The sequence below is a fragment of the Olea europaea genome, chromosome 15 (assembly GCF_002742605.1).
Source record: "Olea europaea var. sylvestris chromosome 15, O_europaea_v1, whole genome shotgun sequence".
NCBI classification, from domain to species: Eukaryota; Viridiplantae; Streptophyta; class Magnoliopsida; order Lamiales; family Oleaceae; genus Olea; species Olea europaea.
The window spans coordinates 29,209,080-29,276,274 of record NC_036251.1 but is presented as its reverse complement, the minus strand read 5'-3'; the positions used below and the strand labels follow the sequence as shown (position 1 = coordinate 29,276,274).

The following is a 67,195-nucleotide window of genomic DNA, read 5'->3' as shown; positions in this document are numbered from 1 at the left end:
CCTCCCCCCCCCCACCCCCAAGCACCTTTTGTTTAATAATGCATTTCATGATAGTAAAATCTGAAAAATTTATGATTAAAAATTAGGAAAATGTTAACAAAATATTTTATTATGAGAATGTGCGATTAAAAATGAGTTTTAGAAAAAATAAGTTTTAAGATAATGAAAGTCAAACTAGACCTTAATTTCATACAATTTAGCACCCGTCTGACCCGTTATTTTAATTTATAATTTTAGGATTGGTGAAAAAAAAGAAAAAAAATTCAATTTACGTGTAATATTATTTTATGAATGTCACGCCTTATTGAGACTATCTTCAATAAAGATAAATAGTATTACACTTATATGAAATGTAAACAATGATAAACATGTTTTGATTCCTATTTTTCATCTTAAATTGAATAAAACATTTATTTAGATATTATTATATTTTGATCGTAGTTTTTTTTTTTTGTTTCGTTAAGAATATTTTTGTCTATTTAACTATTTGTCATGACATATTTATAAAATTATAAGCAAATAATGTTTTTTGTAATCGTTATACAAAATTAGTATATAAAATTTAAATTTGTAAAATATAGTATGTATGGCCATCTCCAACCCAGCACCAAATTTTGCACCATTTTGCACCAAATTTTGCACCAAATCTTACACCAAACTAAAATTCATCTCGAACCATTACACCAAAAATTACACCAAATGAACAGTATTTAACCATTTTCTTCCCTTTTTTTATTCTTTATAATCTACTTATTTGAAATATTATTTATTTAATTATTTCAGAAATACATAAATTACTAAATAAATAAATAATTAATCGTGTTTGATGTATTTTAAATTATTTTCGTCTTTTAATTAATTAATTAATTATTATGTCTTACATTTAAAATTTATTTTAAACACAAATAATTATTAATATTAATAAAAATAATAATAATTTATTGTATTAAAAAATATATAGCACAAATTACATAAATACCCTCAACAAATTTATTTAGGAAATGTAAAATAAGGGCAAAATTGGCATTTTACACTTGCACCATTTTGCACCAAAATGGTGCAAAGTTTGGTGTTGGGTTGGAGCAATTTTGCACCAAAAAATGGTGCAAAATGGTGCAATGGTGTTGTGGTTGGAGATGGCCTAAAATTACGCGCTGCATTTTGTAATTTCCCATTTCAAATTTATAACGTAAGAGGAACTGAGGAAGTCTCAAGTTTATGCTAAAGTCGTCATTTGAGCAGATGTTTTTGACCTCATATATAACCGTCAGGTGTTAGCCACTATCCCCATGTAATTTACGTTAAAATTAACAATTAATTTTAATTAAGAATAATTGTAATAACGGTTCCTAATTTTATTTATTTATTTTTGTTTTTGTAGATTTTACCTTTTTTTTGGGGGTAGATTCTACCGATAGTAGTCAATTACCAGAAAGATAGAAAATACACGATTTATAGAGGCGTGCTTCAATTTGGGACTATGTACTCTTACTTGACTGTAGTAATGCAATATGATGAAAAAGAGTTTACAAAAGAACATACGCGATTTCCCCTAACATCTCTTTGCCTCTTTTTCGGTAACAATCCAAAAGTCTAATAACGGATTTCTATTTATTAGACAAATTAGGGGAATTTAATATTTACAAGAACATAAATTCCTAACATGAAATTTACAAGGACACAATATTCTAAATCATACTTAATAAATTTTGTTCCAAGCCCAGGGTCCACAATGACCTCCCGGTGAAGGTCGATCCACGTACTAATTTCAAGGAGCGACAATAATTAAATTCCACAAATTAATACATTGTAATACTGGAAGCTTCCTTTAGCGTAGTGTAGGCGCCCATGTTTTCTTGAACTATCGATCATGGTTTTAAGAAACAATATTGAAAATTGTGACGTACTTGAAGGATTGGCAAGAGGCACACCGAGTACAACATCAAGCTGACAACTCAATGGCTGAAGCTTTCCAAATAATTAATTGTTATTTACGTTAACTTTCTTTATTTTATAATTTTTTTCATTTAAAAAATTGTACATGTAATATTTTTTTTATTTGTATTTTAACTGTGACATCCCAAAACCTTGGGAAATTTATAATGCACATTCATACCTTCTATTGTGATGTATATTTCATGTAACATAGTAAAAAGTTATTCTAATGATTTTATAATCTTACGAAAAGAATTGAATTAAGATTTTGGTTAAAAATCACGTGAAAAAAAATTTAAGAGAATAAGGTGGCTACCGTACATAAATTACCTTTTCACTCTAAATACTAAAATGACAAATGGTCTAATAGATTGAAAATTAGGTAGCTACTCTACATAAATTACTGTGTCACTCTAAATACTAGAATGATAAATGGTATAATAGGTTAAGAATGAGGTGGCTACCCTACATAAATTACTGTGTCACTCTAAATACTAAAAGGACAAAAGGTATAATAGTTTAAGAATGAGGTAGATACATCACATAAATTACCGTGTCACTCTAAATACTAAAAGGACAAATCCTACATAAATTAATGTGCCACTCTAAATACTAAAAGGACAAAAGGTATAATAGTTTAAGAAATGTGGCTACCTTACATAAATTACAGTGTCACTCTAAGTATTAAAAGGACAAATGGTATAATAATTTAAGAATGAGCTGACTACTCTACATAAATTACTTTGTCACTCTAAATATTAAAATGACAAATGACATAATAGGGTAAAATGTGGCAAAATAATTATTAAGGAAAAATAAATTGATTATTAATTCAATTCTCAATTACTACTATAAATAGGAGAGAATGAGAGAAAATGAAAAACATACGACAATTTAAAAATCAAAGTCAAGTAACTTTATTAAGAAACACTTTTATTATCTTGCAACTTGAATGTGAGTGATCTATGCCCATTTTTCTTCCAAAAATATTTATTACAATTATGTTTATTGGATTACTTTTGCTTTTCAAATTAATTATGGATCCATGATTGTACCTATTGACATTTCATTGGATATTGGTATTGCATTGGATAATGATTAATATTATTGATTTTACACCAAATTGGTGTAATTGACTAATGAGCTCATATATTGTTATTCTCATCTTGTACGTACGGGTATAATTGAACATCTATAATTGGGGTCCATTGTTTTCCTTATTCAAATACAAAAAGATTATGGTATAGATTACTTATATATATATATATATATTTTTTTTTATTTTTTTTCTTGTAGATGATCACTATTGAATATATTGACTTTACCTTGGGTGAATGGATGATTTCGGAAGATGGTTGGTATTGCATATATGTTAAAGAAGTCCACACGTGGATGAGGTATATTGACTATTTCGATGCCACTACTATAATGTACTTATTTTCAGATAATTTTCCTGGAGAATAAATGTGTATGAGTGATCTTTGATGTGTAGTATAAATAATATCAATTGATTATGATTGTAAGGTATGGTGCGTTGTGTAACTTTTGTACATTTTGCAATGTAACAAAGTATATAAGAAAATTTTCAACTATCTTATTATTGGTGTAACTTACCTATTTCATGCCTTACAAATTGTCAAAAGTTTTTTCTCTCTTCATAAAGTATTTAAAATTTTGCAATTTCTCTGCATAAGTTTAAAATTAAATGACAAGATTGGGATTGTTACATTAATTTCACCTACATTAGATGTAACCAATTCCAAGGCCCAAAAGAAGAGGGATTTTAATAATAATTTATCTACTAAGTTTAGAACTTTTTGAATAAAAATAGTGAACTCATCCATGCTTTTCAACATTCAATTAAAAAAATCAAGTTTTAAGAATTATTTATACAAAAATGTGTCTTAATTTATTTTTTTAATATTAATAATATTGTTATTTATTTTTCTCAATATCTCTCATTTGAGGCGATGGCAGTGGAACGAGAGGTGGGATGGTGGTGCAAGTAGTGGTGCTATTGGCAGCAGTGAGATGGGGTGGGATTAGGGATGACAATGGGCTATGCCGACAGTAATGGTTGTTCAAGTAGTGGTGTTACTGGCAAAAGTGACATGGGGTGGGATTAGGGATTGCAATGGACCGAATCAATCCCCACGAGCTCGTGGCTCGTGAAAGATAAGCCGAGCTCGGAATCAATCCCCACGAGCTCGTGGCTCGTGAAAGACTAGCCGAGCTCGAGCTCGGCTTGGCCCACGAGCTCGTGAGCTCACGAGGCACGAGTTCACGGGTCGAGCCGAGCCCACGAGCCGGTCCCAAGCTCGTGATTTTTTTAAATTTTTTTCTTTTGATAAATTTGCACATTTTTTGACTTTTTTTTTTTTGTAAATTAAAATTTTTTTTATGAGCCGAGGGATTCAGCCCTCTGCTTGACTCGGGCTCGTCTTTTGACGAACTTGAGCCGCCCACGAGCCGACGAGCTGCTCGACCTATTTGACCTCCCTAGGTGGGATGGGATGTGTCTGTAATCAATTATTTGGTTGGTTTGACTAATAAACTGATTAATTTGTGATCACTAAATAATATATGATTGATAATTAAGCCCTTGTTTGAGCCCTATTTTTTCATCAAAATACAATTTTAATGGTGATTTAATATCATTTCAACCACATATTTTTCAACAAAATAATATTACGAGCAAATCCAAAACTTTTTCTTATTTTTGAATCATACATTCTCTATCATAACACTATTTCAAAAAGTATTTTTTTGAGAAAAATGGGGCTCAAACAACCCCTAGATAATTTATGATTAATAAATAATATATAACCTAAAAAATATAAGATTGTGACTAAATTTGTAATCATCACTCACAATTTTTTTTTTAAGTTGTGGCCAATTAATTTGATAATTTATGACTGTAAAATAGGTTGTGACGTATAAAATTTATAGTGGAGAAATAATACACAATATATTAATTCGATAATTTATGATTGAAAAATAAATTTTGACATATAAAACTTGTAATTTCGAGATCAAGGAATGATGCGAGGTCAATTAATTTGATAATTTATGACGGCAAGTTGTGCCTTGTGAAATTTGTGATTGAGACATTTTCTGATGTAGTTGGTAAGTAATTGTGATAAAAATTGTACAGTATTGTGATTTTAATATATTTAATATAATAAAATATTTTTAATTGTCTATTTTAATTAATAAAATTTAATTTTGACATGATTTTTGAAGTTTTAAAATATTTTTGTTAATTTTGAAAATGTATATTCTTACCACCTTAAATGTATATTGTTTCCATAAAAATATTAAGAATTCATCTGCGGTTGGGTCGAGCTCAATGGGCCAAACCCACTTATTGGCTAACGAGATGAGCCTAGGCTTGACTTGTGTCATGTGTCGAGCTCATCATCCTTATATGATTAAACTTTGCACAACGTAGAATTAGAATTGCAAATCGTTCTTTACATATTATTCCATCAGCTTTTTTTTTTTTTTTTTTTTTCTGCCTGCAAAAAGCTTCCACAGTCAACTATGTATTTGGTATATGGATCATCAAATTTATCACTTTTATTCTTATAAACCTATCATTTCACTTTAAGCTAAAATACAATTTCTACCACTAAATTTACAAGCAAATTACATTATGTAAAGATACAACACCGACTTCAATTGAAGATTCCAGATTTTTGTGGATTTTTCCATTCCATATTTTACTTCCAATTTATTGAACCTTTTTCTTCATAGAAAAATTCTCTAGAAGATGAAAGTAGTTTCTATCGCCAACATTATGTAATTGTACAGAGGAAGTAGCCACCGACTTCAGCACCTATATATATACATGTCCAGCTGTGTTTTGTGTATGAAAGTGAAGTGAGAAAAAGACAGAGAATGGTGATAGAAGAGGGGGCAGATGGTAGTGTGTGGAGAGAGATCTTTTGAGTAAATATAAGATTAGATAGTTGGCTTATAAGTGTCCAAAATTTGTAAATTATTTTTTTTTTTTTTTTTTTTTTTTTCTGCCTGCAAAAAGCTTCCACAGTCAACTATGTATTTGGTATATGGATCATCAAATTTATCACTTTTATTCTTATAAACCTATCATTTCACTTTAAGCTAAAATACAATTTCTACCACTAAATTTACAAGCAAATTACATTATGTAAAGATACAACACCGACTTCAATTGAAGATTCCAGATTTTTGTGGATTTTTCCATTCCATATTTTACTTCCAATTTATTGAACCTTTTTCTTCATAGAAAAATTCTCTAGAAGATGAAAGTAGTTTCTATCGCCAACATTATGTAATTGTACAGAGGAAGTAGCCACCGACTTCAGCACCTATATATATACATGTCCAGCTGTGTTTTGTGTATGAAAGTGAAGTGAGAAAAAGACAGAGAATGGTGATAGAAGAGGGGGCAGATGGTAGTGTGTGGAGAGAGATCTTTTGAGTAAATATAAGATTAGATAGTTGGCTTATAAGTGTCCAAAATTTGTAAAATTCTATTTCATCAATAAAATCTATTTTGTTGTCTAAATTCAACAACTTGGTATCAGAGCCAAGCTGGTTCGGGAAGGATTTTTGAGCTTCTTGAGTTCGTACACAAAAGGAGTTTGTGAAGCTTTCATAAAGTTTGCTTGATTACAAAGAAATAAATTAAGTCACGATGAATGACCTACAAGCTATAGGCGGAGTAAAGAAATCCAATAATCAGAACTACACCACATGGCAAACTTGCGTGGAGTTGTATCTCCAAGGACAAGACTTGTGGGAGGTAGTTGGTGGAAGCAACTTGATGTCACCAGAGGAGGTCGAAGCTCTAAAGAAATGGAGAATCAAAGCGGGTAAGACTTTGTTTGTTATAAAGACAACAATCGAGAAGGAATTGTTGGAGCACAAAAGAGACAACACTACACCAAAGAAACCATAAGATAATTTGGCCTCACCGTTCTTGAAGAAAAACGATCTGATGTTACAATTGCTGTAGAACGAGCTATTCTCGATTACTCAAGAGGAATTAATAGTAAGTCAATATTTTAATAAAGTTAAATCATTTTGTTGCGAAATTTCAAAGTTAGATTCTTCAAGTAAGATTTTAGAGTCTCGAATGAGAAGAATAATTATACATGGATCGAGATCCAAATTTAAAAGTTTCATTACCACAATACAAGGTTGGCTGGAGCAATTTTCATTAGTTAATCTTGAAAATTCGTTGGCCGATGAAGAAGCATTAATTAGACAAATGTTAGGAGTCTCAATAAATAAAGAAGAAGAAGGATCATTATATAGTTATAAAAACAGAGGGTGGCTCTATCAACAAAATAACAAAGAATTAAAGGAAAATAAACATGAAGAGAGTTCAGTGACAAGGGGAGCCAAACCAAGTTGCTTTAAGAGAGGTCGGCTGTCCAAGAGATTTCAACAAAATAATGGCTTCTGCTTTGTATGTGGAAAACGAGACTATTATGCTAGAGACTATTGGTTTAAAAAAGATTCAGCAGAAGGCAATATAGCTACCTCAAACTAGTAAGAGAGGTATAATAGTGAAGAAGAATGGGATACTGACGCAACAATGACAATAATGGAGTAGACTTGAGAGAAAAAATTAAACTCAAGTGTGAATGATGAATTAACATCAGTGGTAGTCTTGTTTGAGCAAATAAATTATGAATATGATTGGGTTGATGACCTAGAAGAGGATATCATGGTTCATGAAGAGTCTTCTTGGTGGTCTCCGTAGAGGGATGAACTACCAGACTTTGAAGAGACGTTTGAAGAAGTATATCCTTTGGAGATACCACAGAGAGTGGGGCAGACACTAAAGAGGGTAGATCTACTAGATTCAAAGGAAATGGTATACAAATTACAAGAAGATATCACAAAAGCGCAACGAAGTCCCAAGAAAACAAATGATATACAAAGATCAAGTGACGAGAAGAAGTCTAATAGCGTAATGTAAAATTCTAGGCAAATAGATGTGCATCAGATAACACCAGATAAAAGCTAAGTTAATAACAAGATATCTAGGTACGTACAAATGCATGGCCACAGATAAGGAAGTCGAAAAGACGTGAGAAATTAAGTATCAATTATCCCAATTTAGAAATTGATGGAGGGGAAAGTATGGAAAAGCCATACATACTTGAAGCAGTAGACGCGTCGAATAAATGATCGAACACTTCAAAATTCATGGATGCAAAATTGAGCATGACGAAAAAGAAAATGGTTAAAATGAAAAGTTGATGCTGAAGAGTAGAATTTAATATCATCACCAACTTTAAAATCTAGCATTTTCTAGTCAATACACCATTAATTTACCCACATGCACTTTTACAATCTATATGTTAGAAGATTCTAGTAGCCATTTGTAACTTTATCTTATTACTAAAGCTAGAAGGATCTAGAATCGTAATCACCAACTTGTATTTTTATAAATAGGGGATGGTGCATGGCGAAATGTGTGTGAAGAGAGTGAGAGCAAGAAGAAAAAGTAAGAAAGAGGGAGATAATGAGGCAGTGTAGTGTTTTGGTAAGGAATGTTTCCATAAAATCAAAATGTGTGTAAAATCTATTTCATAAATAAAATAATATATTTCTTTAAGTCTTAAATTCTACATTATACACCAATTAGTTGGATACATATGAAAATGCCATCAATCGAGTTTAAGTTATGAAAAAATTTGTCAAAAGTTGCACCACAAAACTAAGGCTTTGTTTAGAAAAAATTTTGACAGTGACTTATCAATCCATCGCCCATCACTATCAATAATGTCATCGATGCCACCTTTTCAAACCACTCTATTTGCACTACCAACCACTACCAAAATAAGAAATCCACCACCAAACAAAATCTAAACCCTGAAACTTACTGCTACCACCTCTGAGAAGGATGGCAGAACATGGAGCCGAGGACATGCCATCGATGGACTTTAAGGAAAGTACCCACACAAAAAATCTACCAACTTTTATGTCCTAAACTACAAGATCAAGAATAGAGTTCCAAACCCAAACACGGTTCATCTTGACTTTCTAACTTCATCCTATCTTCGACCAAGTGGGTAGTAGCACCTGTTTATGCCAACGTTGGCCACGTGCTACCCGTAATCGCTGGCACTACCAAGACTTGAAATTTTAATTCAAATGACACAACATCACCACCACCCTCACAAAAATCTAGCCCTTTAGAACCATTGAAGCTGTAAATAATGACGAGCGAGGTCGAGTTGGCCGTTTGACAAATCCAATGAGGATAGGTCGCAAGGCTAACATTGAGGGCAAATTGGGGTGATGGGACGGTAGGGGTAGGATAGAGCAAAGAATGGGAGCTTTTGATTTTGGATATTTTGAAATCTTGGGGTACAGGATATAGGAGCTACTCTTTTGCTAAAAGGAAAAGCATAGAGCATGCGTGCTCAGTTCTCATCGTCATCCCATCCATGAACCAAAGTAGGGTAAAAGCGTAACCCCCGATGTCATAGGTTACTTTCTATCTTGATTTTTGAAATTTGTCTATGCTTGGGTCCCATTTCTTAAAATCATTTTTCATCATACATTCTATGAAATTCATAACTTTTATTAATTTTTCAATCACACATTTTATCAAAACCAAACATGGGCATATACATCTACCTGATTTTTCATCTCTTAATGTAGTTGCAAGGTTGAGCCTAATTTTATTTTATTATTATTATTATTTTATTGGAATTTTCAAGCTTTGGCAATCATATCACTTACAAATTCATATTAACTATTAAGCCCCGTTTGGCCCCCATTTCTCAAAAGAAATTGACAACAATAACTCTAATTGAAGTTAAAATCCGATGGTAGATTCTTTCCATATTTTCATATTTAAAACCATTTTTAGTTAATTTAGAGTGTCAAATGAAAATAAATTCTTCTCTAAAGTGATTCTATTTTTTATGATATTATATGCATAAATTCATATGCATATCGTTGAATTTTAATGTAAAATATATATTAAAGTTCGTCTTCCACAATTTAATTTTATTGTACTTGGATACTAAACAATTTGAACTGAATTTTTTGCATCTTCGAAGCGGATTCTTCGTCTTCCTTCTCGTATTTGGAATAAAAAAACTTTATGTGCAAATAAATACTCCAAAATTTTCCCTATAATTTTTGATAGAGTAAAAAGAGAATAAAGTTAAAATATTTGTTTTCTCCAACGTTGAACAATAATATCCAACTTAATTGTCATAAAATATATGGTCTTGAACAATAACTAATAAAAAAGTTAAATTGCTTATTTGAGTAAATTAAGATTAGGTTCTCTAACTTTTCACATGACATGGTTACGAATTTTCAACCTTAAAAAGTGATGTTTTGACATGGTATATGAAATTCAAATTTCCTGCGCATCCAAAGTCTCAACTTCTGTAAGGTTGATAAACCTAACCCTAATATAACCCACTATTAGAATTAGGGATATCTTTTAAAATAATAATCCGTTTGGTCCCCATTTTTTGGTAATGAAAATAGGATAAAATAGTGTTTTTTTGAAAAATGAGTAGTTGAAAAAGAAGGAAAATTTTCGATTTACGTGTAATATTATTTTATGGAAGATTATGTGGATAAAAATAGGAGAGAGAAAAATAGAATGTAATGCAATGTAGTTTAGCCCCTGTTTGATTCCATTAAATTCAATTACATTACATTCCATTTTTTATGTCTCCTATTTTTAACCACACAATTTTTCAAAAAATAATATTACACGTAAATCGAAAACTTTTCCATTTTTTCAACCACTCTTTTTTCTAAAAAATATTTTTCCCTCCCATTTTCATTTTCAGGTAATGGGGGTCAAACGAGGGCTTAATGGGGGCCAAACGAGGACTAAGTAACTTTCTCACTAAAATAAGGAAAAAATTAAAAATAAAATCCAAACAATACCTTTTCACATCCCAAAAACCACAAAAATGAAAAATTCCAAATCTTTTATAATCGTGATTTATTCCTATAGATTACCGAAACAATCCTTTGAAATAAACGGTCTCTCTGTTCGCTACCCCCAACCTTCGCCTCACCCTCACACTTTCATCCGGAAATTTTTCCATAGCGTGCGCCCCTTCGTTTTGTATTCTCGATGGCTTTTCTTTTATAAAGAAATAGTACATACAAAGAGGGCAGTAGAATAGCTGGGAAGAAACGCATCTTATTTTTACCAACAAGATCGCTCCTTTCATCTACCTTTCTTTTATTCTGGTTTTTCTCTCGACCTATCTGATTGTTTTGCTTATTTTTCTTGATGATCAGTTTGTTTTTACTTTTATTTTGCTAAATCACATGAATTTCTCTTTTACAGGTTTTTTTTTTCTTTTTTCCTTTTTTGAGCTTGAATGTGGAAAAAGGATCTGTGAATGTATTTTCATTTTCTTTATTAGCCTGAAATTTATAAATTTTGCGTGCGAGTTTGTTATTAATTTTGTAGGATATGTTATCCGATCCTTAAATTTTTGAGTTTCCATGATGTACAAGTTTTTAGCTTTTTATGTGTTCTTTTATGATGAATTTGTTTGGTTAAAGGAATAAGATTTGGTGATTTTCGCAAAGTTACAATCTTTATCTTCTTCCTGGATTTCTAAAGTTCGTTTTCCATTTTCATTCGCGCTTGGTTCATACTTTATCAAAAAACGTCAGTTGTGATTATATAACTTTCCATCTCTACTATTCAATTCCGAAAATTTCGAAACTTTATATATTTAGTTCAGTCTGTGTAGTTACATGCTGTCAATTATACCGTTCTTACAAATTGCATCTACATGCTGTCAATTATCAAATCATTTTCGTGTCTGTGAACTGAATTTGAAATAGCCAGAGATATGAATTAGTTAGTTATAATCTGATTGTGGAGCCCATTGGATACATCGTAGTTTTTCATGTGTATTAATGGTGTTCTTTCATAGTATTTTTGATGAAAAAGTTAAGTTGTACTAGAAGAGTTAGCAAAAATACAGTGTAATGACAAAACACAGTGCTTTATTTGACTTGTTTCAAGGACTCATATCTCATGAAGTTGCATTCTTTGATGTTAATTTTGGACTCTGAAGCAAAATGATGTCTTTTTCTTTACACTCACTGCAATTAGTTTGTGAAGGAATGCTAAAAGCAAAGAGTGATTGACATGTCTTAATCCTTGTTTTTGGAGAAAAATGTTTATGTATTTGAACTTCTATGGCATTTCTGAATTACTGAACTAATTTGCAGTTGCTGTTATTCAAAGAGTGACTCTATCAGGTCTCTTCTTTCTGTAGGTCTACCCGAGAACTGAATTGCACCTTCTGATCTCAATATATTCTCAAGTACGCATCTATGTCCCGGATGCAAGGCGAAAGGGTCCTCGATTCCTTTCCTGATACAATTGATCTTAACCAAGGGTCTTTCTCTAATAATGATACTGTGGATCATTCGGCTGCTTGGGATGACTTACTAAATCCAGTCGAGAGTCAATTGCCAAATTACATGCTTTCCTCCAGTGAGGGAAATATTAGTTGCGTAAATGCTGTTAACAGTCATACCAGGAGTGTCAGTGGCTGGGATGTAGGTGAATCCAGTTCCTTAGCAAATAATCCGCAAAACGAAGTCCACAGCGATGTTTCAAGAATGAGACATGGTTGGTCGTCCTCTTTCAATGCTTTTTCTGGTGCAGATGCAAGAACAGAAGATTGGTCTTTTGAATCTGCTAACGTCATCAGTGCTGGTTACGGAGGCAATCAGGCAACTAGCAGATTCCCGAGTATGCAAAATTATGGTTCAAATCTTGGTTCACAAAATATGAATTATGGGTACAATGGTGAGAATGATGACCAGAGAGGTATTGAAGCAGGTCAATTGCCTACCTTCTACAAGTTTAGCCAGTCAGAGTCACGGCAGATTCCTAGTTTTCATGCTTCTTCCAGTACTAGAGGAACTTCTTCTGGTATTTTATTGGAAAATGACGATACCCCAGGTCCATCTTTGGATACTTGGGGTTTATCCTGCAAGAGAAAGGATCTTGAAGGTACTTCCCGACAATTTTACCCAGGTGGAAGCTCAAGCACGGGTCAATCAATGGAGAACATAATGCGGCACTCTGTTCCTTTTCGTTATACCGCACCTGGAAGTTTAAGTATATCATCGGACCCTGGCAACTTAACTAGAGCTAGTCATTCTGAACAAATAAATCCGAGTGGGGTTGGATTGAATAGAGTAACCTCTGGAATTCTTCCCTCTTTAAGTGTTCCAGGGATTAGAGAAAGCCCGGCTAGAAGTTTTGGTGTGAGATCGAATCTTGGACACCGGTCCGTATCATTTGATGCACCCATATGCTCTGGTGGAAGGCATTCTAGTGTTTATGCAGCACAGCCACCCTCAAGACATATTTCAAATATTGATTCTTCAGAAGTTAGACCACAATTTTCTTTTCCAACAAATCCAAGCAATTTGGTCAACCAATCTCATACAATGCATATGTCTGAGGCAAGACGTACGCTTCCATTTCCTTGGAATGGATCTCCCAATTCACAAAGGGGCAGCTCATCTAGTTCTTTAATGTTCACTGGAGAAAGGAATTCTGCAGTGAACGAAGATGTGAGTTTTAGAAACCCTCTCAGAAACAATGCTGAGTTTCCGTCGTTTGTTTCTATTCCAGAGACAAGAAATATGTTGCAAGACCAAATTGATTGGAGTTTTGTTCCTGAAACTTCTGGTTCTTCTAGAAATCACTCTTCTGGTTCTCGGATTGGCCCCAGTTCTAGTGTGCGAACTTTCCCCCCAGTCTGGACTCCTCATCAGAATCCAACAACCCAAAATCAGCAAACATCATCAGAATTTGGCCTCCGGGCTCCGGTCCCAGTTGTTGAGCCTGATACTGGAATTCGAAGAAGTCATTTATCAGCCATGTCTTCAGCCTCTGTAGCAACTAGTAGCCAGGTTCGCAACCAATCTGATCAAAGGTCAGCATCCTTGATGGCAGTTCCGGGTGGTGATATTAGTGGTTGGCATGCTTTAGCTGCTGATAGTGATGGGAGACAAATACTGGTATGAATTTGCGTACCTTTATATGACAATTACATTTTGGGGGCTAGTGCTTATGTAGTGTATAGTTTATGTGTGCGCTTCTGTATTTGTGATTTATGCTTGTTTATTTTGGGGAAAGTGCTGAATCTCATAATGTATTTCGTCTATCTAAAAAGCCCAAGAAACTACATTGTGTTAAAAACTGAAGTAGTTATCTTACTAGCCTTGACACTGTCAATTAGCATCAGTACAAACACTAAATGCCCTAATATGATAAATCTTTAATGGAAGGTATAAGTTGAAAATTTTCAGTTAATACCAAATGAAGATCTTTTCTTCACCAAATTATAATTTCTACTTTGTGGGTTTTTAAATAATTAATATAATCTTTGAATTTTTTATAGAAGAAATTTTGAAGGTCATTCTAGGATTTTTCCCTAGGAAGCACTGACATGGACATAGGTGTTGGATATGACAAGATACGGACATGGCAACATATAGTTTTTCAAAAAATTTACTAACACGACACGTCCTCAACATATCGATTAGAGTAATATATTGATGTTTTTTTATTTTCAAAATTTTCCTTGTATTGTAAAGTAACTTTATTTTTGTTAATTTCTGCATACCGATAATGTATTGACAAGTGTTGGCAATATATTCCCGATGTGTCAGCAATGTATGTGATGAGGACATGTGCGGCCCGAATCCTTGATTATTCGAAAGTCACTAAATAAAACTTAATTCTTTCATAAGAACTAAAATAAGAACATGAAATAAATTTTTTTATTTTTCTTCAATAAGTAAATAAATTTTGGTTTTATCATGTAACTGCGAAAAATGAAAGAAAGAAAATAATTCCAAAGTAACAATTAAATTTGAAATTCAAAGTTGTGTTTTAAACACAACACAATTTATTAATTCTAGTCTTATTGTCGTCTCCATGTTGACTGTCTCGAACTATCAATTGCTTGAAAGGGGGAATTATCGTAGAGTGAGATTTATAAAATCTCAATAAGCACGCCATGAATTATTATTATGTATAATTAAAAGAGCATAATAGTCATAATCAGCATAATAGAGACATAAGAATTTTATCGAACATAGGTGGTAAGAATTTTTATGTGTAGCGCTACTAAACTCCGATCCTTTTAACACAATCATAATCATATCATAGCATATGAGACCCATAATAATTTTCTTGAAATTTATAACATAACAATAATTCAGCATAAGTAGCGTACTTACAGTGAAATTTGAAGGAAAGAATAATAGAGACTTGATCCCTCTACAATTTCCATCTCGGCTTATGAATGTGTGTGTGTATATTATTTGGATAAAAAATCATAATAATGAGTGGTAGCATATGAATGTGAGTGAGGGGTTTAAATAGAATAAGATTAGGCATGCATCTTTAAGGAAAAAATTATGATGGTGAAAATTGTCCCTTGAAATTTGTGAAATGAGCAAGAATCTCTCCATCATTCCTACATTTATGCATTCACACTATAAATTACCTTATGTTTGGTCAATCAATCAAGCATAAATCAAGAATTTTACCTTATATTTGGTCAATCAAGCATAAATCAAGAATTTTCTATGTAAGTGTTTGACCAAGAATTTAATAAAAAACATGTGGGAATTAGCACTTATGGTAAGTTTGCTACAAGGTCCTAGAAGGTGGATTAACCCTCAAATGAGTTCCTAAATTTTCAATTTTGATAATTAGACCTGGAAATTCGGTTGCAAGTATTATAGGACATCATCTATTTTTATTTCTAGTTGGACTTTATTTTGTTTTGTGGACTTTATTTTTGTTTTGGATTCTCATTTATGTAATTGGGCTTGTATTGGTCCAAGTCCGTTTTAGTTAGGGTTTTATTTTTACTATTTAAACCTAAATTGGCATGTAATTTCGCTCAGTTGATGAAAGAATAAAACTTTTGGTGGCATGGGGGGAAATTTTTCTCTTCCTACTTTTTTCTTCTTCTTCTTCTGTTGAATCTTCTTCTTCCTCCATTCCCCCCCTTAATTACCTCTCCCTTGTAGATTTGTTTTATTTCTCCATCAATTGTCCAGTTGGTGCTGCATCATAATGTCTCAGCATGTAGGCAACGTGCCCAACCGAACAAAACCAAAAAATAATTGCAACACTCCCCTTGGCATATCTACAACGTGTCGGTATCATGTCAATGCTTCCTAGACTTTTCCTCCTTTGTCATGATTCCTCTATGTGCTTGACTGCATTTCAGAGTTATATATTGGCTTTCTTCCTTCTATTCTTTCTCACCTTTTCAAGAAGCCAATTTAAATGAGTTCCAACTTTTGAATATTATTTGTCTTTCAAACTCCTTGCTTGCCTGCCTATTTACCTTTTCTATAATTGCTTCATATGTCAAGGTTGTATGTTGATTAGCTTCTCTATACAATTCTCATTATTATATTCTAGTGGTCTTTCGTCATTATTTCATGATCAAATACTAAATATCTGACATAATTGTGCTTAAGTATTTTGTACACAACACGTCCTTAGAATTAGATTGATTGCAAAAATATCGCAAAATGATTCCCAACCATTCTCCAAAATCCAAATAAATAATATCACACCTGTCAGTCCCTCCCTAAAAAAAAGGCACCATTTTCATTGTCATATGGCCATGCATCCTTTCCTTCGACTTCTGGTACTCTTACTTTTGTAAGCAAATGGTATCACACTAGAGTACAGTTTTGCCTTCTTCATGGTCAGCTCACAATCCGAATGCAATGAAAATATAAAGCCATCAAAGTTGTTTTGTTGTTTTACTACTGTGTGTTATATTAGCATAACGTGGTATCTTTGTGAGAAACTGATAATCTTGAAGCTTATCATTCTTAAATAGCTGGATTCTTGGAAAAATTACTTTCCAAATGCCCCCAATAAAGGTCAATCCCCAGAACCTGGCTCCAAAAATTGAATCTTCTTACTCATATTATGGATTTAGAAAATCTTGCTATCCTGATTTAAAGGCTAAAGTCCACGTTTGGCTTAGCTTAAAAACTTTACATGATAAGTTTTAAAATAAATGTATTTTGTTGGTCTAAGTTGGAAATTACTTCTTTTGGAAAGTAATCCCTACCTTATTGTAAAAGTAAGTAACTATTTTTCCTCAATCTTGAAAAATTTACTCGAAACAAATTTGACTCACTTTCAAGCTTAGCCTATCATGCCATAAATCAGGAGAGGGTCAACAATTTAAAGAACCTCATACCCTGAACCCTAGGTTCCTCATGCATTGGATTGTCGTCTTGAACTCATAACTCTTGTGACTGTAATTAATGGCAAGATTTTCTTTTGAAGTTCATTGCTACTTGAATGAGAAGTGTGGGTTAATATATCATTTGTAGAGCAGAGAGAAAAGTAGTCCTTTCTTGTGTTTAGTAGTTCTCTTTAGGGCTTATTGGATGATGTTCTCCAAGAGGGTTTATTTGCCATTCCAGATTTATGTGCTTTATCTGGGGCATGAGAAGCAGATGTTGTGTACTACTCTGTCACGTAGCTGTTCTACTCCAAGCTGAGTGTTTGACTGAAATTACTGATCTTTTGAAATAATGCATAATAATAAAATTTAGAATATTTAATTTATTTGTTTTATTTTTGCTTGCATCTATTGTTAGCGTTTGCTAGAAAGCATCCTACATATGGAACAAGCGATTGATTGCTCATCGCTATAATCACTAGATTATGGGGTTGTTTGAGTCTTATTCTTTTCACAAAAATGCATTTTTTAATATTATTATGATGGAGAGTGTATGGTTAAACAATAAGGAAAAGTTTTGGGTTTGCATGTAATATTAATTATTGAAAAATGTGTGGTTGAAATGAGGTCAAATCACTGTTTAAGAATGTATTTTGATAGAAAATGGGGCTCAACAAGGGCTATGTTATGTGTAAGAACTTCCTTTCTTAGTAATATGAGCAAACGTAACAATAAAGATTTGCGTTACTTTGGATTTCATGGTAACAGATGCTTAATTATCTTGCAAGTTAATTTGTGGATGAAAAAATTTATAATTTGTACCATTTTCTAAGGTATAGTTTTAGGACTTTTAGAATTCAAATGATAAAAGCCTTAGTTATGGAGAACTTTTTGTACTTATCCAGCAAGTGATAACTGCATGTTCATGGCTGTGCATATGGCCTATCTTAATTGAACCTTGTTTTGGTACTATTAAGTTTCACATTTGCACTTTCTGTCATGCAGGATTCATTAAAAGTAAGTTTTGTTGGTAAGAATATAACTACTAATTTTTGAGCATAGCCAAATGTGCTCATTATCCCAGTCCCAAGTTTAGTGATATTCATTGATAAAAGACATTTACTAAGAAAATAAGAGCACGTTGCCGTATACTCTTATGCAGCTTTATAAATGTGAAATGCTTTTGATTTCCAAATATTGTTAAACTTCTGTGATATGCTCTTTTTTCTTTTTTTTTTATTTTTTTTTATTTTAGTGTTCTTAGATGCTGTCATACATGAATGCAAAAGGATTGATTTTAATGTACGGAAACTTTTATTCTTTTGTTAAAAGAAAGAATTAAAAAACTGTAAGCAGTGAAGAAGGGTAACTGTTTTGATTATTCTTACTTTGGTGTAACAGATACGCCATTTCTTGCATGCAATGCGGAGCGGGGTCCACAACTTACGATCAGAGGTTTGCTTTAGATTTCGGTGATGATTAATGAATTGTTATTAATGTATTGAGATAATACTCTGCGACAAGTTGAAGTATATTTGCAATGCGTCAACGGCTGTGTTTTCGTGATTTTTGTCTGTCGAGAAAAATACATGCAATCAGATTCGGTACCAATGAGATATTTGGCTAAGCTTAATAAAATGTAGAAGTTCACTACCTAATATGTTTGGGCATGTTACATTTTCCTTACTTTCATGTAAAAAAGTTAATAATAAAGTAATCTTGACCTTATTCTTATTATAAATAAACTTATATTCAACTTTGACCAGAAAAAAACTTAATTATTTTGAAACTTAAAAGCAAATGTTTTAAGGCTTAGCCAAACATGCTTTTAGATTTTTATTATTACTAGTCTATGTTTGGGGGAAGACAGGTGATACTGATATGTCATACTTTCTTATCAAGGATTATATGCTATTAGACCCTTTTATAAATGGATTTGCTGAGATGAACGACAGGCATGGAGATATGAGGCTCGATATTGACAATATGTCTTACGAGGTAATTTAGTCCCCTTTTTTGTCAGATTTTTCCTTTACGGTTTCTATCGAAGGGAAGAAAAACCTTTAACAGATGGTCATATAAAATCTTCACAAACTTGAATATTAGGAACTTTTGGCTTTGGAAGAACGAATAGGGAATGTAAGCACAGGATTGAGTGAGGAAAAGATTTTGCGTTCTATGGAACAGCGGAAATATGAACCATTTGGATCGTCGCCAAATTCGGAGCCCTGCTGTATATGTCAGGTAAAAGTTCGCCACCCCATCACCACTGGCGGCATCCCTCTGTCCCCGCCACTATTTCACGTTCCATATTCATAGTACTAGACCTAGTTTAAAATTTTTGATTTTCCCTCAATTTGATCAGGAGGATTACATTGCTGGAGATGGTATCGGGATATTGGATTGCAGGCACGAGTTCCACACCAAGTGCATTAAACAGTGGTTGAAGCTGAAGAATCTGTGTCCCATCTGTAAAACGACAGCCTTGGATACTTGAAACAAGACGACATTCCATTTCCATCTAAAAGCTTGTACAGTTGGTTCTCAAGAATTTTATTCTGCTATTTAAAATATTTTCATCCTGCAATTTAGAAACTATGCACGTTCATACCATAAGTTGAAAGTAAGACAAGACTTTTTCTTTACCAACATTTTTTGTTCTTCCGACAGACATTTGACTAAATCTATGGCAATAAAGACCTTCAGACAATTTCTGGTCGCAATGTTGGTCATGGAAAGACCTTTATTAATATTAAAGCTAGACAGATTTTTTTTCATGCAATTTTTTGTTTTTAAATATGTAAATACATGTTATTCTTTGCTGAACACTTGATTAAGGCCTGTTTGTGGCCCTTTAATTTCAAAAATTGGAGTATAGAATAGTGATTGATGATGAAATGTGTGGTTGAAAAAGAAGGAAAAGTTTTTGATATATGTGTAATATTATTTTAATGGAGAATGTGTGGTTGAAAATGAGTACCGTAGAAAAAATAAAGTGGTAAAATATGGGAGAATGGTTGACAAACAAGAGCTTAGGTCAGAAGCTTTTTTGTGCAAAAATTACTTATTTTATCGTACCAGTGTAAACTAATAACCATTCGTGGCCTACCACCTCACCCTGTATCGAGCAGTTCAAGTTTCTACGGGATACTCTTCCAGAGATAAGAATTATCCCTCCACACACTGCTTGCATGAATGAACATCGGGGAAAATACTTCACGTAAGACGCAAGCGAAAAATGAATATGGTTATGTCACGATTGTTTGGCCAAGAGTGCTTAATTAAAAAAGTGCTAAGTTTTTGAAATTGAGGCCTCCACGTATATTCAATTTACATACTTCAATCATCTCATGAATTGTTTTTAGTAATTCTCTAATTTGAGTATGAAATCATTTCAAACGTAAGAAAAACAAAGATAATTTTTCTCAACTGGAACATGTTTCAAGTTAACATAATTTTTTTCAAACATATTTTTTCAACTTTACCGAATTATCTCTTTTCCAGTATTCCATCCCCAGATACTGACCGGGAAAACTGCCAAAACCCAGCAATTTTCATCCATTGCCAATCTGAAGTTCTGATAACATTTCGAGCCAAGAAGATAACAACCAAAAGAGAATGAAAAATCTCTCGCTCTTGTTATCGCTGCACACTCCCAAGATTCCAGTACCCAATTCCGCCACCAATTTTCACTCCTTCCCCTTAATGCAAGCTGGAGTCCAAAACCCCAAACGACCAAAATCCTCTGTTAAGCAACGCCCTTTGAAACCCACCAAAACCCTCTCCCCAGCTCCCATCACCGTCTCGCCATCTTCAACTCCTCCCAAAAAGGTCTCTTTTGTTCATATCTCTTTGGAAAAGGAAGAGTTGTCGGAGTTTCGGTGTTATTTTATGGTTTAAGATTTCGGGTGTATTGAATTTTTTAGTTTTTGAAATGGGCTTTCGTTACAGGTTCTGATATCCTCGATAAAAAGGTCTTTTTTGTATTCATATCCTTTTGAAAATAAAGAATGATTAGAGTTTTTATAATATCTTATAATTCTTAATTTTTCGAAATTGGCTATTGTTATAGGTACTGATATCGTCCTCATAAGGTCCTTCTTTGAAAACGAAGAATGGTTGGAGTTTTTTAATGTTATGATCGAGAATATATACTTCTTGAATTTTAAAGAACTTGGGAGTTTTATTGTAGGTTCTGGTGCCGATGGGGTTTGGCACAGAAGAAATGGAAGCAGTGATTACAGTTGATGTTATGCGCCGCGCAGGTGCTGTGGTGACCCTAGCATCAGTGGAGGAGAAACTGGAGGTTGAGACTTCTGGAGGTACCTTGCTGGTTGCTGACACGTTTATTTCTGCTTGTTCTGATGAGATTTTTGATCTTGTCGCGTTGCCGGTCAGTTGTAAATTCGTTGTGCATTGCATTGCTATTTATCACTTCTTTGCGTCTCTTTTTATTTCTTTACTTGTAAAGCATGCTGTCATTTTCCTCCCTCAAATTTCTTCAACTTAAATGGCAAAGTACGTGTTTAACAGCCATACATTTCAATCAATATTCTGGAATATTTAGTTCAAAAGTAATCCTGTGAACTTCTTGATGACTGAACCTACAATATATGATTAGGGAGGAATGCCCGGCGCTGCACGTTTACGAGATTGCAAAACTCTCCAGAGTATAATGACCAAACAGGCTGAGGAAAAGCGGTTGTTTGGTGCAATATGTGCTGCTCCAGCAGTCACACTTTTGCCTTGGGGACTACTTAGGAGAAAACAGGTATCTTGAATTAGTTGATAATTAATTATATTCATTTACATGTGTGCATATAATATGATTTCATTTTGGGTTAGCTAATTGGCACATAGTTTTTCCTTTTAGACAACCTGTCATCCTGCATTTATGGACAAGCTTCCCACCTACTGGGCTGTTAAATCAAATATTCAAGTTTCTGGAGAGCTAACAACTAGTCGTGGTGCTGGCACTTCATTCGAATTTGCTCTATCATTGGTGGAGCAGCTCTTTGGCGAGTCGGTTGCCAAGGAAATTGGAGAATCGTTGGTAACGTTATTTTTAGTCATTTATAATTGTGATTTTATATAAGTGGCTTGATTTATTTGCGTTTCTCATTTGAAACTATGCCTATGTTTGGTGTAGCTTAAAAAGTTGATAAAAATCTTAGTCAAAGTTACCACTTAATTTTAAACAGGAATTTCATGGACCCATAACTTTTATTTATTTTTTAACCATACATTTCATCAACTTCTACTAAAATCTACCAAAAATCTGAATCTTGGCTACAACAAACAGGGGCTATATTTCCTTTAAATTTTTTTATTTTTATTTTTTGGTTCAAAATGTAGATGAAGGACATGTTGTTGTAATAACTGCTTGTATTGGGAAACAAGTTAACAATGAAACAACACATCAAACTAAATGTTTTGGTTTTGTCATGAGTGAAGTGCTAAACTTGTTTTTGGGAAGTTTAAGACTAATCTTATAGTAAGGTGTTTCGGTTTTCTCTATGATTATTTGATCAGTATAGAAAGAAACAGAGATATGTCCACTTTTCTTGGTCATATTATGTTCCTAATCACATTTGAAAAAACACAAATGAGATTTAACAAGAAGCACCAAAGGAGAAATCAAAATTTAAAGAGCTAGCCTTTCAATTGTAGTCATTTTTAACTACATAACATGAGTTAAATAATTTTTGGTTCATCATTTAATGATCTTGAGATTTTGAATGCTTGTCTTTTGTGCTATTGTTATCATGTAATCTTCCATTATCTGCTTCTTTATGCTCTTTGCATAATTAACTTGATCTAACGGTTATTTTTCTCATTTTTGTAGTTAATAAATGTTGCTGACAATAATTCTAGAAAAGAAGAATTCAATGAAGTTCCGTGGTCCCTTGATCACACCCCTCGAGTAAGTGTTTATATTTACTACTCAATCTATGATCTTTCATGTACCAAATTTAGATTCGACACTACAGTTACCTACTCTTTATGTCACCTAACCATTTCCCAGTCAAAAACCATTCAATACTACTATTTTTTTATGGTTCTTGGAAAGAATAGAAACATTAATACAATAGTGGTTATTTTGAGTCAATATATTATTAAGGGATGCATAGATTGACAATTGATAAATGCAAATCTTTGTTCTCCAGCATATTTGGTTGGGACTGAAAGTAAGAGTTGCTTTTGTGTACCTTTTTGTTTTCAAACGTGTTTGAGAAGATATTTTTTTCTCACTTTTAAAGTAACTCTTGCCATCATGTGAAAATAGGTGTTTCTTTTCAACTTTGATCATTAAAAATTACTTAATTTTAGAACGTACTTATTTACTTATAAGAGAACTTTTGAAGCTCAGCCTAGTGCCTCATGCCACTTCCTGACATCCTTTGCAAAATCTATGACAAGTGTCTTGTGAATATTCATTTTGTTCTACTGTCTTCAGATTTCAATTTATCTCTCCCTTCAAATTTCACAGGTTCTCATTCCAGTTGCAAATGGTTTGGAAGAAATTGAACTGGTCACTATTGTAGATATTCTTCGACGAGCAAAGGCGAATGTTATAATTGCTTCAGTGGAAAAATCTTTGCAGATTTTGGCATCAAGAGCCACTAAAATCATTGCAGACAAGATGATTAGTGCAGCTGCTGAGTCAATTTATGATTTAATCATCCTGCCAGTGAGTAATATTGTTTTTCACTTGTATATTCTTTTTCTCATTTCCTCACTTTGTGCCAGTCTAATTGTTCAATAATAAGCTTATGATTTCCTGTACTGTTTTTGACCCATTGCTTGCTCCAAAATATAAAGGGAGGTATCTTGGCGGCCGAGCGGTTCCAAAAGTCCAAAGTTTTGAAGAAATTGCTCGAGGAACAAGAAACAGCCAGAAGAATATTGGGCGCCATCTGTTCTTCATCTACAGTCCTTCAGAAACAAGGATTATTGAAGGTAAATGAGCACCTCATTGCATGCTTGTTATGTGATAATGGATGGTATAATAAACAAAATTTAACCTTCATTTTTATATTCGTAAATGCTATCCAGTGCTATTCACCCCTTCTTACCAAATATGCTATTGGTGCATGATGGTTACGTAGTAAGAGACTAGACCAGGCACTAGAATAAATAAGCACTAGAATAAATAAGCTATCAGCTTCTTTTTCTTTCAGTACTATCTAATCTTGCCTACTAATCATGCCATTAATGTTAATGTAATATTTGAATTCGTACAATAAATCCTACTTGCTCTGTTGGAAACAGGATAAGCGAGTAACGGATCATCCGGCCGCAGTAAGCAATCTCGATAACGTGGTGGATGGTGCCCGAGTAGTTATTGATGGCAAACTAATCACTTGTAAGGGGTTTTCTACTGCAACAGATTGTGCACTGGCTATTGTCAGTAAGCTTTTCGGGCATGCAAGGGCTAGGAGTGTAGCCGAAGGTCTTGTTTACGAGTATCCCCGGGGATAGATTTTCAAACGGTGGAATGATTTTTACCCAGCTCAAATCCATAAGTAAGTCCATTAACATTTATGCATACCAATATTCTTGGATCTCAGAGACGGCGAGGATACATTTTGCTATGGAGAGGGATTTATATCCCATGGGGGAGCAACAGAGATTAAAAAATTCGAACATCCTGATGGTATTAATTCATTCTTGTGGTGGTTGTGATATTGGGTATACATTTTTGCTTAGGATGATTCCTCGGATGCAAGGATGGGACGGTTTATAATAGTGAAATAATGCAACTTCCATCGTCCCATCACACCATCTCATCTTTCTATTTTCTGGAATTAGTTGGGAGGCTCTCTTACGTAGTGTGCTTGCTGTGTCTGTCTTGCTGGGAGTGAACTCTTTGCCTGACTAAATACAGTTCTTATAGTTCTCGTCTTGTGATTGAAATGCTGTAATCAGTGACAGCCAAACCATGGATTCTTGTTCGTCTAGCACAATCAAACACTTGATTCTTCCGATTGCTGTTTTTTAGTAGTTATATGTTGCAGCTATATTTTTTTCTCATTCGCTCCTTGGTTGGCACAAGGTATCTTATGCCGACACTCTTTGCATGGGAGGCCAAAATTTGATGGCAAGTTTATTGGATTAAGGGCTCGTTTGACATAACTTTTGAACTCGTTTGGCTAATTTTATTAAAGTGCCTTTAACAGTTACAAGAGTTCTTAGAGAAAGCTGGTTCAATGTGACTTCTTTTACAAGTACTTTCAGAATAGGAAGTTTTTTTAAAAGTTAGTTTCTAAATAAAAATTATGGTAAATTTTTTCGAAAGTTCATCGTGAAAATCATGTCAAATTGGCCCTAAATTGGACTAATAGTATTGAATAGGACCACCCGGAATAATCCTATTAAAAACGAGTAATTGATGAGGTTTGTCAAATCTCTCATTCATTTGTGGAACTAGGTTGTCATTCTTTAATTCCTGGCGTGTCATATACAACTTTAGTATGAGAATCGTGTTACCAAGAAATAAAAGATGGGAAACTAGTCACACATTTCGCAAATGTTGGAAATCAAGACTTTTAAAACTCGTAAAATAATGTTATTTAACATGCTACTAAATTAGTTTAGGTGGTATTATAAGATAGACTCAATGAAATATAAAAAGACACGACTCATTTATTTGAAGTTTTCATTTAATACTACATTGGCGTCACTTAGATTAGTATTTTAACACTAATGATGTTAAATAGCATTACTTAAAGTATAAGATGTTCAAATTCATATAAATTTTAAAGTCCCTAAGATATCAACTTTCAAGTAGAAAGTACGAAAAAATTTCACAATTCGTCTCAAGAAATATTGTGGATGATAGAATTTTTAAAAATATATATATATATATTTCACAAATTTACATACACTTGGTCTATAATTTTACGTCCTAGAAAATTACTTTCGAGCTGGACACATTCCCTTAAAATAAAATATCTTTTGTACATTCTTATATTTAAAATAATAATATTATTCAATTCCTTGTACTTAAACTGTTAAACACCAGTTTAGTCATCCACTAAGTCCTTGTTTGACAATTATTATTTTTAAACTCTTTTTTTATATATTTATTTTCAATCACACATTCACACAATAAAATATTTTACACCTAAATTCAAAATTTTTTCTTACTTTTTAATTCCACGTTCTGCTAAAAATCATTACTAAAAACATTCCTTAATAATAACGATAATTGCATTTTTTTAAAAAAAAATTTTTTATATAAAAAGTCATTTTTGAATTTTGAGAAATAGAATAGGCAAAAGGGCTAAATGGGCCCCAACCCAATCCTTATCCACCAGAAAATATCTGGCTGACACTGGGGCCAACATATTATTAGCCGTCTGACGTGGCACATCAAACACGTGTAAAAAGCGTCTCCTTTGCTGCCCCCTAACACCGCTTCTCTCTACGTACTTTTGCAAGATTTTTTCTAATTTTCGTATTTCTTCAGCTAATTTTTGAGATTTTTTTTTCAGAAATTTAATACGCATTCAGTTAACCGGTGAATGGTGGAGAATTTTCGGCGTGTGGCGAGTTCTGCGATGACAGAGATTCTCTCAAATGAGTTCATCCCGTCGAACTCGGGTACATCTTCTTTGTCTTCTGAGAATTCCGAAGATAGTTTGCATCAGTCACCGGTAATCAGTGATTCCTTTTAATTTTAGTAACTATCCGCTTCTTACCGTATGCGTACATGTACATTTTTATTTTTTATTTTTGTTTTTCGTTTTTCGTTTTCGTTTTTGTTTGGTGGCTTGATGCAGTAATATATAAAATTAAATTGTTTGAGACCTTAAGAAGATAAGATCCTGCCGCGATGGTTGACTTGCGTTTATAGGTTGATGTAGTGTAATTGAATTTGAGTAAAAAATTACTGAAAAGTTCGATGTTTTCTCAGCAATTGTGGGGCGAGTAGGCGGGTGTATCTGCTGCTTGATAGAGGAGAATAAAGTGGATTTAATGTAGCCTTAAAACTTAAAAGAGGGAATGTTGGCTCTTAAAATGGATAAAGGCACACTTCTTATATTAAATCAAAACAAGTACATGAAACTTAGAAACAATCACTCTCAAAAATGATCAAAACATAGTCTCAAATATCATCAGAACGCACGCGCACAAAGAAAACTGATCAGTAAGCAACCTCTCAAAACTGATCAGACCACACACTACTTCACAAACTTATCAGAACATGCATAAAAAAATGAGGCAGCTCCATATTTAGACTCTATTGGCAGCAGGATTGGAGCAAGCAGCAGCATCATCAGACCAATAAAAATTGACCACATCAACAAGTCATCTTCAATTATATATGTCCGGCCAATAAGAATACTTTGCAGATTTCTTTGAGCATAAGAAAATCTGGTGGCTTGGAGTTCTTCATTAGGAAGGAAATGGTCAAATTTTGTGGCTGGACTCTTCACAATTAAGAAAAGCTTATCACTGGCTAACATAAGTGGCTAGCTTTGTGAAATTTCTGGGAAACTTGGCAAGAAGATGTGCAGATTTTCAACACTCCCCCTTAGCATGTACTTCTCTGATTTTATCTATCATACCAAGTGGTTCACAAAATTCTGCAAACTTAGAAGAATTTAGACTTTTAGTAAGCATGTCCGCAACTTGGTATAGAGTCATGATTGGCTCCATTTCTATTTCTTCACTTAGCATCATCTCTCTGAGAAAATGATAATGAACTTCTATATGCTTGTTCTTTTGTAATATACTAGATTTTCTGCTAGTTGTATAACTGACTGATTATCAAAATAAAGTTTCGCTAGGTAATCGATTTTCTGGTGCAAATCCTTTATTAGCTGCATTAACCATGTACTTTCTTGAGCCGTCATTGCCGTTGTTCTATATTCTACTTCAGTAGTTGAGAGTGATACTGTTGGTTGTCTCTTACTACACCAAGAAATTGGTCCTGAACCAAGGTGGAAAACATAGCCCATTTTTTACCGTCTTGTATCATGATCTCCAGCATAATTTGCATCATAGTATCCAATTATTTTGATTGCTCTTCCTTTCTTGTATAACAAACCAAAATAATGGTTTTCTTCACATACCTCAATATATGCCCAACAGCTTCTACATGAGGCTTCTTGGGATTTTGCAATCGACTTGCCACTCCAACAGCGAACGAAATATTTGATCTCGTTAGTGTCAAGTAAATTAGGCTTCCCACAAGTTGACGATACATAGTAATATCCTCCAAATTTTTGCCTTCATATTAGCATAGCTTAGCATTTAGCTCCATGGAGGCAGAGATAGGTTTGCAGTCTTGCATCCCGAACTTTTATAAGAGATCTTTTGCATACTTTTGTTGACAGAGAAATAATCATTCCAGTGTTTGTTCTACCTCAAGCCCAAGAAAATGTTTCAATTCTTTAAGTTCTTTCGTTTGAAATCGAATTGATAAATTTTCTCATACCAATTTGATTTCATCTTCATCATCTCCAGTAATTATCAAGTCATCCATGTAAACTAGTACTATTGCTAGTTTACGGTGTTTACCTTTACGTGCTATCACAAATAGACTTGAATTTGATGATACCACTGTGTACCCACCTTGGACTAAGAATTCTGCACCTTCCCATACCAAGCACGCGGTGCTTGTTTTAATTCATATGGAGCTTTTCTTAACTTGCAAACATACTCTACCTGAGCTTTATCTTCAAAACCTTGTGGTTGCTCCGTATATATTTCCTGATCTAACTCTCCATGAAGAAAAGAGTTCGACGTCTATCTGTCACAATTTTCAAGCTTTACTTGCTGATAGTGCTAGCAAAACTTGAATGGTGGTAATCTTAGCTACAGGGCTGAATGTCTCGTCATAATCAAGTCCATATTGTTGAAAAAATCCTCGAGCCACTAGCCACGCCTTGTATCTCTCTATAGAACCTTCTGGTTGAGACTTCACCTTATAAATCCACTTATAAGAAATGGGTTTGGTATCCTTAGGCTTTGGAACTAATTCACAGGTTTGGTTTTCTTTCAAAGCAGACATTTCTTCTTCTATTGCTTTTCTCTAATTCTTGCTTTTGGATGCTTCTTCATATGTGGCTGGCTCTTTTATGCTATTTTCTTCAAAGGCAGCTGCATTAGCATATCTGGGATTAGGTTTTCGTTGTCTGCTAGACCTTCTGAGCTGAGGTGTTGGACTACTTTCCTTAGCCCCTTCACTTGATGTTCTATGTACACCAGTTTCCCACGGGCTTCCAACTTTTCCTGGAGCTTCTTCTACGATTGGCTCATGTTCTTTTCCATCTACTGATGATGTCTCTAAGCTTTTGGAATCCTTCAATCTTTCCTTCATTTTCTTTGAATCTGGAAGTACGATTGCTTCAAGTGACCGCCAAGAAGAGGCTTCATCAAATAGTACATTTCTTGATGCATAGAAATGATAAGTGCTAGGATCACAACACCACTAGCCTTTTCTATTATCGTCATAACCAAAAAAAATGCACCTAATCGCCTTTTTATCAAATTTGCTTCAAAGGTAATCAGGCACGAACACATAGTAAAAACACCCAAACACTTTAAATTGGCTTACAGTAGGTTTGATACTCCATAGTTTTTCAAAAGGTGAGATGGACCCCAACCGTGGTAGCCTGTTGATCATGTAAGCCGCAATCTTCATGCATTCGGCCTAAAACTTGCTTGGAACATACGTAGCATGTAGCATGCTTCAACATATTTCTACAAGGTAACGATTCTTTCTCTCAGATACTCCATTCCGTTGAGGCGTATTTGGACATGTCACCATCTTCGAATTCTATTTTCTCGCAAATAATCATATAACTCTTTAGAAGTACGTTCTTCCCTATTATCTGAGCGTAGGCACTAAATCTTCATTCTTATTTTTCCTTCTATCTCACTTTTGAAGTTCTTGAATTTAGCAAAAATTTCAAATTTTTCTTTCATGAGGAAGACCCACACATACCTTGAGAAGTCATCAATAAAAGTCACCATATATCGATAGCCACTAATTGATGGGGCCAAACACGTTAGAATGAATCAATTCTAATGGTTCTCTGGCTCAGAACTTTGACTCTTCGAATGGCAGCTGATGTGCTTTGCCATATTGACATTTTGAGCAAACGATATCTTTTCAAACGTCAAGTTGAGGAAGTCCATTAAGTAATGACTTATTCATTATAATTCTTAGCTTTTGATAGCTAACATGTCGTAACCTTGCATGCCATAAATCCATAGTGTCATTACTTCGTGTCTTGTCAACATATGTTGATTCCGCTGACATAACATAGATGGATTCCATTTTTTGCCCATCCAAAATTGGTGCTCCTATAATATTCACATCTTTGCATACTTTGACATTATCAAGACCAAACACCATACAGTTTACCTGGTGTTGTCAGTTGTGATAATAACACTAAATTTTTCTTCATCCTTGGTATACGATAAACATCATGAAGCTGTACCTCATGTAGGCTGAGGCGTGGTCCTATCACCGTATTTCCTTCCTTTCCTCTTCTTTCATATCATAAAATAACTAGAGTACACACATATGGAAACTTGGCAATTATCAAAATTCAATAAACTCTAGTTATACTCTTGCCTAATTTACATGATTTACTTCCTTAACATGAGTGATAGGCAATCTCGAGTTATTAGCTGTTACAATAACCCTGTTGCTTTATATTCTGTCATATCAAACATTTTTTCTTTATCTCCAGTCTTGTGATTTGAACACCATGAATCAACAATCCAGTCTTTCTAGTAATCCACTTCTCCCGATCTATTTGTGTTGAGAGCCTTTTTTGCATTTGTTGCTTGGACAAAACTATGTTCAACAGCTTAATTTTCAAAATCTACTTTTTCTCCTTAGTAGACTCTATCATCAAGACTTATTGCAGCGAAATAAGTTTCAAAATTCCATTCTTCTTCAAATTTGGTCATACCTTGATGTTCATTTGACGTCACAGAGTTTTTTTGGGCAAACCTTCTCTTCAGTCGACAATCTTTTGCATAGTGTCCTTTACCACAATTATAACATGTGACACCAAAACAATTGTGCTGTCTTGAATAACGATCATCTTTTTGTTGGGTGTTCTGAGCTCCTCTTGGTAGTGCATCCTTTCATAGGTCTTCCATTGATTTTCTTTATATTTTCTCTTTGATGGTGCAACAACATTTCTACTTGGCTTTCCTCTTCTTTTATTACTAAAGAGCGCCTCTTCCTCATTCTTTAACGACGTTCTTGCTCCCTAACAGAGGGTTTCTTGGCTAGCTAAGATACTCTCATGGTTGTTTAGACCAGCCATGAATTGCCAAAACTAACCCGTTTACTCGGGTTTTAGGCCACGAATAATAATTCTCCGCATCCAGGGTTCATTGATTTTAGATTCAGAATCTAATTTTGAGATTTCGTGGCAAAGAGACTTTACCTTTGTAAAATATTGCCTGATGTACAAATTCCACTGCGAGATAGTCATCAACTTATTCTCTTGCTTGATCTAAAGATGTGCTTTATTAGTTCTAAAGAAGAGAGCTTCACATGCATCCCATATCTTCTTTGGTGTCTCCATATCTTTTATGTGCTCCAACAGTTCTTCATCTACTTTTTTTTTAGCACATACATAGCTTTGCCAACTTTCATATCCCATTTCTCAAGTGCTTGCACAAGGGGGTGTATTTTCGTTACCACCAACAACTCCCCATAATCGCTGTCCGCGCAAATAGGACTCTAAACATGTACGCCAATATTTGTAATTACTACTGTTCAACCTCTTAATACCTCCCGGGGTAGAAAGTAAGTTTGCCATCGTGGCCCATTATATCTCGTTGTGTACTCTTGAGCAAGCATGGTTACCAATCGTCTGGCTCAAATACCAAATGTTGGCTCTTAAAATGGGATAAAGGCACACTTCTTGTATTAAATCAAAACATGTTATTGAAACTCAGTAAAAATCACTCTCAAAATTGATCAAAACATAAACTCTCAAATATCAGCAGAACACAAACACCCACAAAGAAAACTGATCAGTAAGCACACACACACACACAAAGAAAACTGATCAGTAAGCAACCTCTCAAAACTGATCAGACCACACACTACTTCACAAACTTATCAGAACATGCATAAAAAAATGATGCAGCTCTATATTATACTCTATTGGCGGCAGGCTCGGAGCAAGCAGCATCATCATCAGACCAATAAAAATTGATCCCATCAACTCCTCATCTTCAATTATATATGTCCAGCCAATAAGAATACTATGCAGCTTTCTTGAGCATACGAAAATCCGGTGGCTTGGAGTTCTTCATTAGGAAGGAAATGGTCAAATTTTGTGGCTGGATTCTTCACAATTAAGAAAACTTATCATTGGCTAACATAAGTGGATCGCTTTGTGAAATTTCTTGGAAACTTGGCAAGAAGACATGCTGATTTTCAACAAGGAAAAACAACTAAGAGTCAATTTTCATTTTAAGATGTTAATTCCTTACAGGGCTGTATATGTTTGTTACGTTGTTTGATTGTGGTTTGTGGATAATTAAAACGTGTCGTGATGGTAAAAAAGAATTCAGATCATGATTCCTTTTGTTGGAATGTTGTAATGATGTCAAATACTAATTGGGTTTTGGGCTGTGAGGAGTGGTTACCGGTTGGTTACCTTTTGTATTTCTTTGTATTTAAGGTTATGTCCGCCCTGTAAAAGTGTTTGTATGGCTCTGGCGTTGCATTGCTTTTAATTGCTAAGATGAAACAAAAAGGCATTGCACTTCAATGTAAACTAGTGAAGACGTTTTCTGGAATTTTGTCAGGTTCGAAATTTAGTTGTTAGCTGAAGGTTTGAGATGAGTGATTAGGTCTACTTTTCTTTACTAGAATTGTACATAATATTTCTCTGAAAATGTCACCGTTAGAAAGATCCAGTGGCAGGATTTTCATTGTTGTATGGTTTTATCTTGTGGCACTCTGTTTTGATTATGATCATGTGTAAATTTGCATGTGCAAACTGTATGTTGTTACATTATTTAAGAATTAAATGCCCAATTTCCTTTGCCTTTCCGCGTGAAGACCAAAAACCAGGGGACCTGTTGAGGGATTCAGGATGCACTGAGGAGGCTCCCCTAAAGGATATTGATACCTAGCCTTTTTCTCCGAAAGAAGGAAAATTCAGAGATTTGCTCTAAAAAATATGGTGATTTTGAATACTCTATGCTATAAGTTAATTTTCAAGAACCATTGAAAAAATGGTTTGGAGAAGTGATCCAGTTGTAGCTAAAGCAGAAGCTCTTAAATGAGTATGGGAATGTCGAACTCACTCTTAGTTAAACAAGTGTCTTTTTGGCGGTTTGCAAACTTTAACATAAGGTTCCATTGACCTCATTGCTTCCTTATTAGGGAAAAACTGGGCCCACAGGAATGCTACAATTACATTATATGGTAACTCTAAAAAAGATAAATGCCAAAACTTCACTATATCTGCAGTAATTTTACAAACTAATTTCCCTTTTTCTATGAAAACTGTACATATTTGGGAAGAAAGTTTTCTCAGATTCCATTCTTTCTCCATGATAACCCTACAACATGGACAAATAAGACGCACAATTTGTATCTAGATTATTTGGAGGTGTCATTTGTTAAACAGTTGCAACAGTCAATGGGTTTGCTTGCATCATGCTCTGATCAGAGCAAGAGTGAGAGACATCTATCTCAAAAACGGCATGCTGATATTCATATTTCTCCTGCTCAGGTTGAGGAACTTATTCGATTCCTCATGACTTGTTCTATATTGTTGTATTCCCTTCTTAAATGCATGTCTAACTGCATATTCTTCAAAAGCAGAAGTTTATATACGTCATTTTCTTTATCAGTTAACTATAAATCAGGATGGTCGTTGGCAAAAGATCAATTGTGGAAGGAGTCAGCCTTTTTTGCATACTTCAGCTAGTACTCGTGATGCTCTTAAGAATCCATGGGAACAATGGTTTGGATGCATGTGTAACCAGTGTCCATCTGCATCAGCTGATTCGCAAGAATGTCTAGGACTTCGTAGTACAGAGACACACATAGCTGTTGAAGGGATCAAATCTCAGGGATTGACAACATGTTCACACCATCTTCCAGCGAGTAACCTATACACTGGTGATATATTTGACTTCACAATAGGCTAATTGAGCTCAACCTCGTGCATGACTTATCAGTTATCCCTTTTTCTTATTGTACCTATCATGTGCTGAGTTTGCTTCATAATTGACGTGAGTTGTCTGTTGTTTTTCTTTGTCCCATGATATTGGGAATGGAGGCATTTCTTCCATTTTCTTCAAAGGAAGTGAGGATGAAAAGAGAAGTGGGCAAAATCAGATTTGTTAAAAAAAAAAAAAAAAAAAAAAAAAAAAAAAAAAAAGGCACTTTTTTTTTTTTTTTTTTTTTTTTTTAAAAAGGATTCGAGATTTCATGTTATGTGGTGATAAATTCAAGATTTGTGTCAACATTTGCATTACTTGTGCTTTCTTGATTCCATATACATTTAACTGGAAAAAAATTAACTCTAAAAAAAAAAAAAAAAAAAATTTTTTTTTTTTTTTTTTTTTTTTTTTTTTTTTTTTTTTTTTTTTTTTTTTTTTTTTTTTTTTTTTAAAAAAAAAAAAAAAAAAAAAAAAAAAAAAAAAAACTGAGCTCATGTTTTATTTGCTATTGGTTGTTGCAAGCCTGCAGAAGCACCGTTCTCCTGTGTCACACTTCATTTCTCATGGATAATCTGCAGATACATATTATTACCATTTCTATCATTTACTCCCTTCCTTGGCTTTTCCATGCCACGCACATCTTGATACAAATGCGCTATTTTTGTGAAAAAATTGCCACATTCCTAAGTAATGTTTTCCGAACTGTCTCATTATATTTTCAGGTATGGATCATGATACATAATCGCTGTCTATCTGGAAATTAACGGAGTTAAACATCCATCTCAATTTTACTGGATTAGTTGATATGATGATGCAGGGATCTGCTTTCATAAATTGCTGGTTGCATACACCTGTTAGTTTTCTTGGTGAATGAATATTGTGCTGGTGTTGGCCAATTTTTAGGATTGATCAATAAACTTTTGCTTGAATTTCATGATAGACTGAAATTATAGTACTCTCCTTCTGGATACCATACTTCCATAAACAATTTTAATGATGTTTACTTTCTCTGAAGGTTTCAATCTGTGTGATTATTCATTTTTATACATTTTAGCATATATCAATTAAATTTTCTAGGATTTTGCTGAGTGTACAGATCAGAATTTTGTCGATGAAGAATGTCAAAATAACTCGAACAAGGAATCTCCAGCCAAAAGGTTGAAGACAGCTTTTTAGCAGACAATTCAAGCCATGATCAACTAATGTATAGAATTGATCTTCTTTCAGCAACTGTTGTGAGTTCACAAGATTGTAAAGCATTGTAAAGGTATCTTATTGATCCACGCGTGTTCTTTCAGACCGTACCATCTTGGAAATGTCCTATGGCAGATAATTCCGCTATTGATGAAGGAGAAGCAGAACTTCTTGAGCGAAAACTTTGAGAGCTTTCTTTATCCTTTGACATGATTCAGTTGTGGTGGCAAGCTTTTAATTTCTTCTACCAGATACTGGTGGTTAGAGAGGATGTCATCGGACAAAGTCTTGCATATCATGAATTCGTTTGTTTGATTAAAAGCTTGTTTTTGTAGATGTAGATGATACATTTCTAGGTAAAAACAAGTAGTAATCACCTCCCTTTTTCAAGAAGATATGCCACACAAGTTGCAATTGATTCCTACGTACATAGAAGAAATGCCATTTTTGGGTTTCTTGTGTCAATTTCATTAGAAATGTATATTTATATGTAAGTGATACATGGTTTCGTTTTAATGTTTTGCATCAGATTTGTGGATTTGACTTGTTTTTTATGCTTGAGCAGCATTTTACAATTATTGGGCCATTCATGATAGATGAACTTTGCAATACTCGGCTTACATTTCTTCATTATGTTTCAAAACTAGTTTGTCTTCTCATTGTCATAGCCGGGATAGTGGACAACTGTGACCTTATACAGGTTTGGCCGGGCTCGGGGCTCAAGTTTTTTCTCCGAGTACCTGAAAATGATGCATTAGTACGAGATTTTAACAGGTATGACATTCTAATTCTCTTCTTGTTTTGGTTCATCTAGGCAGAGGTTGGTTTGGTAATGGCGTGCAATTTTGCTTCTTCTGATCTACTTCTATATGGATCTTACAATTTATAGTATTTTTTCCCCCACAATGTGTGTTATGATGATTACTTTTTGGTCATTCAACTACAACCGTCAATATTTTTTACCCATATATATAACTACTTGATGCTCCCTCTATTATATTGACTTTATAACAATATTATATGTACATAATTTTTTTACCTAATTCTTTACTTACTACTCACTAGTAATGGCAACTGAGCAAGTTCGGGGCGGGGCGTCTCCACGCCGCTTTGCCCCGTGCCCAGCCCCACCTTAGGCGGGGTGGGGACGGGGCAAATTTTTGCCCCGTTTAATTTTTTTTTATTTTTTTACTTTTTTTTACATTTTGAAAGTTTCGAATTATGTTATTATTAGAGAATAAAATACAAATTCAAAATGAGTTTTTAACGGATGAATTGTTTATAAATAAAATTATTTTTATTTTTATTTTTTAATTTTTTCTTAACGGGGCAGGTTCGGGGCGGGGCGAGGCGCCTCCCGACGCCCCGCCAACCCATTCGGGGCGGGGTAAATTGCCATCCCTACTACTCATAGTAGGGGATGGAGACCATATTTGAGGATTTTTATATTCACGCAGGGCCTGCATGTATCGTGAGAGTGGGGGACAATTTTCAATACGTTCTATTCGGTACTAATGGAATTGTCCTTGACTTTAATGGGCACTCTTGCCAAAGAAGGTAATTTGCTCCCGATAGGCCCCCATTATTTCAAATTATAAATTTCTCTTTCTTATTTTTGGTCATGCAACTTTTCATAAAATAATTATACGTAAATTAAAAAAAATTTCATATTTTTTAATCACACGTTCTCAAAAAAAAAAAAAAAGGAAATATTATTTCAAAAATTATAAATTGAAATAATGGATGCCAGATGGTGTGAATATACGATATTTTATTCAATAAAAGAAAAGGATCTGAATGAAAGAATGAATGTTCATTATGAAAGCGTCACTATGCCAAACCTCAACCAATAATGATTATTTATCGTGCGATGTAAAGTGAGTGGAGCTGGTTTAGTTAGGCTCGTTACTACTTTTTGACTGTCGCAAACGGGCTTTGCTGAATCTGGGCTACTCCGATGGTGAATCAGGCCTTGCTTAGTCAGCGGCTAACACTTAAAATTTTGGTTATTCCTTATTGAAGGCAAGAATTATAATTTCACAAATAAAATTTAATTGATGTAATGTAGCCCTCGTTTGATATAAATAAAAATTAAATTTTTAGTAAATTTTAATAAAAATTAATGTAATGTGTGATTGAAAAGTTGTAAATCTTATAAAATATGTTGTTCAAATTAATTATTGATTTTAATTTAGATTTTAATAAACTTTTTTAGTGGAATAAAATAGCAGCATAATGCCCGTGTTTGGTGGCTTTTAATTTTTTTTAAGAAAAAATATGTTTTAAATAATCCCTGTTCTATTGCCCAGTTGTCGATCCACTTATAACAAGTGTGCCATGGTTAGATGTTCCTACGATCATCTCCTCGCCTTATAGTATTTTTCTGGAGAATATGCAGTTAAAAATAGGGCAAAATATTGAGTTTATATATAAAATATTTTATTGTGTGAATGTGATTGAAAATGAGTATAAGAAATAAATTAAAGTAAAATAAGTTAAACTAAATGCCGTGGCAAAATTATGCTTCTTTCAAACAATTGAACGTCTTTGTAATAATAAATAATGTAATTTTAAAATATAATGCAACTAAACTTCCATTTTGGTTTAGATGAAAATCATACTTTTAATAGATTTTGATAAAATTTAATTAAATATAAAATTAAAAAATTGATAAAAATTATAAATTTATAAAATATATAATAATTAAAAATGTACTTGAGAAAAATAAATTTTTAAAAATAGATCGGGCCCTAAATATTGTAACGAATGAATTCGACACAAGTAAACTCCTGAACTCTTTACAAAACCTCAAGAACCAATTCACTGTACAACACTAAAAGTTCTGTAGTTGAATATTCAGTTTCCTGAATTATCCGTAGCTTCAAATTCTATGGGTACCACGAATCAGAGGCAGAGTCCACGACGTGAAGCATCAGTATCCGACCCAAATTTTCCATCCGCATCATCGTTCTCAGCAAACAAGAAAAAATGGTCTAATTTTTTGCCCATCTTTGTGGGTCTTGTTGTGTTAGGTGAGATCGCATTTTTGTGCCGGCTCGACATGGCAAAGAACGTCGACCTGGTTAACACGTGGGCTGACTCGTTCTACCAGTTCACCAAGTCGACGACGTCGTCTTGGTCAACGGTTTCTTTAGCCGATGAAGCTTGGTCGGGCATTGGTGGCGGTGGACTTAACGATCCAGGCTCCTCGCCCCAGGACAGATGCGAGGCGTGGTTGGAAGAGGAGGATTATGTTCCTTATTCTAGAGATTTTAAGAAAGGGCCCATTCTTGTCAATGGAGGTAATGAGGTATGTATCTATAAATATCTCAAGTTATACTAATTTTTCGTATTCTGCAGGAATATTTATGTTTTATTTTATAGATTTTTTTTTTACCTGTTTTTGGAAATTCTGGAGATGTTGGATAATTATGTAGATACCCAATCTTGTTTTGTTTGATAAGTAGTCAAGGATATATGAAAATCATTCTTCTTTGCATGCATTTTTTTGTTGTTTTCGTTTTGCATGACATCTGTACTTGCAGGGGAGGATCATGGCGATCATTTGTTATTACAAGCCAATATGATTGCAACTACGGACTACATGTTAACATCATTGATTATATGTCCATAAGATTCATTAATGACAATGACGTACTTTCTGAAATCTATGTTGCCATTTGTAGGAGGATGATCAGTGTGATCAAATGAAATTAACCATTAAGCCCCTGTTTGATAACCATTATTTTCGATTTTTGAATAGTGATTTTTAGGAGAATGCCGGGTTAAAAAGTGAGAAAATGTTTTGGATTCACGTGCATAATATTTTATTGTGTGAATGTATGGTTGAAAATGAGTGCATAGAAAAAAGAGTTTTCAAATAATGATTGTCAAACAAGGCCTAATAGCAAATCTTAACTTGCTTTCTTTAATCTGAATCCATTGTCATTTGAGCCTTCTCTTCTACTCAGTTATCTATAAGTTTGTAATGGTAAATATTCTGGTGGCTTTCTTGTGGAACCTTTACACTTTTTGACTTCTATAACGTGTTTTTAGGAGTGGAAGACCTGCGCTGTGGGATGCAAGTTTGGTTTTGATTCTGGTAAGAAGCCTGATGCTGCATTTGGGCTTTCTCATGAACCAGGCACTGCTAGTGTGCTTCGCACAATGGAATCAGCTAGATATTATGCTGAGAATAGCATTGATATGGCACGACGGTGGGTAAGAACACTCTTTAGTGACTAACTGTGTTCAACGTTAAACTCGAATCATCCTAAAAAGTCCTATCTGATATTTATTTGGGATTGGGAAGCAGGAGTGATTATGCTTTTTAGGTAGATTAGTGACAGAAAACATTAGTTTCTCTGTGCTTTTCCCTTAGATATTGTCCCCTCTATTATGATAAATCAACTAAAGGAGCAAGAATACATACAGAAAGAGAGAGAGAGAGTCAAACAAAAACAAATAGAAAGCTACTTCACCACTTCTCCCGTTCGTTTCCTGCAAGAGGAGCTAAATACTGAACTATTAAACTAGTTTTTGTATTCTAAATCACATCTTGTACATCAAATACCTTTCGAGGTTCCATTATTTTGGCACTGTATTATAATAATATAAAATCTTGTACATGTACCCCCAAATATGGCCATTTGGCCTATATCAAACAAGCAGTTAAAATCTGGTTTTAAAATTGGGGTCCTAGTTTAAATTATTTTGGAAGATATGGAGATGCGGTTATAGAATAAAATCATAGGACTCTAGATCCTACTAGCAATGTCCAAAAATAAAAATAAAAAAATTATGTAATCTATTGAGGTTTTAGGTTTGTTTTAGTATCTTTTATGTTATAGATTATTAAAAAGAAACCAAGACAATGTTGCAACAACAAAAAATTAGCTTCAACATATAATTTAGCAAATTCGAAGGTTCTGTAATTGCACCCTTGATCGTTGTAGTCTCTTTAGAGATTTATTGAGCTAATTACATTATTCTTTGTTTTTTGCATTAGGAGGGGATATGATGTTGTCATGACTACTAGTCTTTCATCAGATGTTCCCGTGGGATATTTCTCTTGGGCTGAGTATGATATAATGGCTCCAGTGCAACCAAAAACTGAAAGTGCTCTTGCTGCCGCCTTCATTTCCAATTGTGCCGCTCGCAACTTCCGCTTGCAAGCTTTGGTTGCACTTGAGAAATCAAACATCAAAATTGATTCTTACGGTGGTTGTCATAGGAATCGTAATGGAAGAGGTGAGTATATTGGCTTGTTTGTTTAGAGCTGAAGAAATATTAATGGAAATTTTGTATGGCATTGTATAGGCTATGCAAGGTTAATGTAGAATTTTCTTTGCATATTGTCTTCCATATTCTAGAGCAATTTATGTGTGCATGGTTGATCTATGCTGATATTTGATTTGTAACTGCTGGGGCAAAGAAATTTTATAAATATGATTATATTGATCTTTTACTCTAGTTGATGCATCTCATGTGTATCTGTATGACATAGCTGTACGAATTTGACAATTTTTCCTGTGCACTTATTTGCAGTGGAGAAAGTAGAAACTTTGAAGCGCTACAAGTTTTGCTTGGCTTTTGAGAACTCGAATGAAGAGGATTATGTCACTGAAAAATTTTTCCAGTGTCTCGTAGCTGGTATTATTATTTATTTCGTCTCGTTCCTCTCTTTATTATGGATGAGCTAATTGGTTTTAAACTTGATTTGGTATTTCATTTTATTTTTCTTTTCACCTGTTTAATTTAGCTTGTGAGATTTGGTGCAAAATATACCTTCCTCTTTCTGGCATTACATTTCTGATCTTCTGGTGCTGATGAGTTTGGTTTCAGACTGTGTAACAGTTCTCTGTCTAACATAGTTCTCAAAGAAATAGAACCAAGAATTTATGTCTGTAATGTCAATGTTCGGTTGTGAAATTTCCACCGCTTTTTACCCCCAACAGAAGTTGAATTTACCGAATATTTTTTTTTACTACTACTATTTTCTTAAAATTCGTATTCAAAAAATCCAAGTTGTTAACTATTAAATTAAGTGTTTAAATTTTTTATGATGCTATTATTTGATGAAATGACTGCAAAAATTGCAGGGTCTGTTCCTGTGGTCATTGGTGCACCTAATATCCAAGATTTTGCTCCTTGTTCTGGTTCACTGTTGCATATCAGGGAGCTAAAAGATGTTGATTCAGTTGCCAAGTCCATGAAATATCTTGCTGAAAATCCCAGTGCATACAATGAGTCATTACGGTTAGCAATAGATTGATGACTGTGCCATTCTTTTTGTTAAACTTTTTCTGGCAACTGTACAGAAAATAATTAAGTTCGTTGGTGTTCTTTTTTTCTAGTCTGTTTGTCTCGAGTATTTTTATTTTTTTATTATTATTTTTTTTTTTAACATGCAAATTTGCATGTCATTATGTATTCGCTATTTGAATTTTCTTCTCGCGGAACAGAAGGGAGAATATTTTTTACTTGTGGAGGGGTTCATCTCAACTGGGTCATTTTTGTTCAGGTGGAAGTTTGAAGGGCCATCTGATTCTTTTAAGGCGCTTGTTGATATGGCAGCAGTTCACTCATCTTGCCGTTTGTGCATTTATTTGGCTACAAAGATCCGAGAGAAAGAAGAGGAAAGTGCAGAATTTAGAAAACGGCCCTGCAAGTGTATCACTGGCTCACGGACTACATATCACATTTATGCAAGGGAAAGAGGGAGGTTTGAGATGGAGTCCATTTTCTTAAGGTATTTATTTCTATTGTACAACCGTACATAACAACTTCTGTATGGATTTGTTATAACATAGTCTTGTTTATGTACTAGCTGAATTCCAAAACACCTACAAAGTAAGAAAATCCTAGTATTCATAAAATGTTTGACCGAGTATGAAGCAGAACTGCTAAAAAAGAGAGAATTTAAAGAAACATTCACTTCTTCATTCCTGCTTTTTTTTATTGTATGATCAGCATCCAATAAGGTGCAGTAAAGCTTCTTTTTTGTTCACCATCTCGTTTCTTTACCTTTCATTTTTAGTTGACCTACTTCATGTTATCTTATCTGTAAATTGGTAATTAGTAGATTCTTCATCATGGAAATGCCTTGCTAATAGAAGTAACTGTGTATATTTTCATCTAAATTTGCTTTCTGAAGACCGTTTTAAGTTGTATCATAGATTTTCTCATGCGACATTTCTGTTCAGGTCGGACAACTTGACCTTGGAGGCCTTAAATTCTGCCATTCTTTTGAAGTTCAAGTCTATGAAACACATACCGATTTGGAAATATGAGAGACCCGAAAGCATAAGGGGAGGGGATGAGCTCAAAATTCACAGAGTATATCCTGTTGGAATGACACAGAGGCAGGCATTATATACCTTCAACTTTAAAGGAGATTCGGATTTCAGGAATTACATAGAGAGCAACCCATGTGCCAAGTTCGAAATCATTTTCGTATAGGTTGACATCCTGATGCTTTTGGCTTGCATTCATGGCTAATTTCAGCTTTCCCGACTAAATTCTGAGAAAAGGGGTCTTGGCTGGGTGGATTGCTCGTCCCTTCTCACGTTCATTTTTGCAGGAGTCCCTGTTGGTGCATAGCTCGTCTTTTCTCATCTACTTACCACATTGTATCCATTATTTTATTTCACTCAATATAATGGAGATGTATAAAGGTGAAATAGGATATCTCGCAACCGCATTATGTTAGCTCTAGCCTTACACGGTGACATTATGTTAGCTGTAGCCTTACACGGTGACATCGGATTAGCAATGTTATTGTGTGTCTGAGATGGGGTTGAAGTTCAGTGAGTAAAGCTCACAATGATTGTTTGACTCTGTCATTTTAATTCATCCTGCATTTGTAGAGTTGAGATTTGCTGTTTCGAGAATACATTTTTGATACCTTAGTACATCATTTCTTCTTAACAAATGAAGAACAACAATGGTAGGTGTACAGGTAGGGTTTGAAACCCCTACCGACACCTCACAATGAGGGGATAGGTTATTTTTTGGCCATTTTTTATTGAATTTGTCTAGTGGTATATAATGGGGTGTACCGAATGGTGTATACCCCACTCACATGGGTGTGGAATCCACGTGAAAGAAAGGATATTTTATTCGAGTGGATCTCTCGCTCTGTGAGTGGGGTGTACACCATTAGGTACATCTCGATGTACCACTAGCAAAATCGTTTTTTAATTAGGTGGCTCCACGTCATTGTGAGTTTTTTGATAGGGTTCTGTTAACCCTGCTTCTATACAAATAGAAAAATTGAATGAAAAAATGCCAAGATATAATGTCCCAAGTTCTCAAAAAAATGTGTTGACGTCTCGATGGTCGGGACTTAGAACTGCGTTGTGGCCATTCTTAGCTAGACAAGATGCTGGTATGAGAACATCTGATGATAGCCATCAAAATCAATTAACAATGATACTTGACCACTACTAGCTATTGCTTCATGAAAAAATTAGACCTTTAAACTATAAGATATATTTTATATTAAAATCTATCGACTTATAAGTGCTTATTGAGGAGTGCTTAAATTATAATTTAAAAAGCAAATGTCATAGAATCTGTCAATAGAAAGTAGATAGTACTTGTAAATTTTATGAAATGTGGGAATAAAAATTAAAGGAAAAATTTCATAAGGAAGAGATTAATGATGATACATTTCAAAAACAAGAAAACAAGTTTCAAATTTCAAAAATCAAAATTTTATTAAAAATTATTTATCATTTAGTCAATTAATTAATTATTTTAGTAATTAAATATATTTAAGTCACAGATTTATATAATTTGGTCACAAATTAACGATTTAATTCGCCACTTATTATTTTTTGGTCACAAATCAGAAATTTGATGTCACAAATTATTTTACGGTCACAATTCAAAAAACCTACAGGTCACAGTTTGTTCGTCGGTCACAAATCGAAAATTTTATAAGTTACGATTTATTTATTGGTCACAAATCACAAATATTACAAGACACAACTTCTTATATAGTCACTAATTATCAAATTATTGGTCACGGATTAACAATTTTTTAAGTCACAATTTATTTTTTTCATTGGTCACTTATTATTGATCATAGATTAACCAATTTAATGATTACAATCAACCAAATAATTTGTGACTACCACCAAAAAAATAATGCGTGACCTAGAAAATATTATTGGTCACAACTCATTTACTCGTTGCAAATTATTGGATTAATTAGTTACGATAAATTTTTCGACAATTTAATCAATCGTGAGTCACAATTGGGAGTCACAGTCACAATTTTCATGTTACTTATCCAATTGTGAATCACAATTCACAATTGGATTTACTCGTTGCAAATTATTTGATTAATTAGTTACGATAAATTTTTCAACAATTTAATCAATTGTGAGTCACAGTCACAATTTTCATGTTACTTATCCAATTGTGAGTCACAGTTCACAAGTGGAAATCAGTCATAGTCACAATTCTCATCGTCATCACCATCACCATCACTATCACCATCACTATTGCCGCCACTCGCCACATACCAACACCACAATTGGGAGTCACAGTCCACACAAACACTAGATCCGTCAAGTGCCGCCACCACAACACCTCAAACAACCCATTGCAACACTTCAAACAGACCACCACCACCCTTTGAATATTGCCAGTGAACTCCCACCGCCAGATCAGCCACCCACCACAACACTGTCACCACACAAAATCCACGATCGCCATAGATCAGGGGATCTTTTAGCGCACCACTTCTACACGAAATCTACGATGCTGCAACAATTGCAGCACACCACCACCATACAAAATCCACAACGCTGTAACGAAAGGGGAATCGCCGTCGCGCACACATCACCACAGCCTCACGCCACCTCTGTCGAATACATACGCCCAGACCCACGTACACACACACATCTCGCGACAATGATGCGAGCTGCACCGCCGACAAATACACAGCACACCACCACAGCCTCACGCCACCTCTGCCGAATACACATGCCCAATCCCACGTACACACACACACACATCTCGCGACAGTGATGCGAGCTGGCCACCGACAGAGATGGAAAAAAGAGAGGAATCGCCAATAATACAAATCACACCACCACAGCCTCACGCCACCTCCGCCGAATACACACGCCCAGACCCACGTACACACACACACATCTCGCGGCAGTGGCTGAGCTACGCCGCCAGCAGAGATGAAGGAGAAAAGAGAGGGAAACGCGCAGCCGATGAGAGAGAGAGAGAAATGCAATTGAGATTGGGCAGAGAGAGATAGGCGATAATTAGGTTTGAAATTATTAATTTAATTAATTTTTAATTATATTAATTAATTAAAAATTCTGATTTGTGAAATACTAAACATGACATCTTATTTATGAAATGTGGATTTTTAATCTATTATAATTTGTAATTTCCACAAAATTAAAAGTAATTATAATTAAAACTTAACCAAACATCTTACATATATAAAAGAGGCAAACTCTTCCACGACACGTATCGCAATTTCCCATCATCATTCTCTAATTTTTTTAATTTTTTTTTCAGTCTTCCATTACTTCACACAATATCACTTCCCCACTCCACGAGCCCATACCAAAAAGCTGCACTGACGGAATGTACTTCACGCAGCGCCCCATACCTCTTTGCTCCTCAATTTACTTCACACACCGCTCCATATCATGCAAAATTTCCCCCGCATAGGATTCCGCGTTAATCTTTGCAAATTCCATTGCCCTCTCAGAATTCCTCTTCATTAAGATCTGCGCAGTGGTGATTCCAGTTGTAGCAATATGGGAAGTACTGATTTTCGTGATGTCCGAATGTTTTGAGTGCCAGCAATCGTATACTGCAGGAAGAAATTAGTGTTTTCTCTTTATAACAAATTAGATTTTGAATAACTTTATTTTTCCAATTACTGTGAATGAAATAGAGGCATTAGATGAATTGTTTAAGAAGTTTAGTTCAATTATAGATGATGGATTGATACATAAGGTATGACTTTCCCTGAAATGATTTATTTTCAACTAAGGTTTGAGCTTATACATATTATTTTAATTTGAGCTCCTACTAATGGGTTATATATACTTGGATTTTCAAGAGATATTTATGTGCTAATACTCTTATTTGTGCATCCAGGGAAGAAGAGATTATATGAACCTGAGTGGGGAAGTAACGAACGCCGTGAAAAACCTTTGTCCTTAATAGTTCTCTTGAAGCAATCTCCAATTCCTTTATATGGTTGTGTTGATTTAATAGAAGATTTTTCAGGCTTTTTTTTCTTGTAAAGTTTTGTATAGGACTCGACTATCCATATGCATCTTACTTTAGATTTTGCCAGACAAAAAGATTATTAGACGGGATCAGGAGAAATGGGTAGATGCTAGATGTTGAGTAATTAGTCGGATATTAGGTATGCGCTCTTCTCCCACTTCATTTTAAATTTTAAAATGTCTCTCTCTCTCTCTCTCTCTCTCTCTCTCTTTCTTTTTTTTCTTTCTTTGCATATTTCATTTTTCATTTGTGTTTCCGGAAAATCTGGTGGAAATTTTGTGCATTTTTTGTAGATTGGATGGATAGTGTTAAGAAAAAAGAGTTTATAATGTTGTTTATGTGTAATGACGTTTTTTTAAACCCCAAAAAAAAAATTTATATATATATATATATAAGGAAGCTCCGAGCAGCATCTCACGGAGCAACAGCTCCGTGAGAATAATTTGTTTTTTTTTATTTTATTTTTAAGTAGTGGGCTTTGTTTTGGGCCTTTTTTTTTTTTTTTAAATAGATACTATCCAAATACACATTTTAATTTTTTTTGGCTAATAGATAGTAGGAAGATTTTTCTATTTGACCTATCACTATTCCATTTTGTCGAAAGGTCTATATTACCCTTAATGAAAAGAGTCTTTCTATATTGCAACATATATCCTAATCTTTTAGACATTTTATCTTATATTTACCCTATTTTGAATATTTGAATATAATTTTATTCTATGATCTAATAAATTGGAATAATTTGCAACATATTGTTCACATTTATTATTGAATATATTATATTCGTCAGAAGATGCATCCATATTTTCTAATTGAGAATACACATTTTTTTATTACTTCTATCATTCTTTCTAATAAATTATCCAATCCTTTAATTGTATATCCTGACATTTATTCAAATGATCATCAAATCATGCAATTAATCTCTACGATTCTTTAAGATCTTAAAAAGATTCATTCTAATTTTAGCAAAAATTTAATAGTTTTACCTTAGGTTTGATCTGGAATTGTATTCTTAGAATCGAGAGACCTTCGAGCTCTGAATCTATAAACTGCTTCCTTCAACGGCCTCCTGCCTTCATGGAATTGTTACTATTTCAGCTACTTGCTCTCACTGTATCAACTTCTAAAGAATGAAATCCTAGACTTCTGCTAAACAAAAACTTTCTTTTTGTTAAAATAAGATGAAATTTTTTTATCAGATCTATCAAGAATCTATGGGGATAAAGATTTAGAAACTCATATTCATATAAAAAATATTGGAGTTTTATTTCTATCAAAATTTATACAAGACTTCTATTTGGTACAAAGGGATTTCCAGAAAAACTGGTTTTTCAAACTAGGAATGGGTTACAACTTGAGATTTCTAGATAAGATGAGATGATATTTCTATATGGCAATGTCTCAATTTATACAAGTTTATGAGACACTATTACATCATTGAGTATATCAGCAAGACACACTTGCCTCTCTATTTTTTTCCTCTTTGAGCCTACATCTTCACATGTTGCTTCAACTTTTTATTCAAAGAGCATCTTTTTTTATTATTGCTCTTTATCATCAATATCTTCACATGCAACTGTATTATTGTTCTCCATACACATTTGACAAAGGTGCTATATTATTATCCTCTTCCTTCATTTTTTCACATGCAGTTGGGGCACTCCCTTAGCTGGCAAGATTCTTTTATAGTGGTAGGACATCCTAGAAATTGATGTATATCAAATCTTGTAATATAATCTTTTAAAATTTCTGATTTTGCATATCCTCCATTGGATACCAATATCCAATTTTCATATTGGCACAAGTATGAGAATTTTTTATCAAACAAAATTTTGGCAATATTGTAGATGACTTTAATTTCAAGTACTCTTCTATGTCTGATCCATGATTTTGTCACTGTTGAAACTTTTCTATTATTTTTTATAACATCTATTTGAAAATTGGCTGCAACATATCCAATTGAGATTATGCGTTCAACTGGATAGTAAACAACTCCATCACACTCTGGACTGATTGAATAGAATTTCAAGAATATTTTCCTTCCCTTGGCAAATCTGGATACTTCTTTAATGAATATGTCATCAAATTTCGAATTTAAATAAAATCTTTTCCTGAATATATCAGATCCATGAATCCATAATCTGCCATAATTTTTATAAATGAAAAGTCTCCTCCTTCCATGGTTGTTATTCTGGGATAAATATTATTTCCTGGAGAAATGAAATATGAATCACTCATTTTTATTTCGTAAGCAATTTTGACTATTTCGACATATTTTTCTTCTTTTGGATCTAAAGGAATTTTATTTTCTTGGTCTATGATGCTGATTATTTTGGTATCTCTTTTATCTCCATATATCATAACTTTCTTGGTTGATGATACATAAATGTAATCTCCTTTATTATCAATTGGTATGTTGTCATGTCTGGGTCCACTGCTGCTTCCAATTGCCCCTGTTTGATATTGATTTGAAAAACTTATTTATGTGCTCTTTGGTATATCTGTCTCAGACAGTACATCTTTTAGTTGTGCTGTAATAGCATCAACTTTATTTTTGAATTCTATGGCATATTTTTTATGCTCAGTAGTGATATTCAACGGTATTTTTCTATTTGAGTTGAACATCTCTAAAATTCAGGTTGCTCCAGAGTTTATATCTTCGAATTCTTCTTTAAAAAATCTGTCCTTTTTTGTATATGTAGGATAGATTGGTATAACTCCATGACCTTGGCTTTATCCATCAGCAAATTCTATATTTCTGCTGAGAAAATCTGCAAGAAAATGAATAATTCCTTTAATATGGACTATATCAAAATTATAAAATGCTAAATAAGCTTGTCATCTATGGAGCCTTCTGTATTGGGATTCTGATGGTAGTTTATTCCTGACTAATCCTGCAACTTGAGAATTATCAGTCTCAACAATAAATTTCTTGGATAATAAAAATAATGAGAACTTTTTTATTCTTCTAATAATTGCTAGTAATTCTTTCTCATGAGTAGTATAATTTATTTTTACTTGGTTAAATATTCCACTTGAGTATCTACAAATTTCAGTTAGATCTTTTTTAATATTGCTGCTAAATATTTATTTAAGGCATCAGTATTAACAATCAAATTATCTTTTTCATCTGGTAATCTTAATTTTAGTAAATTTTTACATTCTTCTTTTAATGATTTAACTATTTATGTATGTTCCTCATTCCATCCCTTAATATTTGTTTTTCTAAGTAAAACTTGGATTTTATGTCTTTTCTTAAAAAGATTTTCAATAAATCCTTCTGCATAGTTTAAACATCCTAAGAATTTTTGTATTTGTTCTTTGAATTCTAATTTATCTGAAAAACTTTCTATCTTTTTGGATATATGAGTTTATAATTTTATCCATCTTTTATCTATTGATAATTCAAGAAACTCTATTTCTTATTTTTTTATTATAGATTTCTTTTTAGATAGTACAATTCCTTCTTTTTTTACATTCTCTAATAAATTGGATTAAATAATTTTCTTCTTTACTATTAGAACATATTAATATATCATCTATATAAATAATTAGAAATTAATTAAACTTTTTAAATGTATTATCTATTTTCCTTTGATATATTTGTGGTGCATTTTTTAGACCAAATGACATAACTAACCATTCATAATTTTCTTGAAGTGTGTTAAATGCAGTATATTGTATACTATCTTCTTTCATTTTTATTTGCCAAAATCCTGATTTACAATTAAATTTAGAATAATATTGTTTTCCTCTTACAAGATTTATTAACACTTCTTTATTTGGTAGAAAGTAACCATCAAATTTAGTATATTTATTTAATTTTTTTATAATTTATGACCATCCTAACTTTTCCTCTAACTTGTTCAGAATGTTTCATAACCATAAAGGTCGGAATACTATGAGGTCCATTATTAGGTATAATAAATTTTTGTTCTAACAATTATTTTATCTGATTCTTAAATTCTTGTGTATCTTCTATAGTATACATTATTAGTCTAACTCTCATTATAACATTTTCTGTTAATTCTATTTTGGTTTTTGGGTGATGTGGTTTCCAAAATAATAATGAATTTTCTCCATAGACTTTTTCTAGTTATTGAATGATTTTTTCTATATTCATTTCTATTCCCTTTTTAGAATTTTTTTTATATAATATTCTTTTTTTTATTTCATTATTTAAAATTGGTTGTTTCTCCCGTTTATCACCACACTGGACTGGCTGAACTCTGTAAGGTTTAAATTCTCTGAAAATTTTTAATAAGTGTCCAGAAGGTGTTTGTAGCATTATCATATAATTATTTTTTTATAATATTGAAATTGTTGTATGAAGTCATTTCCTAATAATATATCACATTCTAATTTATCATATTAATAAATTTTATTTATTGTTACTTGTTTACTTTCAAAAATTATATTAACTTTATCAGCACTATTAATTATTTGAGTACTTTCTCCTGTAACTTCAATTATTTTTATATTACTAATATTATTCCATGATTTTATTAAAAAACTTTTAAATATTGTTATATCACTTCCTGTATCTATTAAAGCACAAGTTGTTATATTTGTTTCAACAATAGTAATTTGTATACACACAGCTAATGAAAAACTTATCTGATTATTCATCTAATTCTTTTTACATAATGCAGTTTGTCCATTATGAACAATATATAATCCTTTTCTTTTTATGCTATAATCTTTTAATCCATTTAGAAAACTCATTCCCTAAAAGTATATGGAGATTTATATCCACACTTTATCTATGTAACATGGTACTAAAAGATCTATTCCTCCTATTTTTATTGGTACCTTAATTTCTAAATCTGTAATATGTACTTGTCCATCAAAATTTACATACTTATATGACTCAGTTTTATGAGTCGTTAGACCTGTATTTCTAATTGAAACTATATGAAATTCACTAACTCCTGTATCTATTAATATATTTGGTCCATTTATATTTTCTCTTCCATTATAATATTTTCTTTCTATTTTCATGTTTCCAAAATTCCTATACAGTTTTACTTCTTTTATTTTGTTGATTTCTTCTAACTGGTTTTTATTAGGTATTTTAAAACTTTTTTATTTTTTAATTAATTTTTTATCTTTAAATATGATATTATTAGAACATTCTCCTTCATTTAATTCTGTTATTTCAGATTTATTTTTTGTTATGCTAAATTCATATTCTTATAGAATTAAGCTTATTTGTTTATTTGGTTCTATTATTTTACTAATATCTTTACATTCTTTATGAACTTCAATATATGATTTATTGGAATAAATATTTCCATAATTAGAATTAGTAAATGTATATGAAGATCTATATTTTATAGTCATGATTTGATCACCTGGTTGCATGATATCATCTCTATGAAGTTTAAAATGTAGTCCTAAAACCTCATTAAAATTTCTATCTTTTGATGATGCACAATATTTTGGATAACATGTAAACATAATTTTTTGATATGTTAAATTTCCTTCTATCGTTCCTAAATGACTATCTTTTAAATTTATTATCCTTCCATCATGTAAAGTTATTGTTAAGGGTGAATTTATCCCTTCTCTAAATAGTGATTTAAACATTATTTGTATTCCTGCTAAATAAATATATTGAATTTTTTCACTTTGTTTTTTTACTGATCTTTGTTTAAAGTTCTTCAACTATATTTTTGGTTAAAATATTTAATTTATGTTGCCTTTAAGTTGTTCTTACATCTATGATTTTTTCTATTTTGTGATATTCATTTATTGCTATTCTTTCTTTTTTCAAAATTCTATCAAAAACTTCTCATTTTCCTATTTTTAAGTGTAACGATAATTTTTAAAATTTTCTAAACTTGTTATTAGCAAAAGTGACTTTTAATTCATATCCTTATATTCCTTCATATTCTTGTATATTTATGTTATTACTTTCTATTTCTTCAATTTCTTTATTCAGATCCTGATTCATTCTCTGTTTCACTTATATATACTTATTGATTATAATATTCTTCAATATCTAATATTTCACTTAATTCATCTTTTATTTCTAAGTATTCTTTTTGTAATATTCTAACTTTCTTTTTATTGCAATCAGGCTTATATGTCCTATTTCTCCACAATTTCAACATTTACATTGACTTTTATTTTCCTTTTTATTCTTCTGTTGATTATATATGTTATTTTTTTTTTTGTAATATCTTCTTCTAGATTTTATATAATTCTCATTAAAATTCCTAAATTTTTTAAACTTTTTATTTTTATTTTTTCTTTTATTAATTCTTCTTTTAGGATTACATCATCATTGCACAGGGCTTTCCATATTTTCATAACATATCTTAGTTAATTTTTCTGATTTTTTCATTAATTGTCTTTATTGGCACATATATGCAAGTCTTTCAAATAAAAATTTTATTCTTGAACCTAAAGTTCTAGGTATTCCAGTATTATTTCTAACATATTTTTCAAATTCTATTTTAAAATATATTCTCCATTAACCTCGTAATTTATTATAATACATGTCTTGGTATACTTCTTGATTTTCATTACTATAAAATTGAACATAATAATAATTTTTAAATTCACGAGTATATTCTTTAATTTTACACATATCACATATTGTTAAATTTATTAATTTTATTCTAGCATCATCTTTTTCTTTTACCGATTCTCTTTCAACATTTCTTATCCATTTTTTTCCTTAAAATTCATTTGAAATATATTCTACTAATTTTTCTATACCTTGTCTATCTGATTTGATTATTTCTATTTGTACATTTCTTTTTATTAATGTTTTTGTATAATTACTTATTCCTTCTCACCAATTTCTAACATCTCCTTCAAAAGATACTATTAAGAAATCTATTCTTCGTTCAGTATTTTTCCATGTGTCATCTTTGTTATATAAAAAGAATAATATCATTGAATCTGTCCAAATTAATAAGGCTTTTTTAGTATCTATTTTACAGTCTAAATCTAGTTTCGTTCCTCCATGGTTAATTGATTTATCACAATTATCATTTAATTCAAATATATCTTTATATTTATTTCATCTAGGTGGTCGTCTATCTTTTACTTTATCATAAAATTATTTATATGATTTATTATATATAGGTGCATAACTTTCATATGTATCATATAATTCTTGTTTAGAATTTTCTGCTGGATTAGGTCATCCTTCAATATTCATTAAAACTTGGTATTCACTTATATCAGTTAAACTTAATTGGTCAGAATTTTCTACTAGTAAATCTAATTCTTCACTCATCTCCTTTTTCTTCTATTTTTAATTTTCCTAATGATTTTTCTTTAAATTCTTCTTCCTCTTCTAATATTTTTGGTAATATATTTTTTCTAAATACATCATCCACACTTCATGTTTTTATTACTATATTTTCTTTTTCTATATGTTTCTTTCTTATTCGAATCATCTCTTTTTTTATAAGTTTTTTTTTTTTTATCTATTTTCTTATTTTTATTTTTATTATTTTCTTTTAATTCTCTAATTTCAATTTTTAATATATTTATATCATTTCTTGTTTCTTTTACTTCATTTTTTAAATCTTGTATATCATTTATTAATATTTTTATTAATGATTTTAATTCTTCCATATATTCACTTATTGACATCTTAATTTTTTCTTATTTCTAACTCATAAGTTAATTTGCATCTTTTATCTTCTTTTTTATCTATTATTTTTCTAAATCTTTTCTCAACTGTTTCTGGATCTACTAATTCTTCTTTTACTATAATAAAATATTTACTCTCAAGTCTTAGTCTTTCGTATTTTAATTTTAATAATTTTCTATTTTTTGATATTCTCATTTCTTCTGCTATTAACATTATATTTGATATTTCTTATTGTATTTTTTTTCATTTTTATAAGTAGTTTATTTAGTTTTAAATGTGTATTATTACTTGTACTCATACTTTTCTTTATAATATAAATTATTTTCTTTATCTTCATATATATTAATAATTTTTTCATATGTATAAATATCTTTTATTTTTTCTATTATTAATTTTTCTAATATTTGTTTCTTTATTTCTTTAGGAAGTTCTTTAATTATTATTAAAGTCATTATTTTTAATCTATTATGAATATGTTTTAAAAATATATAACTACCCTTTTCTTCTTCTAAACACCAATAATTATCTATTTTTCTTATTTTTATTTCCATGATTTCTGTGGCTCTGATACCAACAAAGGAGTGCTACTTAGAACGAACAAAAATTAAATGAATCAAAAAAATATAATAAATCAAATAAATTGGTAATCTATTAAAATTTAAGCAGTATTTAATTTTTAAGGACTAAAATGAAAGATTTCTATTTTTCATTAACTTATTATGTAATATTATAAATGGGGTATTTTTGGGTATCAAAATTAGCCAAAGGTTATTTTGGAAAAATGACATTTCTATTTGGGTCATTTCCATGTATTTCCCTAGATAGTATCCAAGTAAACCCGAAGCGAGATCAGAGTAGGAAGACCATGAGTGGTGACGTTCTTTTCCCAAGCCTCGAAGAAAGGCCTAGCCGAAGTAGAGGTACTTATGGCAGAACATAAGCCAATTTTTCATAAATGCTATCGCATCCCCTGTACATGGTGAAATAGCACAGAAATAAAATTGACAATCAGAGTTGTTTTCTTATTTGATTTGATTACTTTATGAAAATCTTTTTGGACGCAAATTTTGCCTAATTATGGGCTTTAATAATGCAAAACTTCATTCAACAATTGAAGACATATCTCATGTCATATATTATACAAATTTTTGCAATCAAGAAAGGCAATCTACTACTCTTTCATAAGGAATCAAAAGGCAAGATACAAGAAATCAATCTTTTGAATATTATTTCTCAATTTTTGGGCAAAAAGAATAAGATGAACTGGATATTAATCCATGAAGATTGATGATTTAAGATTTCGCAACTTCTCTTTTTCTTCGTATATTTCAAATTGGGGTGATGTCTTATTACTTTAATATGATTTCTTGTAACATTATGATGTTAGGCTAAACTTGTAGTAAATAAGACATCAATAAAGGTAATCCCGTCTCCTTTCAGTATTATTATGATTTATCTATCGTTTTATCAATGCCTTCATTATTTTGTTTTTTACGCAGTATATTCTTTTAGATCCTTTTTAAAATAAGTGAACTCGTTTTATTAACGAACACGCAACACACATTGGTCACACTAGTGATATAAAAAAGAGAAATCTTTTAGATGAAATTATAGATTATCTAGTTTTTCATTTTTTTTCACAATTTTGGTTCTTTTATATAGAAATAGAGATGAAAGGTTTGAGACCTTGACTGTGAAAATAAAAGGTTTGGTTATAATCTACAATAATTTTAAAGGTTTGGGGACCCAAAGTGCAATTCTCCCTTTTTGAAAATAGAGAAATTTCAGCGGTTCATCTTCCCCGCCAGTCCACTTCTGCGATTTGTCTCTCTCTCTCTCTCTCTCTCTCTCTCTCTGCTGATTCTCCGGCCAGTCACTGACTATTCAGTTGTTCAAGTGTTGGAATTTATGATATTTTGTTTTAATTGAGATTGGTGTTGATTGAATATGGAAAGTAACTAAGTCTGGAATCGTGTAATGGACTCGATCTGGAAGCCAAATGCTGTTCCAAATGTCTGGCATTTTTTTGTTTCGTTTTGCTTTGCTTTTGGTTTCGTCGTGGCCAGGTTCTTGCTCGATAGATTCATCTTTCGCGTAAGTTCATCTTTAGTTGATTAGTTCTTTTTCAGTATATTTACTCATGCAATGTAAGACTTTATGCTGCCTAATTGTATTTTTTTAGAGTTCAAGTTGAGCAATTGTGGATAAAGTTTTAATTTCTATTATATAGGAATAAACATAATGAACTTATTGATTATGAGTTGATGCTTTAATTTCTTGTTTTGAAGAAATAAATGAAAAAAGAGTTACCGATGGTCAAAGCTGAAAGTCCTAACTTGCTGTTTATGGCATTTTTAATGGCCTGTGACTTCAGGTAAATGAGTGTAAAAGAAGCAATAGCAAGTAGCAATGTCCTACCAGGTCGTTTGGAATTAATGATTTATTAGAACCTGCATGCTGCTTTAGAATTTGAACCTACTACTTTCATGATCTTGCTTGGATTGATTTGCTGAAATTGGTGTAGGATTGTGACTTATGTATGACATGAATTGATAATTCAATTGATATTCTTCAGTGAACTGATTGGCTTATTAGTATGATAAAAATTAACATTTTTTTTTTGTTCTTGGGGAGGGAGTGCCTAGAAGTTTTTTCAGTGCCATTGTTATCATAATTATACCTGTCAATGAAGCAAAAAAGTATCATATTTATAGTAAGATTTTTTTTTGTTCTGAATTAAAATTGCACAGGACTGGACCACTCTTTGTTGACTTGATTAGAATTGGCCATGTTAAGGAGGTAAACCAAAAACTCATTAAGATTATGGATTGCATTTACATATCATGGATGCCTGTGAGAGCTATCTTCAAATATAATAATTTTGTAACTTTTTAAAAGTGGCAATAGCCTAGGATGGCTCTGTTTGGAATTTTGATTACAAGATCTAGCTACATCTAATCTTCCTTTTCCCAGTCTATTTAGATTTAGCAAGATTCTGTTTGGATAAGTTTATGCTTATTTCCAGTTTAGCTTAAACAAATTATTAAATGGTTTTGAAAAAGCCTTAGGTCGTGTTTACAATACTTATGTGGCAGTCAAAAGCACACTTTTTGTAGATTAAAAGAAATTTCCCATTACTAAGAAATAAGTGAGACGCCAGCTTTGGTAAAAGTTACTATCATTAAGCCTGCATAATTAGACACGCAAGAGTGGAGCTCTACCAGCTTAAATATGAATTTGTTGAATCTATCTCCAACTTCAGTCATAGTTTAAATATATTTATACTAAAACTTTAGGAAACCAATAATGAGGTCTATATTTTGCTGATAGGAAAGCAACCACAGAGAAATAGTAATTATTCGTTGGGAAAATGTGTCTTCCTCACATTGTTGCATCTATTCCAGAGGTTCGCCATCTGGTTGTTGAGCAGCGGAAATGGTCTGCTGAAGATTAATGAGGCTACAAGGGCAAAAATAGTGAAATTTTCAGAGTCTATGTGGAAGCTCACATACTATGCTGCTGTTGAGTTTTGTGTTTTATCAGTTAATTACCATGAGTCATGGTTCAGGGATATGAAGGAGTACTTGAGAGGTTGGCCCAATCAAGATTTGAAGTAAGTGATGATACATTTCTTTGACATTGTCCCAATAGCTGATGAAATTGCTGTCCTCGCTGATGATCTTTAACATTGTCTAATAGGCTCTTTCATTTTGCTTATTGACTATTGCTCCACGTTAGATGAAATAACTAGTTGAGCATGAGATTATAGGGAAACACCGAAAGAATATTTTGACATTCTATATCAAACTTTCATGCAAAATACGGAATATACACCGTCTTATCCTAATGTAATTTGTTTTGATAGGTGACCTAAAAAGAATTGAGCCTTTGTAATTTAACCCATTGATAGTGGAGCGGAAAATAGATCCATGTAGCCTACCCGAAATAAGTGTGTGACAACGTTTTGCTGAGTTGATTAGAAATGATATCCATCAAAAAGTAAATATTGATTTCCCATAATGATCTTTCCGATGATGCCATTATATTGCTCTGTATATTCTAGGTTAGGTCCATGATTTCGATGACCCATGGCTCTACTTGCAGGTAAATTTTTTAATTTCCTGCAATATATGGTTCGGAGGGACAGGAATGTTTCTGATTCTCTCTTTTTCACAAGTCAAACAAATGAACTTTATATCCAGTTCATTCCGTTACTATTTGGTATTGATTTGTTTCCTTTTCGACTATAAACTGAAAGAACACTGTTGGGGTCAGGCACTGTCGTTGTTTGACAAATAATGCAGGGGGAAAACATGAAATATTGTCTCATGGACTTAATTGTCTCAAGTCTCAACTCTGCTGTCGTGTGATTTAATTTGTGCCTTCTAGTAGACGGCCTATCACATGCAAACTGTTTGTTTCTGTGATTGTATCTGTGCATGTTGTTACCTGCAAAAATTAAAAAAATAATAATACAAATAAAAAATAAAAAAACTTCATTTAAGGTTCATGTCTTCCAATTTAAAATGATTCTTGTACACTAGTGATGAAACATTACATCCCATGCACTTTCAATCTCTAATTGCTCGATGAAAATCCAGAGTGGCTGTTGATGCAACGTGTTGTCTTTTTTGTAGCCAATAACACTATAATAATATTGTTCGATGTATTCCAACCATTTCTTACCTGCTTGGTTAGGAATAGACTACTAGTCTTGTACACATGTTGCCAATGTCATATTAACAATGCTGCCAAACTTCATTAGGGTTCTGTTTAATAGATAGCCTTATTGTATTGATGGTATGCTTTATATCCAAACTTAGCTGTTGCATTGTCCATTTCAGGCTTCCTTTGATACTCATTTATATGTGCCAATGTGGCTTCTACATCTATAGCATTGCTGCCCTCCTTACCTGGGAAACAAGGCGGAGGGATTTCTCTGTTATGATGTCACATCATGTTGTCACTGTTATTCTGATTGCTTACTCATACATGGCAAGGTATCTTTTTGCTTCATCTGTCTCTTATTGTTCTGAAATATTGAACTTCTTAAAAGATTTTACAGAGTTGTAAAGAAATGAAATGGGATGGGTCTTTGCATCAGTCCTCTATATTAATCCGCCGGTCAGGTTTCAAATATTTGCATCTTATCATCTTGGCATGGATTAATCTGAGCAAACAAGTAACATTAAAATTATTTGGATAAATGGAGTTGGAAATCAGAATTATTTGGTGTACATTTTCCACACTAGTGAATCTATAGATAAATAACTTCATTTTGACTATTTCTATGCATACCAAAAGAGATTAGATGGTATGGGTATCCAAATGGAGAGTGATGTTAGGTTTATGCGTATCAAAATGGAGCAGTGATATGTTTAAACGATCTCTTACCACCGAAATATTGATTCCCTTGATTGAATAAATCAGCACTAAAAGCATATTTGAATATGCTCCACAAGATAAAATTAATTTATTCTCCTTTTCAAATTTTAACTTATAGATATATATTAGAACTAACAGAGTGTTTGGATATTCATTTTATATAGGTTCTTTCGGATAGGTGCAGTCATCCTTGCATTGCATGACGCAAGTGATGTATTTCTTGAAGCCGCTAAAGTTTTTAAATATTCTGAAAATGAGCTTGGAGCTAGCGTGTGCTTTGGTTTGTTTGCCATCTCATGGTTTACTCTAAGGCTGGTACTCTTTCCATTTTGGGTTATACGATCCTCAAGGTTGGTTTTGAACTTGATTCTTACTGTAAAATAAAGCATTTGGCACCTCTCCTTTAATTGCGATTTTTTTGGTTGCCGTTCCTCAGCTACTACTCATGCGAAGTCTTGAACCTGTCAGAGCCATATCACATAGCTATATATTATGTCTTCAATACAATGCTATTGATGCTGCTTGTTTTTCATGTCTATTGGTGGATTCTAATATGCTTAATGATCAGAAGACAACTGAAGAACAGAGGAAAAGTTGGAGAAGATATACGATCAGGTAGGCATCTTATTGTGTTATTTCACATTTATGTTTAATTGTTTCCTCGTTGGCTAATTGCCCCGTAATACATAGTTTTTTGTGCTAGTTTGCTTTTGTCTGCCTACGAAAGAATATGGAATCTCTGCCATTTACGCTTAATAACAAAGAAAGCACATAAATGATAAATGAGTTAGAGACAAGTTTCCCTCGTGGTGAAATAGAAGCTGAAACCCTTGATTTCTTCTTCTGAGGAGATCCACTTGGTGAAGCATGTAACATAAGCCAATCAGGACATCTGATTTGGATACTTGCTACAGACTAACACCAGAATAGTATGTCTTGAATTTATATTTTCTCATATGGTGATGACGTTCACACACTTGTATAGAAATATTTCATCATGAGCCTAATATATAGTAATTTTTTTTCTGATTTTTTCACTTTAAGAAACCCTTTGGAACTATGATAATCTTAACTGTTTATCCAATTCTTTCCCTTCTAAAAACTTTTATCTACATAAATCTTATAACACTTAAGAATCCCTTTACAGATTCAGAGGATGACGACTAGTCAGAAAATGATGCTCAAGTTCTTTAAAGTATGTTAGCTTGGAAAAATTGCTCTTGATTTGAAGATTTACTTCTGTTAGTGATTAATTTTACTCATGTAGGATAGATGAAATTCTCTACAATATTCCCTGTCCACGTTTTGTTTCCTACAACAGAAAAAGGTAGGACTATCTAACATTTCACGTCGTAATATTATGACTTTTGATGTACAAATAATAGGTGCTTCTGGCATAATTTTTTTGATGAAGTTTTGTGGAAAATGGATGGAACAATTAATTTGGCATTCCTGATTCTTTATTTCTTGTATTATCTGAAGTACATTTCTGGCTTTATTATGCTTCATAGCTAGCATAATTGATGGCTCTTTCCCCCGTTCTGTTATGGGGAAGGTTGTGAATTCACGGGTATCGGGGTATGTACATATTAATGAATGGATTAGTTTATAGATAGGTTGTAATATTAAGAGGATGTTTGGTGATGATTAAAATTAGATTTTTTTAGTAGATTGTAATGGAAGTTTTTGAAACGTGTAGTTGAAAAGTTGTTGGTCCATGAATAATGTGTTTAATATTGATTGTTTGACTTTGATTTAAGTTAATATTAGATTTTAATCCAAACCAAAGAGACTTTTAATGTATGGTCCTAACTTTCCATTCTTGACGTTGACCCCACGATCCTATTACTTGTGTGTCCCTATATGTTCTAAGATTGTTCCATTGGGATTTTTTTTATTGATAGATTTTTATTTTTATTTTTTTATACCTTTTTTAAACATTTTTTTAATCAAATATACAATTTTGCAACTAGGTCATGGCGTCGAATGGGTTGATTCGAGTAATTCTATACGCGAAACCATCCATCATATTCGGAGTATTTCGTAAATAGAATTATTTGGGTCATTGTAATTATTGGAATCAAACTCTAATCCGAACTGTCGGTTCCTATTCAATTCTACCAATAACATTTTTTTAATTTACATTTAATAAACATTTTCATATAGGCACTTTTGATACGTTTACCTAACATGCTACTACTCGATAATATTTGTACAAGGGAGAAAACTTAGTTAAGATATTTTAAAGGAACTAAGAAATTCATCTACATAATTCAAAATGTCGAAGACTAAAAACCATGAAAAGCGGAGAAAATTAAAACCCAAAAATTAAATTATAATTTCACAAGAATTTTTTTTAATAAATCTTATTCAATCCATTATGGCATGCTAGAGCCTATAATTAATTATGAATAACACTTAAATTATTTTACTTATAAAATGAATTGACATAAAAAAAAAAAATACTTACAAGATACATAATTATATAATATTAAGAAATTACAGTCTACGTATTGAGCTCGCTCTATTTAAGTAAAAAAGAAAAAAAAATATTCCAAAATAGAACCATGAACTCAATATAACAATAAAGGTATACCATAGCCCAAGCTATGAATGTATTATGCTCAATTGCCATGCATCATCTACAAAATTTTAAAAATTACTTAAGTTTGTAAATAATGCAACAAAATAAAAAGCTCGAATTGTAAAGAATAAGTTGAGAACTGAGAGTCTGAGATTGAGAACATAGACTACAAAATAAAAAGTTCGATTCAATTTCGATCTAATTCCAAAGAAAAAAATACATTAAGAAACGAAACTTAGAACCAACTAGTTTTGAGTCAGTTCTTGATTCTTGAACCAAAACAAAATTTTGGGTACTCGAATGGAATCGATTTTTTATTTTTTACAATTTATAGGCTTGGTCATAAAATAAAAACCTAAAATCTCTAATTTGGGTAGTAGTTTATCTAAAAATTTAGACTACACTAAAAAATCATGACCAGCTTCTACTTTTTTGCCTCTCATCTCACATCAGATTGTTGCATTTCAAAGGTAAGTACATATTAATCTTTGCAACTTTGGCCTTCTATGAATACTAGTCTATCGCCCGTACAATGCACGAGTAGAATTATTTTGAACTTCATATTAGTGTTTTTAATGTTGATATGAGTTTAGCGTTTAAAGAAGAAGTGAATTATAAAAATAATTATTTGAGGTAAGTTATTTGTGATATTAATTTTGAAATTGAATGATTCAATATAGTAATGACAAAAATGAATAGTTCAGCTTTGTGCAAAAAAAAGTAGTAATTTTCACCAGTAGAAAAAATTGAAATAATTTTAAATCAAACAAATTTATATTGAAAAAATTTTGAATAGAAAAAATTTCTCCTTTGAAGGAGAGAAGCAGTAATTGAAAAAATTAGTTCAATCATAAAGAGAAAAGAATTAAAAAAAATGCTAAAAAATTTATCTATAATACGAACAAAAGAATTTAAAAAATAAATTAATCAGTAATTTTCACCAGTAAAAAAATCGAAATAATTTTACATTGAACAAATTTATATTGGAAAAAATTTAAATGGAAAAAAATTGTCATTTTAAGGAGATAAAAGCAGTAATTAAAAAAATTAAGTTCAATGAGAAATTTTTTTTTAAAAAGTTTATCTATAATATAAATAAAAAAATTTAAAATTAAATAAATAAAATTAAATTTTCATTCATTGAAAGGAGAGTTCACGGAGAGAAACTCTCTCTCCGTGGATGGAGAGATTCTCTCCGTCCATGGAAAGTATTTTTTCCTTATTTTTTTATTTAAATTTGTCTTGTTTATATTATAATTTTTTTTTTCATTTTGGATTTAAATTTCTTTTTAATTCTTTTCTCTTTATGATAAAATTTATTTTTTTCAATTTTAATTAAATAATATTAATATATTCTTTTTTTCATTTTTGTAACTTTATTTTGTTTAATTTTTTTGTTTAATTACATAATATTTTTCTAAGTTTGTTTTGTTCACGTTATAAATTTCTTTTTCTTTTTAATTCTTTTCCCTTTATAGGTTGGGCACATTTTCTCTTTTTAAAGAAACTACAAATGGGTAATACATGCATCTTTGAAGTCTAAACTATTGAACAAATCAACAATCCTCTTTTTTACAAATGCAAACAACAATAGAAATGTAAACACTACTAACTAGACCAAAAAGACTCTAAACATACTCAAAACATGCATCTTTGAACTATTGGACAAAAATTGATTGAATTGAAGGAGGGAGAATGAGTGACTTAAAAGAGTGATAGATTACTTACTTTATATTTTTTTATAATATAATTAAAAAAAATCCAAACTACTTTGACTAAACTCATTTCAAACCAGTTAAATGTAAAAACGTATGTGACAAAAATGAACAGTCCAACTTTGTGCAAAAAAAAAAAAAAAAAACAGTAATTTCCACCTCCACCAATAGAAAAAATTTTAAATATAAAAAAATTAATATTGAAAAAATTGAAATAGGAAAAAATATCTCCTTTCACGGAAAAAAATAATTGAAAAATTAAATTCAAACATAAATAAAGAGAAAAGAATTCATAAAAATTTAAAATAGAAAAAAAATTATCTATAATATCAACAAAACAAATTACAAAATTAATAAATAAGAAAAAATTTCCAAAACGCATTTTTTTTTTGGCACCATGCACAAAGTGAATATTCACTCTATGCATGGATTTTTAAGTAAATATTTAGATATATTTAATTTTTTAAAATTAAATATTAATAAAAAAAAACTATAAAAAAAAAACTCTGTACACGGAGTGTTATTTTATGTTTTTTTAAAATTTAATTATAGTAATTTTTTATTAATATCTAATTTTAAAAAAATTAAATATATCTAAATATTTACTTAAAAATGTTGAAGTTAATACTTCTTTAAAATTATAAGTAGCTTTTACAATTATAAGTTTTTTATTATTTTTAGATAACTTGAAGTGATTTTTTTTACTTATAAGTAACTTTTTAAATTCTAGATAGTGTAATTTTTTTAATATTTAATTTAAAAAACTAAATACATCTACATATTTATACTTAAAAATTTCAAGTTAATATTTTTTTTACTCATAAGTATTTAGATACTTAAAAATTTTTAAGTTAATATTTTTTACTTATAAGTAGATTTTACAATTATAAGTTCGTTTTACTTTTAAATAACTTGAAGTGATCTTTTTAGTTATAAGTAACTTTTTGCGTTTTAGAAACAAAGAATAACTTTTATGTAAAAAAATATCATTACTAATAAATTTATAGGATATGGTCGATAATTGATAGCTTGAGAAAATAGAGAAATAATATTGTGTGTTAGATTCAAAGCATGTAAGCTGTAGGTAAAATAGAAAACGATGTCGTTTCTACTCCACCAATTAAAAAAAAAAGTTACAGTGTCACAAAATATTATTTAAAAATATTACTACTAAATAGAAAAAAATTCTCCTTTTACGGAGAGAAAAAATAATTGAAAAAATTAAGTTCAATCATAAATAAAGATAAAAGAATTCACAAAAAATTTAAATAGAAAAAAATTATCTATAATATCAACAAAACAAATTACAAAAAAAATAAATAAGAAATTTTTTTCCACCCATTTGAAAGGATCTCTCCGTGAGACTCAATCTCATGAAAAGGAAACTTTCCATGAAAGGAGAGGTTTCACTCATTTGAAAAGGAGATAACTCTCCTTTTGAAAGGAAATACTCTCTTCATGGATGGAGAGATTCTATCCTCTCCATCCACGGGGATCTCTCCATCCACGGGGAAAGTTATTATTATTATTTTTTTTTCAACGAGAGATAATTTTGTTCATATTATATTTTGATATAAATTTTTTCTTAATTCTTTTATAGAATTTTTTTTTTCAATTTTAATAATTAATTAAATAGTATTTATATATTATTTATTTAATTTTTGTACCTTTCTTTTATTTTATTTGTTTACTTTGGTTTAGTAAAATAATATTTAAACATTCGTTATGATATAAAGACATTTGTTAAATTTGAATTAAATAATATTTATTTTTAATTTTAAATCATTTTAATTTAATTTAAAAACTTTATAATAATTTTTTTCTATTTTTGCCTGCATTTCCTTAATCTTTATATTTAGTTTTGTTTCTTTATTATATAATATAGTATCAGCTTTCATAAAGTGAAGTAGTGTGTGAAAATGGAGAAATATTGCAATGGAAGTGACGTTACAATGTTTCGACGTGTGAAAATGGTGAAATGGCGTGTGATTGAATAGAATAATTTACTGTTGTCAAACCAGTTTAATGTGAAAACTTATGTGACAAAAATGAACAGTAATTATCACGTTATCTTATTTAAGATAAGGAGGCAACAAAAATCAAGCTAGGGTTGTGGAATAGTTGATGAATGCATTCATTCTTTGCAATTCAAGTCTTATTTTGTTATATTGTTTACAAACTCAAGTGATTTAAAAATAAAAAATAAAAAAATTTATGAGTCTACGAGTCAAAAATGAATTTTGACAACTTGGTACAAATGACATGATCGCATCCAAAATAACATGGTGAAGTAAAATTTTAATTTCAATTTGCATAAATGTTAAAAGTATAAAATAAAAACAGTAATGCTAACGGTACATCAGGGGGTCCCGAAGCGTGTACCTAATGGACACGCGGCGACCCCCTGGTTGGAGGAAGCGATGTACCACAAGTTTAATTCAAATAAAAAGTAGAATCATGCGCTTCCTCCAACCGGGGGTCGTCGCGTGTCCATTAGGTACACGCTTTGGTACCCCGGATGTACCACAAGTTTAATTCAAATAAAAAATAGAATCCCTAAAAGTCAAAAAGTCAGACAATATTGAGGTTTGAGTTCTTGTAAAAGTGATACGTTACTCTATCATTGGTATTGCTTCGATCCTCCTTTGGGAGGATAAGAGTGAGAAACAAAAAACCAAAAAGTCTGATAATGTCAAGTATTTAGAATAAATATTCTACAAGAAAAAATAGTCATCTTTATCTTGTATTCTATTTTTTGGAATTTTGTATTAATTATTTCTAAGTCTAAATATAATGAAATGATAACAATAAAAGTGAGCGAAATATCACAATTGAAAATGACTTAAAATGATACCAATAATAGATGTGATAAATGATACCAACACTACTAATTACTACTGTAAAAACCAAAAATGATGGAAGTCGGTCATTTATATTTCTTTTTCTTTTTTTTTTATCTCTCAAGTCTTTCTCTTTGGTATATGAAATATATAAATTGATGAAGGGTATAAATGTATTTTTATTAAAATAGGGATACTTAGTTATAAAA

The 67,195-nt window shown here is 32.1% G+C and overlaps 5 protein-coding genes across 15 annotated transcripts; all 5 read left to right on the top strand.

Annotated features, from left to right (window-relative positions):
- The first annotated feature begins 10,918 nt into the window (after positions 1-10,918).
- On the top strand, positions 10,919-19,978 carry LOC111410811 (E3 ubiquitin-protein ligase MBR2-like). Of its 3 annotated transcripts, none has more exons than XM_023041365.1 (6): positions 10,919-11,172; positions 12,222-13,986; positions 18,603-18,656; positions 19,104-19,199; positions 19,308-19,445; positions 19,567-19,978. In XM_023041365.1, exons 2-6 carry the CDS (start codon positions 12,280-12,282, stop codon positions 19,696-19,698), a joined length of 2,127 nt encoding a protein of 708 aa, XP_022897133.1. In that variant the 5' UTR covers positions 10,919-11,172; positions 12,222-12,279; the 3' UTR covers positions 19,699-19,978. The 3 variants fall into 3 exon arrangements, with proteins under 3 accessions (XP_022897133.1, XP_022897134.1, XP_022897135.1); XM_023041366.1 differs by having other exon boundaries at positions 10,934-11,172; positions 12,175-13,986; XM_023041367.1 differs by having other exon boundaries at positions 10,936-11,172; positions 12,191-13,986.
- Positions 19,979-20,617: 639 nt separating this feature from the next.
- Positions 20,618-25,235, top strand: LOC111410809 (protein DJ-1 homolog C). Of its 5 annotated transcripts, XM_023041361.1 has the most exons (9): positions 20,897-21,175; positions 21,274-21,319; positions 21,394-21,594; positions 21,823-21,972; positions 22,075-22,254; positions 23,047-23,124; positions 23,692-23,892; positions 24,024-24,161; positions 24,474-25,235. In XM_023041361.1, exons 2-9 carry the CDS (start codon positions 21,317-21,319, stop codon positions 24,681-24,683), a joined length of 1,161 nt encoding a protein of 386 aa, XP_022897129.1. In that variant the 5' UTR covers positions 20,897-21,175; positions 21,274-21,316; the 3' UTR covers positions 24,684-25,235. The 5 variants fall into 5 exon arrangements, with proteins under 5 accessions (XP_022897128.1, XP_022897129.1, XP_022897131.1 ...); XM_023041360.1 differs by lacking the exon at positions 21,274-21,319 and having other exon boundaries at positions 20,618-21,032; XM_023041363.1 differs by lacking the exon at positions 21,274-21,319 and having other exon boundaries at positions 20,897-21,109.
- Positions 25,236-26,584: 1,349 nt separating this feature from the next.
- LOC111410808 lies at positions 26,585-36,107 on the top strand. Of its 4 annotated transcripts, XM_023041357.1 has the most exons (4): positions 26,589-26,860; positions 34,059-34,329; positions 35,470-35,577; positions 35,672-36,107. In XM_023041357.1, the coding sequence occupies exons 1-3, from the start codon at positions 26,729-26,731 to the stop codon at positions 35,547-35,549; spliced, it is 483 nt and encodes a 160-aa protein (XP_022897125.1). In that variant the 5' UTR covers positions 26,589-26,728; the 3' UTR covers positions 35,550-35,577; positions 35,672-36,107. The 4 variants fall into 4 exon arrangements, with proteins under 4 accessions (XP_022897126.1, XP_022897125.1, XP_022897124.1 ...); XM_023041358.1 differs by having other exon boundaries at positions 26,585-26,860; positions 34,074-34,329; positions 35,470-36,107; XM_023041356.1 differs by having other exon boundaries at positions 35,470-36,107.
- A 2,227-nt stretch (positions 36,108-38,334) lies between these two features.
- On the top strand, positions 38,335-43,485 carry LOC111410807 (glycoprotein 3-alpha-L-fucosyltransferase A-like). 2 transcript variants are annotated; one of them, XM_023041354.1, is made up of 7 exons: positions 38,335-38,877; positions 39,624-39,784; positions 40,576-40,817; positions 41,115-41,219; positions 41,669-41,825; positions 42,091-42,318; positions 42,773-43,485. In XM_023041354.1, exons 1-7 carry the CDS (start codon positions 38,458-38,460, stop codon positions 43,026-43,028), a joined length of 1,569 nt encoding a protein of 522 aa, XP_022897122.1. In that variant the 5' UTR covers positions 38,335-38,457; the 3' UTR covers positions 43,029-43,485. The 2 variants fall into 2 exon arrangements, with proteins under 2 accessions (XP_022897122.1, XP_022897123.1); XM_023041355.1 differs by having other exon boundaries at positions 38,586-38,877; positions 39,624-39,788.
- Positions 43,486-59,195: 15,710 nt separating this feature from the next.
- Positions 59,196-61,898, top strand: LOC111411524 (LAG1 longevity assurance homolog 2-like). The gene is made up of 6 exons (XM_023042048.1): positions 59,196-59,462; positions 60,012-60,197; positions 60,284-60,478; positions 61,115-61,174; positions 61,330-61,417; positions 61,821-61,898. The coding sequence occupies exons 1-6, from the start codon at positions 59,260-59,262 to the stop codon at positions 61,896-61,898; spliced, it is 810 nt and encodes a 269-aa protein (XP_022897816.1). The 5' UTR covers positions 59,196-59,259.
- The last annotated feature ends 5,297 nt before the right edge of the window (positions 61,899-67,195 follow it).

Bases quoted from the DNA above. Each gene is read 5' to 3' on its own strand.
- LOC111410811 (XM_023041365.1), top strand. From the start codon at position 12,280: ATGTCCCGGATGCAAGGCGAAAGGGTCCTCGATTCCTTTCCTGATACA. The intron at 13,987-18,602 runs GTATGAATTTGC...TTGGTGTAACAG, and splicing joins GTGATGGGAGACAAATACTG to ATACGCCATTTCTTGCATGC. The intron at 19,200-19,307 runs GTAATTTAGTCC...CTTGAATATTAG, and splicing joins TTGACAATATGTCTTACGAG to GAACTTTTGGCTTTGGAAGA.
- LOC111411524 (XM_023042048.1), top strand. From the start codon at position 59,260: ATGGTATGCTTTATATCCAAACTTAGCTGTTGCATTGTCCATTTCAGG. The intron at 59,463-60,011 runs GTATCTTTTTGC...CATTTTATATAG, and splicing joins GCTTACTCATACATGGCAAG to GTTCTTTCGGATAGGTGCAG. The intron at 61,175-61,329 runs GTAGGACTATCT...TATTATCTGAAG, and splicing joins GTTTCCTACAACAGAAAAAG to TACATTTCTGGCTTTATTAT.
- LOC111410807 (XM_023041354.1), top strand. From the start codon at position 38,458: ATGGGTACCACGAATCAGAGGCAGAGTCCACGACGTGAAGCATCAGTA. The intron at 38,878-39,623 runs GTATGTATCTAT...ACGTGTTTTTAG, and splicing joins TTGTCAATGGAGGTAATGAG to GAGTGGAAGACCTGCGCTGT. The intron at 42,319-42,772 runs GTATTTATTTCT...ATTTCTGTTCAG, and splicing joins ATGGAGTCCATTTTCTTAAG to GTCGGACAACTTGACCTTGG.
- LOC111410809 (XM_023041360.1), top strand. From the start codon at position 20,820: ATGAAAAATCTCTCGCTCTTGTTATCGCTGCACACTCCCAAGATTCCA. The intron at 21,595-21,822 runs GTCAGTTGTAAA...ATATATGATTAG, and splicing joins TTGATCTTGTCGCGTTGCCG to GGAGGAATGCCCGGCGCTGC. The intron at 23,893-24,023 runs GTGAGTAATATT...CAAAATATAAAG, and splicing joins ATGATTTAATCATCCTGCCA to GGAGGTATCTTGGCGGCCGA.
- LOC111410808 (XM_023041357.1), top strand. From the start codon at position 26,729: ATGGTGGAGAATTTTCGGCGTGTGGCGAGTTCTGCGATGACAGAGATT. The intron at 26,861-34,058 runs GTAATCAGTGAT...TTTCTTTATCAG, and splicing joins ATAGTTTGCATCAGTCACCG to TTAACTATAAATCAGGATGG. The intron at 34,330-35,469 runs GTGATATATTTG...CTGAGTGTACAG, and splicing joins AGCGAGTAACCTATACACTG to ATCAGAATTTTGTCGATGAA.